A 51,054-nucleotide genomic window follows, 5' to 3' on the forward strand; every position below is an offset into this window, starting at 1 on the left:
TATGTTGAGCTTTTCAAACTTATTTGATCTTGGACTGAATTAGTTTAAATAGGAGTTGTTTGAGTACAAATTTGAAGTGTGGTTTGAACATTAAAACTCAAGCGTTCATACCTTGAATTGAATCACAATCATTTGGTTAAGACTTAAAGTTTGGTCAAACATATAAGTAAAGTTGAGTTTAAAAACCGTGGTTACACAGTGTTATATGGCAGTAGTTGTCAAGAATGTAATTTCAAGGAAATAGCAAAAATTAAAACCAAACTTGAGAGAAGAAAGAAAAGAGAGAAGTACTAAATAGCGAACAACAACTTGACTTTTCATTGGAAAAACATATAACTCATCTCTTCTTGTTTTTGTTGCCTAGGGAATATTTGTTTGTCATGGAGTATGACATTAAGAATGGGAAGAAGAAAGGACGACAGAAAAAGAAGACACAAGCTTGAAAATAGATAAACTTGTGTTTACTAATATGTTAGCTTCTTTGTCAATTATTTTGGATAGTCCATGTCACTATGTTAGTTTGGTTATTTGTATGCACAATATGTCCTTAACTCAATTTTTAGTTTCCATATAGTCCACTTCTTTCCCATACTACGAGGGAAAGGGGAAATGAAAAAACTACCATTAAACCAGCCCAAGCAATACTTACTATATCCATGTAAATTTAAACTCGTATCTCTATGAATATGAAGGAACTATTTCATTATTTTTTTTTCAAATTTCTTATTCTATTATCTTTTTTGTATTATTTGCTAAAAATACTATAATAGTGGAATTATTGTTATAGAGTCAAAAAAAAATAATTATGGGATAACATCATTGTCGAAAAACGAAGAATTTATTCTATTTATTGGATCACCTTAAAAGTTTTTTTTGACTATTTTTATATAAAATCGGAAAACACTAAACATAAAAAAAAATTCCTTTGTATAATAATTTTGAAACTGTTTGATTTGTTTTTCAAGTGGGTATTTGACCTTGCAGGAAGATTTCCAAGTCCTTGATAATAAGAGATTGACTTTTTCCAGGCTCCAAATCTCATTTTTTTAGCTAGAATTTTGCTTTAGATTACCTAGATTTGTGTTTTTTTACTTATGTTTGTGTATGTGTTTAAGACATTCTAGAATTCGTGGACGAATTTTCTCCAAGAAGGGGAGGATGATGAGAGTCTAATCAAGTCCTTGTTAGGAATCCAAGTGTGAGTCTAAGTCCCACGTTGGCTAGAAATGAGAAAGTAGAGCACTATATGAGAATAAAGACCCATAAACCCATCACCTTAAGGTTTTGGGTTGAGAGTGGTGTCAATTGTAACATCCCGACCGGATATTACAGATTTAAATAATAAAATAAGGAAAATACTAAATACTCATCATTTAATATAACATCATTTACCAAAACGTGGGAAATTTTGAACTTTATTAAAACTATGAATAGTCCAAAATTCTATAATTTATAAAACTCAAAATAATATAAAACATCCATAGTGTTTACAATTTATTTCAAATCATAAAATATAAAACTCCCCAGCTATTCCCGCTTCGTGGCTAAGCCAAACCAGATCCACCTACAACAACATCATCTGCTCACGTGTACCGCGCACACGATCATCGCCAAACACAAGCAGATAGGGTGAGCTTAACAGAATAAAACATATAAATACATATACATATATAAAACACTTATATATTTATATCGTACAATCACACCAAAGGAATTCCCTCCTTTGATTTTGTACCACATGGCCACAGCCATGTTATTTGTGTTCTACATCTTCTAGTGAGTACCTCAAGATGTCTTGCTGCCATACCTATCGATCACAACCGATAGAGCACGTGCGGGAAACCATGCTATGAATCACACACTGTAACGCCAGGTGGAGTTCCTAAATACGAACATAGTTCGTAACGTTCCAAGACTACCAAACTCGTCAGCTAACTACTAAGGAGGGTAATCTACCTGGACCCATTCGTACTGGCCACAACTAACACACTCACACCGGCAACACTCGTCAACCCGAGCTCAACTCAAGGGTTCCTCGTGTTCATCCGCCATTCCGAGCTCAACTCAAGGGATGTTATTCCAAGTTCAACTCGAGGAATGTCATGTGCTTAACCCTTATCCCGAGCTCAACTTAAGGGATACGTTCCGAGCTCAACTCAAGGAACACCTACAAACCCACCTTTGAAGCATCACTAAAGTCTTGTAGATCACGCAACCAAACATCAAAACACCTTATTTTGCTGCCACCAGATAGCCTGACGCTCCTCACGAGGAGCTAGGCGCTGCCACTTCCAGATCGCTTGGCGGGAGACACGTACCGCCAAGTGTGTAGCGCCTCGTAGCCCATTATTCTGCAGCTATCACCTAACAGAAAGCTCCCTGCCGCCAGGCGCGACGAGTGAAGGTTGCCCTCTGTAACACCGCTATCGCCTGACGGCTCCCATATTGCCACCAGGCGTCACACTAGTACTTGCGCAGTACTAGTTCAGGTTTGGATTCAGGCACCATATATTAGCATCCTCACTCACATAGCCACTTATAGACCCAACTACCATATCTTTGTCTCATAAAAGTGCCTGAACACATGGCTACCATCATAATTAAAATCTCAAGAATTTGCTCAATCAAAATCATGTCATTAAGATTCTTAGTCTCAGATATCCTTAAATCAATGTTGTACTTTACACCACTAACATATAACCCTACACCACTAACATATAACCCAACACCACAGTTATTTCAGAGCACTATTGTTACCACTCAGGTCATAATATAATCTAATTTATATCGGACTTGGCATATTCCATAACTTACAATTTAAAGCTTATCCAACTAATCTATAAGATATATTGTATTTATGACCCCTTACTTCTCACATCACCAGTACTTTACAATGAATTACCTATAAATCATCTAACTAATCCCATATAGTTACCATTCCTCATTACTCAAAGTTCTCAAATTACCAATTTATCACAATTAACATTAGTAATGTCTACCCCAAGTGTTCCCACTTAGGCCAATCCCTATAACAACCCCTAATTCCAAAACTTATACTTCACAAGATCCTGATCAGTTTCCCAACCACCATTATCCGCCAAAGTGCACAAAAACCACTCCATTATGGTATAACGCTTGGCGGTAACCATAGTACCACCAGGCGACGCACATGAATTCTGGGAAGTCTCTAGAGTTTCCAGCACCTTGCAGTCCGAAGCTCGTCTTCCTCCTCCTTTGGCCATTTCCTCAATATTGTGCGTTTAACAGGACTTAAACGATAACATCTCATACAATAATTCACTTTTCAAATAAACTCCCTCTGAAATTGATTTCCTAACAAAAGTCCCCAATTCACGAACCCTAAACCATGTTCATGCATTCTTCACCCAATTTGAACATTCAATTACCTATAATTCAGAGAATTCTGACATCCAATCACTTCCAAACAATTAGTATTATCTTTTCTCCCGATCAGAAACAACCTAGAACCCTAAAATCATCAAAATCGAGTCGAATTGACTCTTGTTGCCTGGTGGTTATTCATCACCGCCAAGCAGTGCATCAAGAAAAACCCAGAAATGTGTTTCAGCATTGCGTCGCCTGGTGGCCGGGACTCTGCCGCCAGACGGTTCTTCTCCAAGAACCCAAAATTAGCTTGGCAAGGATGAGTCGCCTGGCGGACATTCATCTCCCGCCAGGCAATTTTTGGAAAAATTCCAAAAACCCAGAAAATTAACGCAAACAACAATGTACTCATGTATAAATAGGATTATTTATCTTGCAATTAATCTAATCACGCAACTTAACGAGTAAAACTCCCCTAACATGGTTTCCTTTGCTAAACCTTAAAGTTCTCGTCTCCTTCTTTGATAAAAGAATGGCTTCTCTTCTCTCACCCAATTCAGCTCCTGGATGGCACTCAACCTCCCGTTTCTCTCTGATTTTCTCTCCCTAATGTGTAGTACAAGCATAGGCCAAGCAATCCCATAGGTAAAGCAAACCCTTTTTCTCACCTCCAATTTGCCTTTTAATTAGGTCTTAATGGGGTTAATTAGCCAAAAAACGAAAATTGGGTTTGATGCTTATGATAATTGTCATTCAAGGCCATTATGCAGTTGTTTTTCAGCCCCTTTGGCTGCTAGGGTTTCTACCCCTTCTCCTCTTTGCCAAAAACAAGTTTAGCAAAAAGAAAGCTTAATTTGGGTTCACCAAGGTTCGAACCCATACCCATGCCAAATATTCAATTCAATGCATAACCATTCAACCAATTAATGTTTCATGACAATTTATCCAATCCTATGATTATATGACCACTCCACATGGCCAAGCATAAATATAAAAATAACTATAAATTAAATAACACACAATGGCATACATAGGACTTCAACCCAAGTCCTCTCACACAATTAAGTACTCTCAACCATTTGAGCTAGCACTTTTCCATGTCATACAATTTAGAATTTAATGTCATAAAGGCTCCCACTACCTGCATTTATTATTTATTTATTTATTTAATTAATTAAATTCCACCGGTCTTACATCAATGCCTTATGTGGTTGGGCTCAAGTCTCATTGGTGTTTGTTCTCCCAAGTGAAACCTCCTTTGTTAACCTAACAAGTGGTATCAGAGCCGATGGTTAAAACCGACTCAAACGAGTGCAGTATGGTCCTTGTATCGAAAGTCTTCCTAATAAGGGTTCCAAATAAGTGTGTCCCATTAAGAAGAACGACGGTACATAAAAGGTAGAAAAAAAGTACTTGTGGTTGGGAATACTTCCACTGGAGGGGGAGTGTACCAATGTGGTTGAAGGGACTCACACTTGATGATGAATGATCGTCTCGGATTTGAGGGTGAAGGAACTCAATTGCGAATGAGTTCCGCATATCATCCTCAGACGGACGGCCAGTTTGAGAGGAAAATCCAATCATTGGAGGATGTACTCTAAGCATGTGTATTGGATCATATGGGTAGTTGGAGTGAAATGCTTCCATTGGTGGAATTTACGTACAACAACTATCACTCCAGTATTGGTATGGCGCCCTATGAGGCCTTGTATGGGCGACGATGCAGGACAACACTATGTTAGAATCAGGATGGTGAGTCCTTGGTGTTGGCTTCAAAATTTTTACAGTAAACCTCTGATAAGGTCAAAGCAATCCAGGAGCGAATGAGAGCAACTTAGAGTAGACAAAAGTCCTATGCAGATAAGAGGAGGCGACCTCTAGAATTTGAAGTAAGGGATCATGTGTTCCTTAGAGTCACACCGACTGATGGCATTGGAAAGGCTATCAAATCAAGGAAGTTAACTCCAAGGTTTTTTGAGCCATATCAAATCTTGAGGAGGATCAGCACCGTAACTTATGAGATTGCCTTGCCACCGCATCTGGTGAACTTGCACAACGTATTTAATGTTTCATAGTTAAGGAAATACATAGCAGATCCCTCACATGTGTTGGAATGAGATGACATCCTGATCAGGGAGGATCTAATAGTGAACACAAGACCGGTGAGAATATTGGACTCTCAAGTGGAGAAGCTGTGGGGAAAGGAGATACGGACGGTGAAAGTCCTCTGGAATGAAGCTACTCAGGAGATGACTTGGGAGATGGAGGATCTCATGAGGTAATCCTATTCGCACTTTTTTCCTAGTAAGTCTAATTTTCGATGACGAAAATCTTTTAAGGTGGGGGTGTAAGACCCGAGAAATTTAAATAATTAAATAAATAATTATTTAATAAATGTGGGTAGTAGAAGCCTTTATGGCATTTAATGCAGATTGCTATGACATGGAAAAATACTAACTTAAATGGTTGAGAGTACTTAATTGTGTGAAAGGACTTGGGTTCGAGTCCTATGTATATCAATTGTATGATATTTATTATGTGCATTATTTTAATGTTATGTTTGGATGTGAGTAGTGATAATGTAATCATAAAATTATATGAATTTTCACAAAACATGTATTGGTTGAATTGGTTGTACACTTGACTTGGTAATTGATTAGTTGTGGGTTCAAACCTTGATGAGAACAAAACTAAACTATCTTTTTGCCCAATTTTAATTTTAACTTGAATATGAAAGGGTAGAGACAAAACCTAGCTCCCAAGAGAGGCAGTCTAATGGGTTGGGAGACATTAAATAATGGTTCATGATTAGCCATTCATATGCAATCACACTTAATTAGGGTGGTAGTTGAGAGAAAGGAATTGGAGGAGAAAGGGAGGCGGTATTTTCATGTGGGCATTTAGACAGTGAGTTCTAGAAAGGTTCGTGCTGATTTGTAGAGAGAAGTGAGGGTGGAAGCCATTGTTGGAGAGAAAGAAAAAGGCTATGAGCGTTTTGGCTCAAGAGCACACACCAAACTCGAATTTTAGCAAAGGAATCCAGGTAAGGGGAGCTATTTCGTGTATTTTGTAATGGGTAAGAATGAATTTGCCTTGCCATGAATTTTCGTGCTTTAGGTGATGTGATTTAGAAGTTTGTTGTTTTGATGTTGTTTGAACAATCTCTTATGCATTTGTGTGAATATGATGAAGGTTTCTGTATTGTATGGTGGTTTATGGTTCAATCTAAAGTTCTGAGGGTCCAATTGGATTTAAAACATGTCCATGATAATTGTTCGCTGTTATAGACTGCTTGGTAATGTTTGAACTGTGGTTTGGCATTGTTTATGATGTTTGCGTGCGTGAACAACAACAACATATGTTATTCTCGCTCAAGCGAGCAAGCCTCGCCAAGGCAAAAGTAGTAGAGACGTGACCTTGGTTCTGCTCGAGCATCTCATTCAAGCGGAGAGCCCAGGTTTTGGGTGACAGATCATCTCGCTGAAGCGAGAGTTCCTCGCTTGAGTGAGAAATCATGGGAAATTTGTGTGCTTTGCTCGAATCGCCGCCCAAGCGAGAATTCACATAATGCCGCTATAACGCACTCGCTCAGGCGAGAGAGCCTAGCTTAAGCAAGATAGGCCTGGTCGCTTGGACGAAGGCTTTTAGCCTAAGCGAGAATAATGCAGTTTTGTGTTTCAAGCCAGACGATATTTTTGCAAGTGTGGGTTTTTGTGTGTTGTTTGTACGCATTGATGCAGACTTAGACCAGGAGATGTTGTGCCATGAGCGACTAGGTTCATGGATGGTGGTGAACACGTGATGATATGAGCGGGGAGGTTCATATCTAGTTACTCTCGTGTGGAGATACAAGCGAGGTAGGTTCGTATGTTTTGTGCTCACACTTGAGAGATGTTGCGTAGTTGATGGATCACGTGTGTTGGACTACGGGCGGGCAGGTCCATGGAGCAGGACTAGGAGCGAGGAGGTTCGTAGAGGCAGGACCATGAGCGGGCAAGCTCGTGTGAGGATCATAAATCATGAGTCCAGGGCTAACTTTATGTGTGTTGTGAAGGTTGAAAAGCCTTGGGGATTAAGGTCTTGGCCAAGAAATAACTAGAATTAAACAATTAGGTGCATTGTTAATTTTATTAACTTGTTCTATTAATTATCTTTGAGCTCACTCTTTCTGTTTGTGTTTGGCGATGATCGTGTGATTCGTTACACGGGAGCAAATGATGTTATAGGTGATACTGGTGATGCATAGAGACGGAGAGAGGGCTAGCTTGGGGGCTCTTGAGATAAGGATTTTTATGATGTTATTTCATTATGTTGGATTTTAAAGACTTATAAAAAGATTATTATTTAGTTATGTTTAAATTATGCCGCGTTGAAAAATGATTTGGATTTTTTCGCGTTTGGGAATAATAAAATTATGTGGATTGATTTTCTATATTTTATTTATTTATTTTAATTAAGTAATTTCTAATAGGGATGTTACACCTACATCATTGCTTCTGGGTTGGAGAAAAATCGACCTCGAATTTTAGCGCTTTATTACCTACAACCAAACACACAAACATAAGTCCTGAAAGCACACAAAACCATAATAGTCTAAAGACAAAAATAAAATGCTATAAAAAAATGAGATTGGAATCATGGAATAGGCTGATCTCTTATTATCAAGGTGCTTGGAGATTGCCCTTCAGGATCAAAGATAAACCTGCAGAATATAACAAAGAGTTTCAACACAACTATACTATCCACAGTGAAACAAGAAGGAAAACAACCCATACTAATTATAATAGAAAAATAGTGTCCTTGAAATCCCTTAGGATTTTCATGATAGGACAAACACACAAGCAGATGATTAAAGTCAGGTTCATGTTTTGCCCATGTTGTTGCTGCCTTTTCTATCATCTTTTCTTCACCCCATTGCTTATGCCATTGCTCCTTAATGTATAAGTCTTCCCTAGGCATTAAGATAAAAAAAGATGAATGAGTAAGTGTTCCCAATGAAAATGAAAAATCATGATGTGAATGGGAACAACAATTCAGAATATTACAATCCCCCTTTAAGGATTTTGTCTCAACCATATATGTAAGGGGTGTTAAGAAAGACTCTTTCTCTTGCTTCTCTCTTCGTTCTTCTTCTTCCTTCTCTTGTTGCTCTTTCTTCTTTTTCTCTCTTACCTCGTTCTCTTTTATTTCTATTAGCTCTTTTTTCCTTTGTTCCCTCTCCAATTTTTCCACTTGTCTTGCTTTTTCCAACATCTCAAATCGTTGTAGTCTCATTTGTACTCTCGCCTCTCTTTCTCTAACTCTTTCTTTGAGCTCTTCCTTTTGTTGTTCTCTTTCTCTCATCTCTAGCTCTTTTCTCTCTTTTAACTCTCTCTCTTGTCTTGCCTTTTCCCACATTTCATTTAGTGTTCTTTCCGCCTTTTCACGCTCCCTTTTTGCTTGTTGCTCTCGCCTGACTTCGAGCTTTTGCCTAACACTCCTCTTCACCTCTTTCAAGTATACAATGTAATTCTGGAGTTCTTGAAGAGTCATGTACTTTGCGTTCCAATTAGAACATTGATAATTTTCGTGTCCATATCCTTCACACTTGGTGCACCTAATAACACTTGTTTTGTTGCTTGACAATGATCTTCTATCATGTTTATGCTCCCTTCTAGGTTCCCCAAGTTTGCTATTCACCCTGATAATTATGGACACAATGAAGTTGATATCCTCTATCAAGGTCGAATGTGTATGGAACATTGTGGAGTGCTCAAAATTGCTAATTCCTGCAATGAAAGAGATGAAACAAGAACTAACACAAAACACAATAAGTGGTTAACACAAGTAATGTGGATAAAATTATCAAATGGGTCTCACCACTCTTTACGTGTTTACATTCAATTTCACTTGTGTTTCACTCTTTAAGTGTATTCAACCACTCTCAAGTTCCTGTTTAGTTCTTCAAAGAACCTTCAATCAACCCATCAAGAATTCAACATCAAAGTGAAAGATGTAACAGATATAATCCCAATGCCAACAGTCGGTGTGACTCTGAGGAACACATGATCCCTTGCTTCAAATTCTATAGGTCGCCTCCTCTTATCTGCATAGGACTTCTGTCTACTCTAAGTCACTCTCATTCGCTCCTGGAATGCTTTGACCTTATTAGAGGTCTACTGTAAAAATTCTGGAGCCAACATCAAGGACTCACCATCCTGATTCCAACATAGTGGTGTCCTGCATCGTCGCTCGTACAAGGCCTCATAGGGCGCCATACCAATATTGGAATGATAGCTGTTGTTGTAGGTAAATTCCACCAATGGAAACATTTCACTCCAACTACCCATATGATCCAATACACATGCTCGCTGCAGATCCTCCAATGATTGGATCGTCCTCTCAAACTGGCCATCCGTCTAAGGGTGATATGCGGAACTCATCTGCAATTGAGTTCCCAAAGTTGCCTGTAGGGATTGCCAAAAATGAGAAGTGAACCTCAGATCCTTGTCAGATACGATGCTAGTTGGCACTCCATGTAGTCTGACTACTTCTCTAACATATAGCATAGCCAGCGTGTCCATTGACATCTTCGGGTTAATTGCTAGAAATGGGCACACTTAGTCAACATGTCCACGATCACCCAGATTGAATTTTAGTAGATCTCGACAAATGAGTCACAAAGTCCATGGCGATGCTATCCCATTTCCACTGCGGGATATCTAACAACTATAACGTACCATCTGGTCTCTAGTGTTCAATCTTTGCCTTCTGACACACCAAGCATGATGCCACAAAGTCTGCGACATCAGTTTGCATTCCATTCCACCAGAAGGACTATTTCAGGTCCTTATACATCTTAGTCATACCCGGATGTATGCTAAGACAACTTTTGTGACCCTCTTCTAGAATCTGCTTCCTCAACCTCCAATTCCCAGGTACACATACTTTGTCGCGAAACCGCAAGAATCCATCTGACCTCATCCGGTAAGCCTTCCATTTCTCAATACTTAACCAGCTCACAAACTACTACAGCTCAGCGTCGTTCTTCTGTTCATCTCGGATCATCCCCAAGATGTCGCTGGTCAATGTTAGTGCATTGCACATGATAAAATCTTCTCCCAACTGTATACCAGATTCATATCCCTGAGCCTCTCAATCAACTCTAGCTCTTTCACGATCATTACCGACATGTTCATCTTCTTTCGACTCAAGACGTCCGCCACTACATTTGCTTTACCTGGATGGTAAAGTACTCGAAATCATAATCCTTGAGATACTCCATCCATCGTCTCTGCCTCATATTCAGCTCCTTCTAGTCATACAAGTATTTCAGGCTTTTGTGATCACTGAAAACCTGGAACTGAGAGCCAACTTATGTCTTAAGAGCAAACACTATGACAACCAACTCTAAATCATGGGTGGGGTAGTTCTTTTCATGAACTTTCAACTGCCTAAACCATAAGCCACATGCCTTTTCTCCTGCATCAGTACACATCTCAAACGTTGATAGGATGCATCACAATATACCTCAAACTTCTTGCTTGTGTATGGTATAACTAGTATTGGAGTTGTAGTCAATCTCTTCTTCATCTCCTCAAAACACTCTTCACATTCTTTGTCTAGGAGAATGGTTGGTCTTTTCTAGTGAGTTGGGTCAGAGGACTCACCATTTTAGAGAACCTTTCCACAAATCTCTTGTAGTACCTGGCCAATCCTAAGAAGCTTCGTACCTCGATCACTGTCCATGGTCTTTCCCATTTCCAGATTGTTTCAATTTTACTCGGATCCACTACAATTCCCTATGAAGAGATGCCCTAGAAATTTTACCTCTTCTAACCAGAACTCATACTTGGACAGCTTGCCATAGAGCTGATGTTATGTGGGTACTGCCAATACAACTCTTAGATGCTCAACGTGCTCCTCCCTATTTCTGGAATAGATGATAATGTCATCTATAAACACCACCACAAATTTGTCCAAATAGGGCCGGAAAATCCGATTCATGTAATCCATAAAGACTATTGGAGCATTAGTCAGTCCAAATGGCATTACTACATACTCGTCATGTTCATATCTCGATCTAAACATTGTCTTCTGGACGTCTTCTGGTTTGATCAATATCTGATAGTATCCAGACCTCAAGTCAATCTTGGAGAATATACATGCCCCTCTCAACTACTTTAGCAGATAATCAATTCTCGTCTACTTTAACATTCATAGGATCAAGATCAAAGCAAACTCAAAAGATTTTTGGTTCTATTTGATCTTGAATTTGTGATTGATTTGTTTACATATTTAACAACTTTCATATTTGTTGTTCTTTCTTTCTTTCTTTTTTGTTGTAGTTTAGTATTCTTGCTCTTTAGCTTATGTGAATAAAGATGATGAAGAGCTTGTTTAGGAAAAAGAATATGAACAACAAGGAATTCAAACACAAAGCATGGCTAGGAAGAATAAAGAAGAAGAAATTAAAGAGAAGTATCAAGGGAGGTTCGCAAGAGAGAAACTCAAAGCATTAGAAGAAGAGATTAAGGAAATTGTAAATAAATAGGAACTTTAGAGAGGATTAGATCTTGAGGGAAAAAACTTGAGAAAGGAAGGATGAATCTAGAAACTAGGAGGATTTCAAGTTTCTAGATGCATTCACCTACCTTAGGCTCCCTTTCAATGTATCTAGTCACTTTGTCCTTCTTTTAGGATCCCTTTCTTTGTACCTAAACTCTTGTCCACCTACCTTAGGACCCCATCCATTGAATCCAACCACCCCATCATTCCTTCTCCTTGAATTAAAGAACTAGTACATGTATCTCCTTGATTTCAAGGAATTCGTTTGGATAAACATGATTAAAGAAGTTAACTTTTGATTAGCAAAGTTAACTCTCTATTTCCTCCTTAGGATGAGCTCATCACTTATAAATATAAGTCTCTCCATTTTGTAAAATCATATCTTGAGTTGAATGAATAAAAGTCTCTGTGTGAGCATTTGAGAGTTGGTATTTTCTCTTCTCTTACTTTGGATTCTTATCTTGAAATGTTTTTCAAGTGGTGAATCATCTTGCACTTATCCTTTGGTTATTGAATTAAAGGAGGTGAGTTCTTACATTTCTCTTCCTTTAGTCCATTTTTGATGTTTCATTTCTTTTCTTGTTCGTGTTTTCTACTTCATATTTTAGTTTAACCCATGGTGCTTATTGTTTCTTTTATTGCTTCTGCCATTAATAGATCTTCAAGCATGGGTTTTGTGTTTCCAACACCTTCAAGGGTTGATCTAGATCCTATCAACCTTTAAAGGTTCATATAATTAGTTTTTTAGCAATTTGTTTTTTCAGCAACATTTATTTATTTTTTGCTCTTTAATATTCTTGCTTTTTAATGTTATTGCTTTTTAACCTAAGTAAGTGTCCTTTATATATGAGTTTGAAACTCACTTCTATTTAGATGTGATTAATGTCTTCCTTTGTTGTTCTTAATTTAGTCGAATAATGAACATGTTGTTATTCATATATGTTGTGTTTTGTTTCATTAATTTACTCCATTAATCCAACCATTGTATCCAATTCTTGTAGAATAGCCAAAATATTTTTAGGAAAATGGGTATGATGCTCATGCTTGGTTAATTTTGCATGCTTTGAGCTTTTTTTTTTCCTTTTCGAGTCTATGTTTTATTCTATTGTTTGCTAGAGTTTTTAAAGTGTTAAATCTCTTTTGAAAGTTTTTCTAAACCTATACATGTTTTTAAGATGATTTGAGACTCATGAACATATAGATGCATGTGTTGAATCCCTTTTCCCTTGTGGTAGTTTTGTAGTAATTGTTTTTAAGCCACAAAAATCTTCATGGGACATGCTAATCTGGATTATCAAAGCAAATTTCACCTTTAAAGATTAAAAAAAGTTGAAAAAACAAAAAAAAAAGAATAAAAAAGAACAAAAATTAATTAAAAAGTAGGCATTTCATGACTAGTTTGTCCTAGTTTCTTGAAACAATTTGCTATTTGACTTCCATGGGGGAATTCACAAATTGTATCATTCATTTTGCATGAGTTTTATCTCTTTGAATGTGTATATGTTTGCTACTTTTCATTAGAACATTTAACATGATTCTTATGGGTGAAATTTTTTGCTTGAATTTTTACCTTTCCTAGTGTCTTTTTTTTCTTCAAGTTTTTCTTTGCTTTTTTTTAGGTCACATGTCATATGAGTTTATATAATCTTTTGTTTACTTTTCTTAATTAGCATTTCCAATTTGTCTTCTTTGATTCGTATGGTTTTGCCTACCTCTTTTCAAAGAATTTAAGGTTTTAAGTGTATTTTGATTTGCTTCATCTTTCACTTGAGAGATAGTATTTCTTGATTTGGAATTTGAAGTAACTTTTGAGAACTCTTTTACTCTCTCTTAGCGAATTGAGTGTTGATCCTTATACAACATATCTTTGTTGTTTTCTTAGTCAGGACGAAAATTTTGAGTGTAAACACTAAAGAGTAATAAGACATTTTCTACTAACATCTACACTACTTTTGGTACAATTTTTTGGCTTATTTTTTGTGCTTTTTTATGCATGGCTTCCAAGAGCTCCGAAGGGGAAGTAAGTATGAATATGGACATACCTAAAATCTCCCTTGAAAGCATATACAAACTCTTGGAAGAGCAAAACAAAAGGATTCAAAGTGGAAGAGAAAAAGCTTCATAGTTCTTCAAGAGCTTCTACCTCCTTTGGAAGTGATATGTAGGCCTTCTATAAACGTCCAAGAAGAAGCCAAAGACAAAGCCATGAGAGGAGACAACCTTCAAGATTTGGACTTGACAAATTACTTGTTAAAAGTAATATCAATTTTCTAGATTTGTAGGCACATCCAATCCTAATGTGTGTGGGGAATGGGAGAGGAAAGGAGAACAAATTTCTTTTTCTTTTGAACTTAAGGACTTGCACATTATTAAACTTGTTGTGCTTAAATTCGAGGGTTATGCTTTATTTTGGTGGAACAAGTTCAAAATGAAGTAACCCACTCAAGAAGGTTGCCCATTGAAACTTGGGATGACTTGAAAAGATTTTTGAGAAAAAGATTCATGCCTAAGCATCATGAGAAGTATTTGCTCCTTCTTCATTTGTGTTATGCTTCTTTTCCATATGTGTTTCTTCCTTGTACTTATTCCCTTTTGAACAAGAAGTCCTTCATCTATTATCTATAATCGCACGCTCCATTTTGTTAATCTAGTTATCCCTCTTCAATTTAATGTTTTTCTCTATTTCCTTTTTGCGTCCAATAACCCAAATGACCATTATGTGAAATCTAAATTGTCCTTCATCTATTTTTTATAATCGAATGCTCCATTTTGTTAATCTAGTTATTCCTCTTCAATTTAATGTTTTTCTCCATTTCCTTTTTGTGTCCAATAACCCAAATGACCATTACGTGAAATCTAAACTTGTGAGTTTTTTTTTTCACTACAACAAAAATGACTTTAGACAACATTAAACGAGATCACGGGTGTAAAATGTGGTCTAAACATAATAAAGGCAACATTTTTGGAGATGTGGCTTAAAAACTATCTTAAGCAATATTTATATAAATCTTGCTTGTAAAAAGTGTGGGCTAATCCATAAAAATGTGGTCTAAAATACACTAAAAATTAAAACTTTTAGCTTAGAAATATTCCTTCCCTCCTTTTTCGACTGAAAATGCAAAATTTAGTTCTAAAAACATAAAAATTTGAATTTCTTCCGTCTATTTGATTTTAGACTGTAAACGCCAAGAGCTCACAATGTTGAAAATGTCAAGTTTTGGAAAACATGTACATCAAAACCATTGCCTTTAATGAGGATTTTAAGCAACGATTTTAAAATTGTTGTCGTACTGAAAACCGTGGCCTATAACCTACAGCTACGCTCACCTAGACTAGGCCTAAAAAATTGTTGTCTAAACTTTAGCCCATGGTTTTTGTGGTTTAACTCACAATTTTGTGTTGTTGCCTAAAGCGATTTTTGTTGTAGTGTGTTTTTTGTATTTGGTCTTCTGGACATGTTTTAAATTGTCTCGCATGGTGTTTTAGTTGTTCAAGTTTCGACCTTTGGTGATTTGTGTTGTGCTATGTTGCTTGCTTTAAAATTTTGCTTTTTTGTACTTCCAATATATGATATATGTACTTCAGAAAAAACTGGAGCGTCTTCCACGAATGAGTGAAGAAATTGATTTTAGGGTTAAAAAATTAAATTCTAAATATTTCAATTTCATAGATTTTATAGGAGAAAATAGAAATGAAGAGAAACATATATGAAGGAAAAGGAAAATGGCTTAATATAAATCAGATCATCATCTTTTAATAATGTTAATATTGATTTAACAAAAGAAACCACATTGACTTTTTTTAACAAATATTTGAATCACATTGAATATAAAAAAAATTAAAAAAAAAATAAAAAAAAAACATTTAACAAGTACTATAAATATTGAGATGAAAAAGATTATTAAGCTTAAATAAGTTACTCTGAAAAAAAAAAGTATCTTTCTTTCATGAGAAATGGCCATGGAAAAAAATTATGGATGAAGGATTAAGCTAAATTGGAAAAAAAATCCAAAAATTAGCTAGCTCGTGTGCACAATTACTCCATTCAAAACTACTTCAAATCTATTATTTTGGCATGAAGTTTTAGTATCAAACTCTGTTTGTCAAATTAAATTAGATTTGAATTCAATTGAAATGCTTTAAACTAGATTTGATAAGAATTTGCACACTCTAATATGTGGCTCGTTATAGTTTCCAATTCCTTACCACTTTGTAATGTTTTTTATTGAATATGATGCATGGTTTAAATGATTTAATAATATTGCATACATTTCATTATATAATAAAAATGCATTATATATCTACATTTAAACTCACAATATTAAATTATTGTTGGAAAAAGCGAGAGAACACAAGAATATAACGTGGAAACTTCAAATATAGAGAAAAACCAATACCGCAAAGAATATTCACTGTGTGGAAATTTGTACGACACACAGAAAACACTCTCAACCCTTTGATCCTAAGTACATCCACACTCTGTAGAACAAGAATTTAGCTACACCTCACAATCCTCTACTACAAGAGAATAAGAAAAGTCAAACACTAGTTCAAAGTGTTTTTAACTTAAGGCAAGGAACATCATGGACTTAAAGCCCATTATATAGTCATTAGCACCCATCTTCATTGCCTACACCAACAATCATACTCCATCATAAAGAGTATCACTTGGAATCAAATCATCCAAAGAATTTCCACATAGAATTAAACCATCCGAAGAATTTTCCCTTGGAACCAAACCATCCCAAGAATTTTCACATGGAACCAAACCATCCCAAGAATTTTCACTAGGAATCAAACCATCCCAAGAATTCTCAATTCGAACTAAGTCATCCCAAGAATTTCCATGCACCCTACATCAATGCTAACCAATGCCCATGTATAAGCACCACACACTTTGCATCAATATTAGCCAACGTCCGTGCTTAAACACCATACACCCTACATCGGAACCATGCCGCAACCACGACACAAAACCACTAAACCTTCTGAAAAGCTACAGATCAAACGTCCGCACTTCACAACCACCATGCAATTTGACTCCCGCACTAGAGACACAACACCCGTCAACGTAACACCTATTGACATAGCACCACCGTCGCACCATGACATCCTACCATTGTAAGACCCGTGAAAATTAAATAAAGAATAAATATTTAATTAACCATAACTGTTGATTAGAAGTACAACTAAAAGAATTGGGTTGTTAAGTTAGGACAAGGAACATTAATAGCTTAAGTGGTTGAGAGGTACTTGGTTGTGTTGAGAGGTCTTAAGTTTGGTCCTACGTATGTCATTAGTGTAATGTCTTAATTATTTATTTTATTTTGCATGTATATGTGGTTGTGTGAGGTGATTTTATAATTATTTATGTGCATAAAATGTCATGAAACATGTAATGGCATCTTAGTTGTGCATATGGTTGGTAATTAGGTGGATGAGAGTTTGAACCTCGGCTAGCTCTAAATGGTTCCCTCATTGAGTGGCAGTTATGCTGCAAGAAGCTCTAAGTAATGGTACTTTAATGGTCATTGACTTTTTCTTTTGTTAATTTCATTTTTAATTATTTAATTAGTTTTAAGGGCTGAAAAATGAAAGAATAGAGTTTGGTGGGTGGAAAATAGTGGGGTATACTTGTGGCAGCTGAGAGATTTGTGAGAGCATTGAAGCTGAGGAGTGGAAAAAGGGCTAGAGAGAATTCTTTTGTTAGAGGCCAAAGGTTGATCAAGGTTTGTGCAAGAAAGATTCTAGGAGTGCTTTTGGAGCAGGAAATCCAGATAAGGGGAATTGTACCTAATTGTTTAATTCATGAATAATGCATTTCATGAAATGTTTAAGCCTGGGTGTCCCTTTCTTCCTCCAATTCTTGTGTTTTTTCGCATTTATGGGTTTCTACCCAGAAATTGCCTGGCGGTGACACATCCAACGTGAGTCATTTTTCCTAGGTTCTACCCGGAACCGTTTGGCAACAAGCAAGGCCCGCCAGGCGATGCGAACAACATTGTTTGTTTTCTGGGTTTTGTGGATCCTGTGGTGATGTTGGTCTTTCTGGATAATTGTTTTCTTCATTCTTGTTGAGTATTATTTGATTTAAGATGTTAGAATGCCATTGTTTGATGATAATTTGGTACTTGATGATTACATGAACATGAAGTTTCAATAAGGGTTTGGGGATGAATGTGAATCGAGTTCTACATCTTTTGATGAGTACCTCAAGGTGTCTTACAGCCACACCTACCAGCCACAACTGGTAGAGCACGTGCGGGAAACCATGCTACGGACCACACTCCGTAACACCAGGTGGAGTTCCCAATACGAATAACATTCGTACATCCCAAGACTATCAAACTCGTTAGCTTAATATTGAGCAGAACAATCTAACTGGACCCATCCGTACACGCCACAACGCGCACACTCACACCAGTAACACTCGCTAACCTGAGCTACAACTCAAGGAATGTCACATGCTTAACCCCTATCCCGAGCCACAACTCAAGGGATATGTTTCGAGCCACAACTCAAGGAACACCAGCAAGCCGACCTTTGACATATTCCCAAAACCTTGTGGACCACACACATCCAAAGCAAGCAAATCGCTTTAGCCTCATAAATATCGCCTAGCACTACCTACAAGTCGTTAGGCGCAATGCGCTTCTAGACCGCCTGGCAGGGGACACGTATCGCCAGGCACCAAGCGTGCCCAAAGCTACTGTAAATGTAGTTATCGCCTGGCGGTCCAGACTCCACCGCCAGGCACTAGACCAATACAACGAATTGTACTGATTTGCCTATCATATGTGATTCCAGACCATTCCGCAACCCCTCCATGATGCATTGCATAATTACCAATCACATAACTTCCATTCTTTGGTCATGAGTTCTCATTTCTTATGTCTTCATATCATAAATATACTCATGGGTAAATTTATTCCTTTGACCATACCAATTACTTAGAACCCATTAAGTGCAACCCATTTTATTCAACTCCAGGCCACAGTCACAACCTAACTAACCTATCATAGTGTCCACTAACAACACTTCTCACTCTCTTAAAGGCAACCTACCAATTATACCTTACCTTAGTATTATAACAATTCTTTCACTTATGCAATCCCACCTTGCAATCTAACTCGTGCATCTTCATTGACACTCAAGTTCGTAATTATATTATGCCTCAAAGTTCAGCAGAACCTTAATTTAATGACGTCTTACTGCAAGGTTGATATGTCCATGTTTCTTTCATTCCCCAATTAACCCCCAAATTGATTCATACTACTAAATCATTAAGGACCTATCTCAGGCCTCTGTCCAATAACCCCAAGTTGGTGTTCGAATTACAGCTTACTACCACCAAAACTCCAAATTCACTAATGCACTCAAGAGCCACGCAAAATTCTATATCTTTGCGCTGGCGCCTGGCGACACCTAGCCTGCCACCAGGCAGTGCATCAGTTTTGGGAAACCCATAATTCTGCCCTGCACCTGTGAGAATTTCAACTTCCCCATTTCGCACAATCTCTCAAGTTTTACATCCAGTACCCTTTTGTCACACGTTTATGGGTCCTATTATTACATTATGCTTCCAATATCCTAAATTTGTATTACCTTTGCTCATGAAATTTCATCCAAAACCCAAAATCCCCAAATATGCCATGACCATCCAATCTTCCCTTTATCACCTCATGATTTCATAATTAATCACTTCCATTTAGTCAATTATTGATCTAACACCCTTTCCACCAATTAAAAATCACCCGGAACACAAAAAACCCAAAAATTGAACCAAAACAGCCCGCATTGTCTGGCGGTAGTTCATCATCGTCAGGCAGTTCAAACAAAACCTAAAAACTGGATTGTAGTCACGCGTCACTTGGCGGTCGGGATCTTACCGCCAGGCGGTTCCTCTTCAAGAACCCATAATTAAGAATGAATTGATGCGTCGCCTGGCGACACTTCTTCATCCGCCAGGCGGTTTCTGGAAACATTCCAGAAACTTGCGAAATTCAAGAAAAACATAAACACAAAATCAATTATTGAAGCATCATACAATTCATGCAATAATTTAATAACAAAATGCGATAACAACACTCCTAACTTGGTTTCCTTGCTCAAAACATAATGATAGAGCTTCCCTTTTTGATCACCAATGGTCTCCTTAACACCACCTCAATTCAGATCTTCTATTTCACTCTCTAACCACTACTTTTCCTTGAATTCGTGTACCTTACAATGCTCTCCGAAAATCCAGCCTCAAAACCCTCATATTCTCTCACAATTTGTCTTTTAATGGTGTCTTAATTAGCAATGATGAAAGGAAAACGAAAATGACTCTTGGCTGCTCCTTGGCCAGCTAGGGTTCCTCTGCTGTTTCACATTCATGCCAAAGAAAATTTGGGCAAAAAGAAAGTTTAATTTGGTTCTACCAAGGTTTAAACCCATAACCATGCCAATGTCCAATCAATGCACAACCATTTAACCAATTCATGTTTCGTGAAAATTCTTAAAATTCTATGATTATATTATCACTCAACATGACCAAGCATATTATTAAAATAATAATAAATTAAATAACACATAAATGGCATACATAAGACTTGAACCCAAGTCCTCTTAACACAATCAAGTACTCTCATTTTGACCCAGTTTCTAGGTTCTGCTATGAACCGCCTGGCGACGATGAACACTCGCCAGGCGATGCGATGACAAGTTGGGGGTTTGATTGTTTTTCAATGAAAATTGTGATGCTTTAAAATTCCATGCAAAGTTTTATGTTTGTGTGATTATGTAATGATATATATTTGTTGCTAAATGCCACTGGTGGTGTTTTCGTGATGATTAAATAGTGTGCAAACTTGAGAAGAGTTTCCGTTAGATTGGACATGAAATTGGAATTTGGGGGAAATAGGGCTCAATCCTGGTGTTTGGTTCATTATATGATTCTGTAGAGTGTGTCTGTGTGTGAATGAGGGAATTGTGAATTGGTATGATGTAATTGCAAATTGGATAATTGGCTGGAATCTTGCAAAGAGGCAATTCGCAGATGCAGAAAAACTAATTTTTTACCCAGGTTCTGATGCATCGCTTGGCGGCCAACATGGTGGAAATAAGATGGAGTTAATATATAAGTGGAAATTGGTTAAGTAAGTAGTAGTAAGTGTCTTAGTGGTCTAATTAGTTGGAGATGAGGAGAAAAGGATGTGGAGTAACAGAATAGGGAATGGTTGGGAAGGTGGGGTACCTTAGTGCATGGAGTTGGTAACCTTGGCCTCTTAGTGAAAAATTGATAGAGGTACTATAAAGTGAGTAAGTGCTAGACATAGTGAAATAATTGAATGAGCATGTAGGAACGTGAGGAGTGAACTATTTTTGCTAGATGTAGTAGGTGGTAATGACTTGATGATGTCTCATTGCAAGTGTGGGTCATGAATTAAATGGATAAGCTTATGCTTATATATATATGTATATATATATATATATATATGTATGTATATATATATACATACATACATATATATATATATATATATATATATATAAGATTGAAGTATATGAGATGAGAATTTGAGACCAAAGTTAGGTAATGATTTGGAGATATGTATTATTGTATTGAAATGAATTGGATTAAATTATGGTCTGGTTTGGGTGCTAAAACAGCAACTGGTGCGCTACTGATATAACGCTTGGCGGCACAGAAGTGGCTGCCAAGCGTTAGACCATCAGGGATATCCCTTGGAACAGGTGATGCCTAGTTGTGGGGTATGACCCACTAGGCGATAAACTTTGAGACAGAGGGTCTGAATGTAGCCTGGCGCCTAGCGACGGAGGTGTCCCACCAGGCGGTTTGCGCAGGAATGTTGCTTGGCGGCGCTTAGGCAGCGCTAGGCGATAGCGTTGTAGGCAGTGACTTTCTTGCTTGCATTTTGTGTGTTGTGATTTGCGACTTGGACCATGAGATGTTGATTGTGTCATGAGCGGGTAGGTTCATGGCTGGTGATGAACACGTGATGATATGAGCGGGGAGGTTCATATCCTGATGCTCACATGTGGGGATATGAGCGGGGAGGTTCGTATGTTTTGTGCTCACACTTGAGAGCTGTTGTGCGCGAGGAGGTTCGTAGTTGGTGAATCACATGTGTTGGACTACGGGCGGGGATGTCTACAGAGTTGGACTACAAGGGGAGAAGTTCGTAGAGGCAGGACCACAAGCAAACAGGTTCGTGGAAGCATCGCATATCCTGAGTCCATGGTCAACTAATTGTGTGACTTGCAGGTTGAAAAACCTTGGGGTAATAAGGTCTTGGCCAAGAATTAACTAGAATAAAACACTTAGGTGTATCTTGATTTATTAACTTATATGTGAATTGTTTACGAGCTCACTCTTTTTGTTTATGTTTGGCAATGATTTTGTCACACGGGAGCAGATGATATTCCAGGTGATGTTGGTGATGCCTAGAGATAGAGAGAGGGCTCTCATAGGATTTGAATTGCATTTATACACGAGTTTAGTTTTCATTTAGTTCATTTTGAGAACTTGTAAACGATTATGGTTTTTATGGATTTTGCTAATTTGAATTTTAAGCGCACTGTATAAATTTTAAATTTTTCTCGCGTTTGGAAATAATAAATGAGGACGTTTGAATTTCAGTTACTATTTAATTATTTTATTTAAGTAATTTCTAATAAGAATGTTACAAACACGACGGTGACAATAATCATTCCTTCAAATTTCTCATTGCAACTTCAAAAACCAAGGATGATTCTCTAACAACAAGGAATTAATCTTTTCTTATGTGGAAGATTAGACTAAGTTGCAACCATAGAGCATACTAAGAAAAAATCCTACGAAACCATAGCTCTTGATACCACTTGTTGGAAAAAATGCAAAAAACATTATTATATTTACCCTTAAGAATCACCCTATTAACATAGAAATAAGATTATATATAGAAAACACGATAGTATAACGTGAAAACTCTAAATACGGAGATAATTCAGGACGATATCAACCCAACAATTATAAATTTTAAACTCAACTTCATTCGAAATTACGATTAATCATTATAATGTCGAAATATTAAAAATTAGTCTTATTCATTACATAATTTATTATTTTATTTTCTAAAGACAAACAATAAATGAAATAATTTCTTTAGCAAACAGCAGATTGTTAAAAAAGGATAACGACATAGAACGTAAATAAGTTCTCATATTGTAGCAAGACCACAAAATGAGAAGCACTGGAAAAAACTAGTACAAAAGCAAAGTTTCATTGAGAATTATTGAACAAATCCATCATGTTAAATCATTGTGTATTAGTAACTACACATGATCACTCAATCTCCTAAAGTTAACAACTAAAATATCTTTAAAACATTGTAATTATTGTAAATAAAAAGAACAACTTCATTAATTCAAATAAAAGTAATACCCTCAATTTTGGTGTTAATTTTATCCTAATTAAATCGATTAACTGAATATAAATTTAAACTAATTCAAATCAAAATTTAAACTAGATTCAAAACAATTCAAATTAATTTGATGCAAGGTATCTGAATTTCAAGTTCAATCAATTTTATTACCTTTGGATTCAATTTTTAAATCCATAGCCACCCCTAATCAAGGGTTAGGTTTAGGGTTGGGAATGGTAGAATGTTGCAGGAGGTGAGGGTCGATCAGTTGGAGGTACCGTAAGAGTAATGGTACTTAAGTTAATGCACAAGTTCCGTCATTATTTTCTCATTTTGCTATTACTGGCTAACACAATGTCTGATCTTTCAGGAACAATCACTAAAACAGACATCAAATAAAGATGTTCGTAGAGCACACCAAGAGAGGAAGAAAAACACCATGGAACTTGCAATATTATTTTAGAAGTAGCACAGTAAATTTTGATGGAATAGACAGAAAAAGTTTCATATTTCACACAAACATTGCATATAGGTTGCAAAACTGCTACCAACACATGGAACGCAACTTAAAGTTGAAAGAGAAAGAAGAAGGCACATGTCCTGTTCGACGTATATACTCTACCCTTTCGGTAGTCCTCAAAGCCTTGTCATTCAGCTTCACCTGTGCATTTGCACGTTTCTCTTCAGCTACCCTCTTAGTCGAAGCCAGTTTATTTGCAAACCTTTCTTGTGCCAAAGCTTTCATTCTATCAGCTTTCACCTGGTAATTCAAACAGATCCTAATCACTTACTTAAGTACTGTAATTATCTATTAACTATATGCACACTTCAATAATTTTGTTTTGCTAACACATTGCAGCGAAGCTCATTCCCTTTGTTGTGTCAGATAATAATAGTGAGTAATCCCATATAGGTTAGGTACATACACATGGAAGAAAATGTGTAGCTGTACAAATTGTAAATTGTACGGTTGTATGCAGTAAAAAGCAACTTTACTCAAACTTGAGCCCACTCATGAAAGCAATGCATGTCTGGTACCTAGAGGGAGGTTCTATCAGAATCACATTAGATATATCACTATGGATCAGTGTACTGTTTCCAACTTATCAATTACAGAGTACTTGCTTAACCCTTGTGCTATTTCAGTGGATCAATGACAACTCGAGGGAGTTTCATAATATTTACATTTTCTATTCCCTGCATGGGGAATGAATCCAGGAAGAAAATACGAAAGATCAAAGGTCCCTGCCATGCCATGTTTCTTTTGAGGAATAATTCTATTTGTCAGTCTATTTCACAGACCTTTCAACTTTACTGAGATGTGCTTTGGAGTTGTTAACAGGGCATCAAAAGATGAGCTATCATCTTCAGCGTTGGAAAGGTTAAAATCACCGTTTAAGAGCTAAGGGAAGATCTACTTTTGGAAGTGCCAATTTCAGAATATCTTACTAATAATATGCTAGATAATAAGAAGACCAATAAACCCAGTAAGTATTGTACCTCCATTTTTTTCATCTCCATTTCAGCTTTTCTAATCTGGTGATTTTCCCAAGCTTGAATCTTCACCTCTTCACGCTTGAACCTAAATAAAGTTTTAACAAACAAACTTTATTAACAATCAACAACTACATTAAATCCTTGACTCCTGCGGCAAAATTTATACCAAGTGTTTAATTGTGAAAATTTTCCTTCATTACATTCACTAGTTCATTAAATTTTAGTATTTGATCATAGAACAAGCTCAATAGTTAAGTAATTACCTGGCCATGTATTTGGCACGTTCTGCCTCATCCCAAGCCATTGCTCGGCTTTCTAGAGGACTCAACTTTCTAGCTTGATCTTCAATCCTCTTGCAGGGGCTTGTTGATCCTTCTGCACTGTACCTAACAGTGTCACGGTCACCCTCAACAACTTGCAACCCATTTTGACCCCTTATTGGAGTTGAGGTCCCTGAATGAATAGGGCTTCTAGTTGCAGGAGTTGTGGCTCTAATTGGGGTGCCAGTTCTTGAAGGCTCTTGACTAGCAATTGGTGTCATCTCAGTCCCCATGTCTCTGAAACATATTGATTGGACCTGGATTGTGTTTTCTGAAGGCTTAATACTGTTTCTCCAATTTGACTCGTCACATTCTACCCTTTTGGCATCAGCTTCATATTGAGCAACAATGGCATTGGAACTAGAAGTGGTGACCAACTCATGAGATGCATCAATGTCTTCCTCTTCCTTCTCACTACTTGAGTAATCATGCTCCTTCTGTGGCACAGGAGCTATCAGTCTCAAATCATCTGCGTTTGAGTTTCTTGGCCTGTTTTTGGAGTGACTTTTCTCTCCTCCTTTTGACAATCCCACAAGCCACTTTTGTGCATCATCCCACTTAGAAGGGGTTGGTTTTCCCATAGTTGTTCGATGGTGGTGGGGGATACGAGTAGCATCCTTTCCTTTGTTAAACTCTGAATACACAGCACTGTTATTTGGGATCTCTTGTGTTGGTCCATGATTGTTATAGCACCCTTTGTCTTCTACGTATCTCATTTTCAAAGATGTCTTTCACAAATTCAATCTTTTGAGTAGAACAATGGTGGTCCAAACTCTACACAATGAAAATTTTTAGGATCTATAATTTCTGCTTTAGATCCTATATAGAGAAAATCAGTACAATCCATGACATGTATGAGATCTTGTTAATATTCTGAACAAAAATATATACAATACTGGCCTAATCTAGATTGAAGTTTAGTACTATAGAGCCTTGCATGTCTATTTAGTTGTATCTACAAACATGAAGCACAGAAATGTCAAAATAGCCATGTAAAGTAACTCTTGTCACTGAAACAAGGACACCCTAATGAACCTAGACAAATACTTCAGTCTCAAGCATTCAATCCTGAAAACCCTTTACCTAAAATGAACAAAGAACTAAATAAAACCTTATGTACAATGCTTGCAAACAAAATACAGTCACTCATCGAGTTACACCTTTGAATCCATGTTGTCAAAGTCTTAGAGATGTAGTATCAGACCTTAAAACAGAGTAAATGAAACTAAAATGGAGTTCACATAGTATAGCTTAGTATTTAAGAGAAAAATACCTTATTTCAGACCATGAAATTCTGAGAGTTGCAGAGGCAAAGATGAATTTTCAGATCCATTGAACATTATAATACTACAGAAATACTATGCATGGTTCAGAAAAGGGGTATCCTTACGACAACAATAAATTAAAAATGGTCAGAGGAAGAAATATAGATGCATAGAATAGCTATTTATCTTGGGAATTGGTGGACTTTTTTTACTGAGCAATACAGGTGCCATGTGGGGGTGGAATCCACATTTCATCTTCAATGTAATGTGGCAGAGGAACCGTGGATGTAGTATTTTGGCAGAGAATGACGAAGTAATTTACTATTTTCCATTTCTAACCATTGAGCATCCCTGAGAAAGTTATACTAAATAAATACCAAACGAAATTTATAATTATATTTTTAACTTCTTTAATGCCAATGATTTATAAAATAATATAATAACTTATAAAGTAATAGTTTCGTTGGAAACGAACATGAACTACATTTCTCAATTAATGAAGGGCATGACAAATAATACTACTTTGTCACTGTTGTTTTTCGGTTGAAGTGTCATGAGATGTCCACTATGTAGGCAAATAATATTGTACTGTTTCCGAGAGAAAGCTGGTTAAAACTTTGGTTGTCCTTTTAACGGCTACTAGATTGAGAAAAATAGTATAAAAACATGACACGTGGACGGTGGGATGTCTGTGATAACATCGACAATCTGCGATGCTCCTGAGCTGAAGTAACAGAGTTTCTGACTTTTTTCACGTGATACTCCTACGCTTCCAATGAGATGATACTACGGACAGTTTCATAAATTTGATTGTATTCGAAGGGGTCCATCTTGACCACAAACTAAATTATGTCATTGCAGTCACAATAATGATTATTAATGGAAAATAACTTAGCATAGGGTTAGGAGTGTTTGCTATATGATAATGATGAAGAGTGATATAACATGGAAATAATGGATTCAATCTGTGAAAATAAAAAAAAATATTGACAAGAAATCATGAGATTAAAAAAACAAAATATATACATAATAGCACATATTTGCACACAATATTGTTGTCCTTGTTTTTCTTCTTATTTGAATGAGTTTTATAAAACAGTTAATACTAGTATATGTTTGGGTAGATTAATCTACAAGATAAAAAATGAATCACAGTTGATTTGGGATATGAGAAAAATAAATTGTGGAAATAGATGTTTTCCACTCTTACAGCCACCATCATTTACAAGTTAACATGATTATAGTTTACTGATTGATAGACTTCTACACTACTTATAATTTCTTTAGAAAAATAATATATTCTTTATATTTCAATGTAAATAATAATTAAGAAAAAAAAATTAAAAAATATAATAAATATATAAAATATTTGTGCCTATTAATCATATTTTTATCCATTTTAATTGTTTGAATTAATAGTTGAGTTGAGTTTCACTATTTAATAAGACATGCTTAAAATGATAATATTGGTTGTTTTTTTTCCCCATTATTAGACACAGTTTAATAATCCTTTAACCTTATATAATTACAAATGACAATTTTTTCTATTTTTTTCTTAAAAAAATTTATAAAAATTCTTTAAAACATTATTTAATCCTTCTTTGTTTTTCTATCTACGGGATTAAACACTTAAATGTGAGTGATTAGAGAAAAAGACTTTGAACATTGGAACAAGATTTCCTTTACTAAACCAATAAAATGAAGATGTATACAAATTTCATCCAATATTAATTGTGGAGTGTACTGTACCTAGCCAAACTCAATCAAGTAAATAGTACACACGTCAAAACCACATACCATCTAGTACCCGGACACCACCAGCACTAGCCATCTAGGCAGGTAGCCGGCCAAAACCGACTACTTGCCTAGAAGGCTAGCCCACTTCAATACACCTCTGGAACCTGTTTTAAGACCAGGCCCACTCATGGCCCAAGCTGGGCCCAAGCTAGAGCCCAAGTCAAGGCCCAGCCCATGAAATGGTCAAACGTCATTAATGTCTATAAATACACGTGGACCCCATCACTTAAAGGGACGCATTCATTAATTGCTGATTTGACTCTTTGAGAGCTTTGACTTACTTGAGCTTTGGAGATTCTTCTGCAGGTAACCCCTCCTGGGTTCAAGCCGACATCTATCGAATGGGAAGAGGCCAACTGAGGAGATAGCGGACTACATGGTAAGGTGACTCTTGTGTCTGACTTCTTGTTTGTTCTCTGCAGGAACAATTGGCGCCCACCGTGGGGCACGAGACGAACACCCTTAGTACCCGCTTTTCTCTGAAGATGGTTTCTACCTGCAGCAAAGCTGGAGCTAGCAAGCAAGTTGACGCTTGTCCCTCTGGACCTCCTGGCGTCACCCCTGACTTGGCCGCCATCCTAGACGGCCAGATAAAGCTGCAACAGGAAATCGCAGACCTGAAGAAGCGCAACGCTGAAGAGATGGAAGCGCTCAAACAAGAGAACTCCCGCCTCAGGAGGAGAATCGAGGCAGATGCCGACCTGAAGGGAAAAGCCAAAGAGACCTCTGAAGCCGTGAAGTCTCCGGCTTTCCAACCTACAGAGGAAGAGAGTGAATACAACCCCACCCCCCACACCTTCACCTCCACCCAACAAACCCCTCTCACTACCACACACCCCCAACACTTCCCACCCAGTCACCCAGGGCTTACAGCACCCTCAACAACCCACATTCCCCGCAACCTACCCACTACTCTCCACACCGCATACGTCCCACCCTACAACCCCCCATATCTCCCCACAACCCATATCCCTCCTCACAACATCACCTCCACTTTCCCTACCATGATCAACCACCCACCCCCACCCCACATTCCCACCCCCCACCAGCCCAGACGCCGCCACCCGTTCACAGACTTTATCGCTAACACCCCTCTCCCAACCCAGTGGGAACCATTCAACCTCGATTGCTACACTGGCGAAACTGACCCCGATGAACACCTGAAAGTTTACATCACACACGTCGCCTTGTACACGTCCCAGGACGCAGTCTTCTGCAAAGCTTTCCCCACAACACTCAAAGGCCCCGCCCTAGAGTGGTTCACCACCCTCCCACCCTACTCCATTGATAACTTCGACACCCTTTCCCACATGTTCTCCACACATTTCGTCGGCAGCCGCCCTCACCAAACCACCACCATGTCCCTACTGGGCATCAGACAAGAGCCCAACGAACCACTCAGAACATTCATCGACCGCTTCAGCAAAGCAGCCCTCCGCACACCACACCTTAACCAGGAAATGATACTCCAATGCATGACCCTCACTCTGCAACCCGGACCCTTCGCTAACAACGTCTACCTTCACCCACCCACCTCCATGCACGAACTCAAGCTGCGCGCCGCCGACTACGTGCGCATGGAAGAAATGCAAACCCTTCACACCAAATTTTGCAACGACTATGCCGCCAACACCTCCAACCCCAATCCCAACCCCGTACCCAATCCCACCCCACAGCCTCACCCGCGCCCCGATACCCGTCCACGTGAACCCCGCCAACCACGTTTCATCAGATACGCCCCACTCACAGTCGCCCGCTCCCGCATCCTTGACGAAGCCCTCCAAGCTGACCTCCTCCCCCCACCACGCAAAACAACCACCCCTCCTAATGCTGACATGACCAAGTATTGTCGATACCACCGCAATCACGGTCATACTACAGAAGAGTGCAAAGCGCTACAGGATAAGATTGAAGAACTGGTACGCGCCGGCCACTTTCGCCGCTTCATCCGCAGAGATGACCACACCTCCTCCCGAACCCACCACCCCCCACGCCACGACCACAGACGACAACCAAGCACCACCAACCACAATAGCCAACCCGCCCAACCCAATGATCAACACTCACAACCCGCCCACACCAACATCACCCCTCCCGACCCCCCCTTGCGAGGTACTATTAACACCATCTCTGGTGGCTTCGCAAGCGGAGGCTCCACCTCATCCGCCAGAAAGAGACACCTCCGCCACATACAATCTATCAACCACATCACCCAATCCCATCACAGATGACGTATGCCCCCTATCGTGTTCACAGATGATGACTTTCACGGCCTCGACCACCAACAAGACGACCCCATGGTCATCACAGTTGAAATCGAAAACTATGCTGTTAAAAAGGTACTGGTTGATCAAGGCAACTCTGTTGACATCCTCTACTGGGCCACCTACCAAAAATTACAACTCCCTGACACTGCTATGATCCCCTATGACGAGCCCATATACGACTTTTCCGGCGAGCAAGTATCTACCCGCGGCTACATAGACCTCCATACCGTCTTTCGGGAGGGAGCCCAAACAAAAACAATCCCAATCCGCTTCCTAATAGTCGACGCACCCACATCCTACAACATACTCTTGGGCCGTCCTTCCCTCAACACCCTCGGAGCAGTCGTCTCCACCCCGCATTTGGCCATGAAGTTCCCGGCACCATCCGGTGACATCTTAACCATCCATTGTGACCAACGCTTGGCACGCGAATGCTACATGGCGAGCTTAAGGCCCCAACTCCCAATCCAACAGACAAACCACATCGCGCGACCGCCTAATTCCCGCATAGCCTTATCCGGCGAAGACCTTGACCCCAGAATAGGCCGAGATGCCCGCCTCGAACCAGTCGAGGACACAACCCCCATGGAACTCCCCAATGGCCATTCCATCAACTTGGGCACTGGTTTAAGTCTTGACGAGCGTGCCACAATTACACCCATCCTCACAAACAACACGGATCTCTTCGCTTGGTCAGCCGCCGACCTCCCAGGGGTAGATCCTAACGTCGCATCCCACAAGCTTTCGGTATACAAAGAAGCCCGTTACGTATCTCAGAAAAAACGTAAACTCGGCGAAGAACGCAGACAAGCAGCCAAAATAGAGGCCGACAAGTTGCTGAGCGCAGGATTCATAGACGAAGCGCATTACACAACCTGGCTTTCTAACGTTGTCTTGGTGAAGAAAGCCAATGGTAAATGGCGGATGTGCGTCGATTACACAGATCTAAACAAGGCATGCCCTCGCGACGCCTACCCCCTACCCAACATCGACCGCCTTGTAGACGGCGCGGTAGGAAATAAGGTACTCAGCTTTTTGGACGCATACTCAAGGTATAACCAAATACCCATGGCCACAGCAGACATGCACAAAACCGCCTTTATCACAGACGATGCCAACTACTTCTATAGAGTCATGCCCTTCGGCCTCAAGAACGCTGGGGCAACCTACCAGCGTCTAATGGACAAAGTATTCAGCCACCTCACAGGACACTGTGTCGAAGTCTACGTCGATGACATGGTCGTCAAATCCCCAAGCCATCATCAACACGCTATAGATTTAGAGGCAGTTTTCTCCGCATTACGCCAGTACAACCTCCGCTTGAACCCAGAAAAGTGCGTATTCGGCGTGGACCGGGGTAAATTCCTCGGTTTCATGTTGACACAGCGCGGCATAGAGGTTAACCCCGAAAAATGCAAGGCCATCATCGAGATGCATAGCCCCACCACCATCAAGGAAGTACAGCGACTAATTGGCCGCCTCACGGCCATATCTCGCTTCCTACCTAAACTAGCAGAACAAACTCAACCCATAATTCAACTCCTAAAGAAATCCGCCCGGTTCACGTGGACTGATGACTGCGAACAAATATTTCTCAAGCTCAAAACATCCCTAACCTCACCCCCATCCTTCGCAAACCTGACACCAGCCAACCCCTGCTGGTATACATCACGGCCACCAATCACACCGTCAGCGCTGCCCTTGTCCAAGAGGCAGAAGGCACCCAACACCCTGTTTACTTTGTAAGCAGGACACTCCAAGACCCTGAAACCAGATACCAAATGGTAGAGAAACTAGCCTTGTCCTTGGTCCACGCTGCACGCCGCTTACGTCCATATTTCCAAAACCATACCATAACCGTCAAGACCGATTATCCAATCCAGAAAATATTGCAAAAACCAGACTTAGCCGGGCACATGTCGTCATGGGCCGTGGAGCTCTCCGAATTTAACATTCGCTATGAACCACACGGCCCCATCAAAGCCCAATGTCTCTTGGACTTCGTCAACGACCTACAACAAACACCTATCGAGGACCAATGGACGCTTCATGTAGACGGCTCCTCGAACCCAAGGGGTGCAGGTGCCGGCATTGTACTGGAAGGCCCCAACGACATTCTCATTGAAAAATCTCTTCATTTTGCTTTCAAAACATCGAACAATCAAGCTGAGTACGAAGCTATCCTGGCCGGTCTCTCTCTAGCCCGTGAAGTAGGCGTCAAAAAGCTAACATGTAAAACCGACTCCAAACTCACAGTAGGTCATCTGAATGACGAGTTCCAAATCAAAGACCCCATCCTCCAACAATATTATCACTTGGTCCGCGCAATCATCCAATCCGCCTTCGAACTAGTCCGCGTCGAACACATACCCAGAGCCGACAATGTCAGAGCCGACATCCTTTCCAAATTAGCCAGCACCAAACTCACAAACCGCAACCGGTCCTTGCTACAACAAACATTATCCGCACCCTCCGTCGCACACACTTGCCAAACGTTAACTCACACCCCATCAGACAACATCACCCCTACCCAAAACCCAAAATGGACCACCCCCTACATTCAGTACCTCAAAACTGGCAACCCCCCGGCCGACGCGGACAAATCTTGGCTGGCCAAAGCCGCCAGGTACACTATGGTAGGCGACGATCTCTACAAACGCGGATACGGCCAGCCCTTGCTTAAATGTGTCACGCCAGAACAAGCCCATTACATCATTAAGGAACTACACGAAGGAATCTGCGGGTATCATTCAGGCGCGCGCACCATGGCCACAAGAATTCTCAGAACCGGATACTTCTGGCCTACAATAGAGACCGACTGCCACGACTACGTCAAAAAGTGCAAGCCATGCCAGAAGCATGGCAACCTTATACATCAAAAGCAAGAACAGCTACATCACATATTATCCCCCTGGCCATTCGCTAAGTGGGGAATGGACATCCTAGGCCCATTCACACCCGGCAAAGGACATGTTAAATTCCTAATCGTAGCCGTCGACTACTTCACCAAGTGGATTGAAGCCAAACCATTGACCACTATCACGGCCCAACAAGTCCAGCAGTTCGTGTGGAAGGACATCATATGCAGATATGGTATACCGCATACCATCATAACAGATAACGGCCGACAATTCATTGACAAAGAGCTAGCAAAATTCTACACCGGTTTGGGCATCAAACATATCACCAGTTCAGTAGAACACCCACAAACCAATGGGCAGGCAGAAGCGGCAAACAAAGTCATCCTTGTGGAACTACGTAAAAGATTGGATATCGCGAAAGGTCGATGGCCAGAAGAGTTAATTGAAGTACTATGGGCCTACAGATGCACCCCGCAATCGTCAACTAACGAATCCCCCTTCAGCCTGGTCTACGGTGCAGACGCCATGATACCGGTAGAAATTGGCGAACCATCCCTGCGCCGAGAACTATACGACCCAGCTCAAAACCACCAAAACATGGCTTTGCATCTCAACCTCCTTCCCGAACTTAGAGAAAAAGCCCAAATACGCAACCTCGCCGCCAAACAACGAGCCGCCAGGAAATACAACGCAAATTTGCACCCGCGTTCGTTTGTCATAGGAGACTTAGTATGGAGAATGGCCAGCAGTGCTAGAAAGAAGGATGGCAAGTTCTCCGCCAATTGGGACGGTCCATACCGCATACGAGAAGACACAGGTGGTGGGGCTTATCGCCTAGAGCAACTATCTGGGGAAGAAATTCCCAACACATGGAATGTCTCCCACCTCAAGTTTTATTTCAGTTGAACATGTATCATAAGCGAATCCATACTTGTAACCACGAGTGTACTCTTTTTCCTCACTTGGTCTTTTTTCCCTAAGGAGGGTTTTGGCCAAGGAGGTTTTAACGAGGCACCCCCATTTGAATAAATAAAATGAGTGGTTCCCTACTTTATGACTCTATACTACTCTACTTGTGTTTAATTCGTTTAAGTTCCCCACCCTTACCACAAGTAAGCGGCCTGGGTCGAACACCCTCTACTTGTGTTTAATTCGTTTAAGTTCCCCACCCTTACCACAAGTAAGCGGCCTGGGTCGAACACCCTCTACTTGTGTTTAATTCGTTTAAGTTCCCCACCCTTACCACAAGTAAGCGGCCTGGGTCGAACACCCTCTACTTGTGTTTAATTCACAAAACACCAACAACGTTCCCCTATTTAAATACACATACAGCACAACATATATCATATTCCTATCACATGCTATCATCAACAACCACAAAACATGTATATATCCACAAGATGCATCATATTAAAAACAAATCAAAATATTGTACGAGTTATTACAGACTTAGGATTCATTGCGAAATAAAACAATATAAAAACTACATCCTAAGCTGCTTGGTTGCCATCACCCTCCACGGTCACATCCGCTTCCTTCTCTGCCTCGGGCGCCTCACTCCCAACCCCTTCCTCACCCTCTTCATCCTCCCCTACCAGCTTTCCACCAACCACATCTTTATCTACATCAAACCTTGAATCCAGTGCATCCACATCCTTATAGAAGAAGGCCGCCTGCCGCAACCCCTTCTCAAAGCCGTTTATATGCTCCTGAATAACACTGTTCTTCAGGTCATCCAACTCACCGACAGCCCCATCATACTTATCCTTTAGATCCTCATAGTCCTCCTCCATCTCCCCTATCCGCTTATTCAACTTCTCCTCAGAGTCTAGACAACGAACCTTCCACGACACCAACCTTTTTCTCTCAGCTTCCCATCCTTCCTTCTCCTTCTCCAACGCCGCCTTCTCCTCCGCCAACTTGTCCAACTTACCCTGCAGCTCCCCCACCTCCTTCACTTCCCTTCTGTAAAGGGACCCCACACGTCTACCCAACACCAATGCCTTACTCCCAAATTCAACCATGGTCCTCACAATATGATCAGCCTCCATATTGTCGATGGAGTTCACAACAGTATCAGGCAAGTTTATCGAGATATCCTTCCTCACGGATATCTCCGGCAACTCAATTAGCCCGGCCTCCGGCGCCTTCTCCCCGCTGGCCGATCCCGCCCCATCACCTGACCCAAGGATAGCGGCTCTTATCTTCTTTACATCCTTACCCTTCCCAGGTCGAGGCGGAAGCTCAGCCCTCCTCTTCGTGCCGCGATGTACATGCACTTCCACCACGGACTCCTGCAGATTGGGAACACCAGCTTTCCCAGCCTCCTTGGCCTTGGCGGCCATCTCCTTCCTCAGTGCTTGAAAGAGCGCCAAGTTCTTCTTGCCGGATTGCGCCATATGTCCTGCAATAACATATCACAACTCGGATCAAAACAACTTAGCATCATTAACACAGCTTAAGTAATAAACAGATACCTTCAATATCTATAATCGGATGAACCGAATTATAAACCCTAACTAAGCCCTTAGTGGGCAACTTATCCACAAATCTTAACAACATCCCAACAACCTCCTTGTCTCCAGACGACAACTCCTCCATACCCATATCCTTGTAACGCGAAGGGTTATTGGTCCAACTAAAAGGGAATTTTGTACTCCCATCCGCATTCAAAAAATACGGCTCGCCTCCCTCCTTTACTACAACCTTGAAGTATCCGTCCTTGAAGTGCTTGAAAGATTGGGAGAACGCATCCAACCTGCTAATGCTAGGACGACTGATCAATGACAGCCAGGTAGTCGGCCTCCGGGGTCTGGTATCATAAAAATATAGGAACGCATAAGGTGAAGGCTCCAAGTACAGCGACTCACACAGGATGTGGAAAGCCTGTAAGTAAGCCCAACTATTAGGATGTAGTTGAGTAGGCGCCACATTCAAAGCCCGCAACACGCCCATGGTAATGTCGTCGAAAGGAAGACGTATATGCAGTTGAGAAAAATGGCACATGTACATGTAAAAGAACTTCTCGGTAGCCCCTTCTTGCCCATGGCATACCCGGTCTATGGCGCTCACTCTTTCCAATGAAACAATATCTCCACTGACCCCTCTAGATATGATGGGCGTACAGTTTAGCCAGGAATTCAGCAGACGAGACCACCTGAACAGGGATGACTGGTCACGAACATCGGATGCAACCCACGCGTAACCACCCTTAGCCGGCCAGTTGCTTTCCTCCAGTTCTTCAGGGGGATCTTCTCGGATCTCCCTCATTACCTCCATTGGCACCCCGCTTGTGCCAACTCCAGCACTCACACCCTTTCCACGAAGCCGATCATCTCTACTCCTATCCGACTCAGTACTCTGACTACTACTAGACGTAGATAACGATGAGCTATCGTTACTGGACATACCTGTTTGATTTTTTACGGAAAGATGTCGGCGGAATTTGGGAACTAGTCGGACAAGATGATGCGCACAAGATCTCTGATTTCGAAACTCGCAAATGAACCAAGTAAACCATCAGCTGCATTCAAACCTGTATTTATAGTCCACGATCCCAAACGACTTAAACTCTCCCCGCCAAAATGAAACCCCAGACCAAGCGACACCATCATTATGAAATGTATGACACATAAAAAACGACGGCGCCAAAAGTTTAACGATGTGACCACCTGACGCCCTTTCACCTACCTTCTAACACTTCAAAGCCTTAACACTGTTCATCACACTTAAAGGCTGGGGGATTGGTGTATCACACCTAGTCGGTTTTGCTAGTTTACCAACACATGTTATCCTTGACCGACAACCCATATCGGACAAGGCTGGGGGACTGGTGTACTGTACCTAGCCAAACTCAATCAAGTAAATAGTACACACGTCAAAACCACATACCATCTAGTACCCGGACACCACCAGCACTAGCCATCTAGGCAGGTAGCCGGCCAAAACCGACTACTTGCCTAGAAGGCTAGCCCACTTCAATACACCTCTGGAACCTGTTTTAAGACCAGGCCCACTCATGGCCCAAGCTGGGGCCCAAGCTAGAGCCCAAGTCAAGGCCCAGCCCATGAAATGGTCAAACGTCATTAATGTCTATAAATACACGTGGACCCCATCACTTAAAGGGACGCATTCATTAATTGCTGATTTGACTCTTTGAGAGCTTTGACTTACTTGAGCTTCGGAGATTCTTCTGCAGGTAACCCCTCCTGGGTTCAAGCCGACATCTATCGAATGGGAAGAGGCCAACTGAGGAGATAGCGGACTACATGGTAAGGTGACTCTTGTGTCTGACTTCTTGTTTGTTCTCTGCAGGAACATGGAGTATTATAACTAGGGTGACTATGGCTTTTTTTAGGTCAGAAGAATATTGGAACCAAACTGACTTCAGTAACATACAACTAAACAATAATGTATATTCCTATACGTTTATTTATTAAAATATAAAAATGTGTGCAGATTAAATAAGAAATAAAATTTGAGATTTTCAAGACATTAACTATGATGTAAATGAAGAAGTATAATTGGTCGTTATATCGATTAAGTTCGACACCATTTTATAAAATATCTAAAATAGTCTCTATTATAAATAAGAGAATTATAATTGGTTTGTCAATTAAAATATAAGTTTGTATCTAATATTAACTACCAAGATTTTAACTCTTTATTATTGTTGGTTCTAAATTAGTACTTTCTAGGCACTCTGCTTACCAATGAAGATTATAACAACAAAAAACTCTAATTACAAATTGTGTAGTTTTATACAACATGCAAATTCACTTTGTATTTGCTAGGCCCTCTAAGGAGATCCTATGGTAACTCAGGAATACCAATGAAGATTATATTTGATTCATCATAGAGTTTATAAGAAGAATATGAAATGACTTGCACGGATCTTCTTCAAAATTGAAGTATGATACAACAATAATATAGGAATCTATTATAGGAAAAGTCTAATACCATGTGTTTTTTTATTAAGCGCTAAAAAATAGCCAAATATTAAAATATAATCATACTTCATCTAGAATACGATGTTTTAGATAAACAATAGATCATATAAGACATAAGTATATTTAGTTTAATAAATTACACAAGACTATGCAGTACTAAGTTTACGTCTCAAACAATAAAATACATATAAGTTAACCTCACGCGTACAAAATGTAAAAATGTTTATTCTATCACTAGTGCAAATTTTTGATTTTAACTCGCCTTATATGTTTCAGTTATCCAAAAATCGAAGCATATAATAACGCAGGAGCATTTTTGCAATTCTAGCTAACTTTTATAGGTTCACAATACACCGGAAGCAAAAAAGGGTTTTATGTTTCGGTTATCTAAAAATCGGTGCCAAAAGCACTCATATACCATGGTTATAAAGACCCGAAGCCAAAAACTTCGCTAATATTTCAAAAATGCCACTAGCCGTTTCATGTTTGGCCTTGGTGGTAGAAGACCAGTGTCAAAAAGGGTTTTATGTCTCGGTTATAAATTGAATCGAGACCATAGAGTTTAATTAGGGTTCAAATCACAAACCATTTCCCTCTTCTTCTTCCCCGCTCCATTTCTCTTCTCTCTCGCTGCAACCTGCACCTCCATTTCTCTCTTCTCTCTCGCTGCAACCATGTTGCCACTGCTCCGGCCACCGTCGCCTCCGCTTTCCTGCACCTCTGTTTCTCTACAACGCCTCCTTCCCCGCTTTTCGGCCACCATCATTTCTCTAAGGTAAGTTGAAAACATGTTTTTTTTTTTGTTTTCCGTTTTGTATGTATTTTTTTTTTCAATTTGGGTTATTGTTGAGTCACGAGAATTTAAGAGCATTGGGTCTAGAATGGTGTGGGGTGTTTTGAGTAGTTTTGTAAGAGCATTAAGTATGAATTTAAGAGCATTGGGTCTAAATTTTAGGGCATTGAGTCTGAATTTAAGAGCTTTGTAACAACACTACAATTCAATAGGTAATATATTTTGTTGAGGTTTTTGGTTGTTTTTTATTTTTTTGCTGTTATTTTTTACCTTCTCTTCTATTTTTTATTGTCTCTTGTAGCTCTCGAAAACATGGGTAGCGTTTCATTGCATCATCTTCCATTGTCATTTGTTGATCACGCTCCCAGGTTCCTAATTTAATATTTTTCTATGATTTTGTAGTTTGTTATGTATTAGTTTTATATTTTATATATGTGGTTATTTATTTGTTTAAATATGTTGTTTGATTTTCTTATAGTGTGAGTTAGCCCTAGTTTCCTGTTTGAGATTCAATATGAAAATTATGTATTGTCCTCGAGTTTTCATTTTGGAGAAGCTACATTATTTTTTAAATTAATATAAGGGGATACAATACTAATAATTTAAATGCATTGAATCTTGAATTGTTCGATTGGACAGTTTAAGAAGATTAATAACTTTCTAGTAGTTTATTAATGCATAACAATGAATTTATTTTCTTCTCATATGTCATTAGCAGTTACTTGTGGTTTCTCAAAGGGAGAACCTTGTGGTGTGGTTTTTCTCTTTGCACCGCCCTCCCCCCAACCATCTTAGACAAGTGATAGATTGGTAAGAACCTCAATGTCAATCATATGAATATTCTTTGTTATATAAAAGTATCCCAAATTATTCTCTTTATCATAGTTCAATTGTTGGATATAACATGTTGTCAGGGAGATCAACGACTAAGGCAAAATGTCTTGCATGGTGTTCCCTCCAGGTTTGATATTTCTATCCATATATTTATAATTGTTTGATTTGATTTTATTCCTTAATTAATTGTAATGTTGTTGATATAATGTAGTGTAATAGACAAACCGGCTCATATGAGTGTGATTACTATATAATGCAATGGATGACAACCATTGTGCGTGTTCGTATTACAACTAATTGGGACGTGATAATATATATTTGAATTAAAACGAATACTTTGCAATATTGTCTTTCTATATACTAAATTAAGTTAATGTCTTATTTTGCAGACATTCAAGAGTCCAACGCCAATTCCCACGAAGTCCATAAAGTTTGGTAGGATAACATGTGTTAAATTTATAATTTAGATGTACAATAATATTGATTAGGATATGTGATGAGTCATTATTTTTCCTTATTCTATTACCTTTTTGTGCCCATCTTGAGGGTTGTTTAGTGCTTAATTGTCTTTTGTTAGTGCATTTTCCTCGATTGGGTTTCATTGGGTCATTATTCCGAATCTTAAGTAATTTGGCATTTATTGGTCTAATTTTTGTTTCTTATTATTTTTAGGTATTTTTTGAAGCAAAATTTTGGAGCTTGGACATTAATCTTAAGATGAAGAGAGAGTTTCCACACTATTGTCATGTTTGCGCCATATCAGTCAGCCTATCCACATCATTGAGCCAACATTTTCAGCCCATAGTGGCATTTTTGTAATTCTATTTACCAAAATGACAATTTTGTAATTTTACAGCCTTGAGTGGCATTTTTGTAAATAGGAGTGGCAGAATTGAGGGGAGCACATGTTTTAGGTCATCTTCATTGGCAGCCACCATTGTCTCCCTCTTCTCCATTTTCACGTTTCTAAGCTTTGGTGGGGGACCATGGAGGTGTCTTATTTCGTTTTTCACGTTTTAACACTTCTTTTTTAGTGTTTTTATGCACATTTGACAGCACCCAATGTGGGTTTTACGTTTTGAACTCATTTGCTAGCTTGGGCCTCTCATTTTGTGAATTGTATTGACTTGGAACAAGACCCATGTATGGGGTTTTCGGTTTTTATATCACAACAGTCATTTTCATTCCATTAAAGCTTTAGAATTCTCTTTTGCTCTTGAATTTACGTTTGAATAATACCCAAGTTAAGGTTTGATGTTTTGTTTTAGTGAATTCTGTTTTGAAGTGTTTAATTACTCTACTTCCATGTCTTGTTAAATTTGTGTATTGACTCCTTGATGAAAAATGCAATGAAGCTTTGAAGTTGTGTTTGTTTTGTGAAATCTGCCATGTCTTTGTCTTGAATTCGGGGAATGCATGTGGTTCATCTGTTTGTGCTTAATTTACAGATTAATAGCATATGTTTGGGTTAGGTTATGTTCATGCTTAATGTGTGTAGCTTGACTAACACAAATTCATGGATGTGTTCATTGCTTGATTGCATAATGAAGCTGGATTGTAACTTTCACTTAATGGGTTATTATCTAGTGGATTGAGAGAAGGCATAAGTGTTACTTTGGTGGCCTATGATAAGTGAAATTGTGTTTGACTTAAGGACGTTAATACGTTTTTAATCATTGTTGCAGTTAATTTAATCTGTTGATTAGCATTGTAAATCTGTCACACCCTCCCTTTTTGTGTTGAACTACATGTGAAAAGCTCTTTGAGCGAAATGTTTGGTCACTAAGAGACGACTTTGGTTGAACTACTGAGTATGCTGCATTTTCATGTTTTATTTGGTCGGGTACGACCTCGATCAATATGTATTTGGATTGTCGATGATTTTCCAATTGTCTTTTAAATGTATTTGGATTGTGGATGTTTCATAAAATATTATGTTCTGGTCTGTGCTAGTTTCTGAAAAAAATATGCAAGTTTAAATTTGGGAATAACCATAAAACATAAAATGTATTTAAAAAAATAGTATATTTGGCCTTGGTTCTTACCATACCAAAGGCAAAAAAGTGATCTATGGCCTCGGTTCAGACCACAACCAAGGCCAAAAAGTCTTCGAATTTTAAAATTAATTAAAAAAATTGGTTATATGGCTTCGGTTCACACTAGAACCGAGGCAAAAAAAGTGTGTTTTGGCTTAGGTTCATACCCGAGGCCAAAAGTCATCTCCTTTTGGTCTCGCCCTAATATGTCTCAGTTCTGAAACCGGGGCAGAATATCAAAAATAATCGGGGCCAAAAGCCCTTACTACATTGGTGTATGTAGGAATGGCAAAAATACCCGTGCCCGTGGATATCTGTGGATAAAATCCGCGGCGGATAGTTAGTACCCGCGGGTATTTATTACCCGCGGTATTGGGTAGCGGGTATTTTAATACATGCTTATAATCGGGTCGGGTGCGGGTATCATACTATCCGTACTCGTGGGTACCCGTTACCCGCAAGAAAATTAAAATTAAAATTTAATTTATATTTTATTAAGTTAAATTTAATTAAAATTAAAATTTGCAGTATATTTTATTATGTCAAATTTAATTATAATTAAAATTTAATTATAATTAAAATTTAATTTAATTTAAATTTTATTTTTATAATTTTATATTAAACAATTTATAAAATATATATTTTTTAAATATTTGCGGCTATCGGGTATCTACAGGTACCCGTGGGTTTTAAAAATATCCGCGGGTATTTTTTAAGTGGATACTTGATGAATAAATAGGCGGGTAGCGGGCCGATTTTTTTTTGCGGATCGGGTTGCGGGTAGGCACTATCCGTACCCAACCCGACCCGTTGCCAACCCTAGGTGTATGTTGTAGAGAATGTCTACCCCTTTTGCCTATTGTTCAAAGGACAAGCCACATCATAATATTTTTTGAGTAAAGAGCTTTGTTTCACCAAATCCATAAGCAAAGTTGTAAGACCCAAGAAAATTTAACAAGTAATATGAATTAGACGAATAAATCAAGAAGTAGATGAGTCTAATAAGAAAAATATATATATTAAATGCTATGTATGCCATAAGACGATGAGGTAGATAAATATAGTTAACAAGTGTTGTAGATGCTTCATATCATATGATAAGTGAATTCACTCTCCAAACAAAAGACTTACATGAAAGATAGATAAGAGTCTGATGGTAGAACACTAGAAGAAAGGTGTAAATTGCTTGGATCAGACGCTAAGTGTTTTATACAGGACAAATGATGTGTGTAAAATACATATAGTAGATGATATGTGCATTTACACTGATTAGATGAGTAGAAGTTGTGAGTGTCAAAAGATGAGTATATGGAAGTAGTAGACACTGCATGAAAATGAACTGAGTAGATACATACATAAAAGAAGGATGAATCAATCTAGAAACTTTAAAATGGAAACATGGCAAGATGTATATAATGTTTAAACGGTGGTGGACCAGATTGTCAGAAATTGGAAAACAAGTACCAATAAGAAAGAGTAAACAAGCATAAAATGTAAAACTTGATTAGAAAATTAATTAAAGGATGTTTTACTTAAGCAATAATAGAGTCGGATTTTTAGTAAGCGAGGAACAGGTGTGTTGTTACAATGTGGCTCTTGAAGGTGCAATGGGGGGTGTTGTAGAATAGTATGTAGACATTTTGTAATTGTTTTGCATAAACATACAATTGCAAATAAAATAATATAAAAGAGTACGACAAAGAAGAAGACACACAAAGATTTATACCGGTTCACCTCTACCTAATGTAACACCCCAACTTTTTGCTTCCTAAAATCTATAATTAACACAAATTAAATAATTAGAATAAAACTTTATTCTTGTCTTATTTGAAGTCTCAATAAAAAAATATATTAGTTTACAAACTTAGACTCTGTTGAATAGGAAAACATTAGAATAAAATATTTTCTCAAATGTCTCCCGATATTGACCACCCTCCCTTGTGTTGTGCATCTTCCTCAATACTTGAATGATCATCTGTTCTTGTGATAAATCATGATCATCGCATGTGAAATCACTGTTAGGTCTATAGATGCAGAGGTTCACTAGGGAGATACAATACCAATGAGACCTGAGCCCAACCACATAAGGCATTGACACAACTCTCAACCCAAAACCTTAAGACGATGAGTTTATGGGTCTTCATCCTTATATAACGCTCATCTTCATCCTTATATAGCACTCTACTTTCTCATTTCTAGCCAATGTGGGACTTAGACTCATACTTGGATTCTTAACAACCACAACCACAAAATAGAACAAACAAAAACCTCAATTCTGAAAATAAACTCATTCAATGTTTAAAACGTATGACATTAGAAAAATATATAACTTTAGATACCAAATCACAACAATATCTTAGCACATAAAGTTCTCAATACAGAGACATCTGTTGATACGATCCTATCCAGGAAAAAGTATTATCGCTTCTGAATTTTAATCCTTAAGAGGTACAACAAAAATAAATCCAGGAATAATGGGAATAAGACAAAGATGAGGGATGTCATAATCTAGCAGATTGATAAGTCAAGTGAAGATTTACCACAAAGATATTAATTTTTAATAAAAATCAGAGTTCTAATCCAAGAATTAGGAGAATCCTCTATCAAAGAATGCAAATGCATATAATATGACTCCAAAGTGCTTACAGTAGCTTTTGGTATCTCTATTTATAAGCACATTAAGAAAACCTAGAAACCCTAAAAGAAAACCCAAGCCCAAAAACATAAAAATATAAAGTAATTTCTAAAAGAAACCTCAAAACCCAAAAACATAGAAACATAAATTAATTTTCTAAAAACTATTCTTTAAATGTGCTCATGATTTCCATGTTCTTTAAGTTTCCTCCTTCATGGAACATTATAAGCTTAAAGGATATGTGTTTTTATCTTTGACCTTGTCATAGATCCTTTTAATTTCAAATATTCTTCCTCAAGTTTTTGTTGTATATGTTTAAGAGATAGTCCTCCATGATACCCTTCTTATTGAAAATAATTTGTCCTCAAATTCGTACCACTTGAAATTTAGGGATAGTTCTCTATCATACCCTCAAATTTGTAAGTACTGAAATGTTTAGTTTAGCCAAGAAGGGGGGTTGAATTGGCTCTAACAAAATTTGTTTGCTTTTTGAAAACTCAAAACCTCTTTTTATTGAATCAAATTAACCACGAAATCAGAAAGGAGATATTGCAGGACTGTAAAATTTCAACTGATTAAAATAAAAAACAAAAAATTAATATGTTCATTCAATATGATTCAACAAATTAAAATATGAAATCAATTGGCTAATATTCTGGGAAATTATGCAGAAACGCAAAATGCACGCAACTCACTTAACCAACATGCTTTCATAATCAAGATACGTTCTAATCAATATATCCAACTTAGTTACACTACCAGATAACGTAAAAACTCATGCACACTTAACAAAGATTGATTTAAATTATTTTCTTGAGAATTAGATGATGAACAAGATAAAGGAAAGAAGATCACACAAATAATTTTATATTGGTTCACTCAATAACTAAGCTACATCCAGTTTATCAGGACAACCTGATGCTGATCATGCACTAAATCAATAGTTTTACACAATCCTTCCAAGATTACACTTTTGATTAATCAAAAACACCTTGGATCCCATAAGAGTCTTATCCCTAACACTGTAAGAATCCCACTTAGAGACCTGGAATCACACTAGGAACAACATAGAAGCACATGAACAACCAAACCTAATGAAGGCCCTCCCTAGCCAACCGAACATGTGTTCTTCAAGCTTCAACCAAGCAAAAAAGCTTCCAAGATAAACCAAAATCTTTAATCAACAGCTACAAGTGTGTGATTCAAAGAGAGAAAGAGTATTGCAATTTCGTATTACTATTTTTCGTGCTTAGAGATCTCAAATCATTACTCAATCCTTTGAAAACCAGCTTATATAGCTTGGTCATTCCGCTTGGCTTAAGTGGAATTAGTCGATTGAATAACAATTCAACTGATTGAATACATTCATACCAAAACTATATGCAACAACCTTTTAACCTATTAAAAACCTTTTTTAACTGATTAAAAAGGACACACCTAAAACAAAACGACATCTAACCTATGTCATATGGTCTACGAATACAATACAACATTCAAACTTCTTAATCTTCACGTCATTTCCAGATTCAACAAACCAGAAGCTTGATCATCAACAATTCTTCATCAATTCTTCATTAACCTCATATGATCCCATGCACTTGCTTCATCAAATCTATGTACCAAGGTCACTTGTGCTAACAAAATTCATATCACTTGAAAATTCCTTATCATTCTCCCCTATTTGGAGAGAATTCGACCCAAATTCTAGAAGATCCTACAGACAAACCCAAATTTAAATCAAAGACAAAAATCTAAAATAATAAAAAAAAGATAAATTCTACTAAAATGAGATTTTGATCTTGGAAGAGGCCAATCTCTTATTATCAAAGATTTTGGAGGTCTACCTACAGGGTTAAATACCCACCAACACAAATCATTAAACAAGTTTAAATTAAAGATGCAATGCTCAAAGAAAAATAAAAGAATATTGTGCAAACAAACAACCAAACTATATGCATGACTTTGATCACCCATAGGTTTGTTAGGATGGTTAAACAAGCTAATTCATGGGCATATATTTCCAAGCTTATGCCCTCCTTTTTTACCATCCTTTCTTCTTCCCATTGTTGATCCCATTGTTGCTTGATCAACAAGTCTTCCCATGGTATCCTTTCTTCTTCCCATTGTTGATGTCATTGCTCTTTGATGAATAATTCTTTCGTAGGTAATAAAATAATAAAAGGAAAGTTAGTACTTTTTTTCAACAACAATTCAAAATGCTCTTTTATTTCTTTCTCTTTTTCTTTATTTTCTTCCTCCTTGTTTTCTAGTTTTCAATGACAATTTAGAATGCCCTCTTATTTCTTTCTCTTTTCTTCCTCCTCTCTTTTTCTAGTCTCTTCTTCTTTTTCTCTCTTTTCTTTCTCCTTTCTTTCTTTTGCTTCTTTTTCTTTTCTTTTTTCTTTCACCTCTCATTCTCAAGTTTCTTTTTCTCTCTTTTCTTTCTCCTCTCTTTCTCAAGTTTCTTTTTCTTTTTTTTTTCTCTTAGTGATTGCTTCTCCTTTTGCTCTTGCCTTGATACTTTTAGCTTCTGTAATCTTTTCAATGTTCATTCTTCCTTCTTGGAAACTTGCATTCCAATTAAGACATTGATGAGTTTCATGCCCATAGCCTTCACATTTGGAACATCTTAGTGCACTTGTCCTTGGCAATGACATCCTCCTCAAAGGCCAAACTAGTATGAGGCATCTTTTGTAGTCTAGGTTCTATTATCTTTGGTTTCTGCTATCTTTGTTGAGACTCCCCATAACCGCCATTGTTCCCTTATATTTTGCAAAATTATAGTATTGTGTGTCATTCTTCTAGCACTTTCATAGTTTTTAACCAATGGATCTCTGTGAGGAGTAGGATAAGTAACTCATATGAAAAACCACTTCTAGAAGAATGCCTTTGCTGGCTCATGAGGATTGCTCATTATTGCTAGATCTTGTAAGAAAGGCTAGTAAAATAACAATAATATATTTAGAACCTCACCACTCTTCTAAGTGTTTTCACTCAAAAATTTCACTCGTGCTTCACACTTTATAGGCTTTTTCTTGAATGTACTCTCTTTCATTTTACCACTCAATTCCCTTTAGTGCTTGGCATATAACTCTGGTAGCTTAAGCAAAGAGTGAACAAATGATGTGAAAAATGTTGTGAGATCTAAATCTCGACTAAAAGGTCAAACAAAAATAAAACTCTAGACAAAACTTCAAGGAATTTTAAAAGACATAAAACAATAAAATTAAAAAATAATAGAACGACCAAAGAGAGTTAAAGGAGATAATGAGAAGACTCTAACGAAAAGACTGATTGCAATACAATATGTCAATAAACCTTAAATAAAATTGCAGCAAAAATTTGTGTTGAAATCTTTTTTTTTTCTATTAAATCCTTACTTTCCTTTTTTTTTTCTTTTTTTTCTTTCAATATATATTTGTTTCCTTTTAGCTTTGATCCACTATTTTTCTCTCTTTAATAGAATAAAGCCTATAAACATTTTGTAATCATTTTGCACAAACATACAATTGTGCACAGATAATACGAAGGAGTAAGGCAAAAGAAAAGGCACCTAAATATTTGTACTAGTTGATCTCCACTTAAGGCAACATATAGTCTCTTAAGAAACCCGCTTAATAAGTTCACAATCAACACCTTTAACTAGCCTAAGTATCAACCTCTTTAGTTTACAACAAGTATTTCCATATCCAAGTATCACGAATTTAACCCTTTCCAAGAAACATGAGTACAAACCTCTCCAGATTACAATGAGTTTAACCTCTCCAAGTATCATCTTTCAATCCCCCTTAAGAAAGAGAATGTTAAATCTAAAATACTTCAAGGCCAAGAAGGTATGAGGGTTGAATTGGACTTTTTTTAAAAAGTAGTCCATTAAAAATTATGAAAACTTTTGTTTCATCTTGATTGACCAAAGAATTAAAGAACATATTATTACTGAACACATGCATTTTAACCGATTAAAATAGGAAAATAATTGATAGAATTTCCGACAAATTAATGGTCAATTCACAAAACAAGTTGTAACAAACACACTCAATATATTTTATCAAAGATTGATTTTAAATGACAAATTAATTGATTATACATTTAATCACATTCAAGTTTGTCACACAATTCAACTTTATCACATTTCTTGAAACAAAGATGATGAAATTGCAAATTGATAAAAAGAAAAGATAACAATGCATAAGAAATTTTTATATTGGTTCACTCATAAGAGCTACATTCAATTCAAACAAAGCAATTTAAGTTTACCTTTCCAATTTATCAAGAAATTACAAGAATTCTTTTAGCTACAAATCCTTGAAAAACAAACATTTATAATCTTCTTGAACCACCTACGAAAAGAAACACACCTACAACAAGACACATTCTTGCACACCTAGACTCACACTAGATATTCCAAACAACACACAACACACATGATTAACAAAATCTAGATGATTCGCTCTCCCTAGCCAATTAAGAAATTTTCTTCCAAGATCAAGATGAAGATAAACATAGCTCAAACCACCATGAACAAGTTGTCACCGATTTAACAACTCTAACTAACTCTTTTATAAGTGTTTGATGATTTTTAAAAAAGAATTTTCCAAAGGTAAAGTCATACTTGTCAAAGAGCAAAGGTATGAATATATGTCTATGCTGACTGTTGTATAAAGTCGGTTAAAGATAATGGTCGATTGATTGATTTCACTTAACTTAGTGTAGTCAACTGATTATTAGTTATTTTAGTCGATTTGATACAGTAATCACATATCTATATGCAGAAGACATTCAACTTGATAAACACCCTTTTAAAAGATTAAATAACTTTTATACACAAGTTGAAACAAACTAAACTAAGCAAGGATAAGATACATAAATCTTCAATCTCCAAGGATTCATCAAATCTTCAAGATTGAGCTTCAACAGAGAACTCACAATCACAATGATCAATATAATATGTCACACAAAAGAGTTCAATCACCCTTACAGGTTATTACTTCACTTGGTGACGAATTTACAATAGGTTACACATAAATCAATACCACTCTATACATAATATTCTCACTTTTCTTTTCTTTTCAAGAATTGGTATGATAGTATTTCAACATTTTTTGTATTTCTCTGTTACTCTTCTTCTTATCTTCATCATCTAGGTCTTGGTACTTATAGTTGTGTTGTGTCAATTGATTGTTGATGCATATTCAATTGAGCATATCTTCAATATCTTTTTCTTTTTTCATCTGCAAGTTCTTGATATTACATTTAGAGTATATTGCTTCCTGTAAATTATGACTTTTTCCTTTTAAGATATTCAACAATTTGAATTTCAAATACAATGTGTTGTGGCTCCAATCTTCTTGAGATTCTCTTACAATCTTTAATTTGCATAGGCTTTCTCTTTCTTGTGGTTGGTTTGGAAATATATGGCAACATTCACAATCTTCAATCGAGAATGTTTCCTTTTTTATGATCAATAATCTTTGATATTTCTACATATTAAATCTTCAATAAAATCTTCAATAATAATATCTTCTAATATTGTTAAGCCTTGTTGTGGAATCTTCATAGCTTGGCAATATGTTAATTTATTGATTGATTTGATTATCAATTTCAACTTTCAAATTTCCTTGATCAATTCAGACTTGATCATCATATCACTTTGTGATTTGATATTTCCTTTTTGCATCATTTGAACTTTACTTGTCTAATGCTTGTCATCATTTAACTTGTTTAGTCATTCTTCCACTTAAGTCGTTTATAGAAAGTACTTGTTTAATAGGGATAGTCAACATTTAGCTTCATAAGTTAACTTTGACTTATCTAACATTAATACCCATATTGTACCTTTGTATGCTAGCGTGGAATCGTCTAATGCATTAAGTTCACTAGCCTACTCCTTGTAGAAGTCTAATGCCATGCCTTATCACGTTGACTTGTCTAGTCAATGATATTATCAATCGAGTTTAACTAAGTCTTGCACTATTGAATGCACCTAATGACTTGTGTTTTCTAACAACTTGTGACTCATCTTTTCAACACTTTTGATTGAGCTTCTTGAAGCTTCACATTCTTTGGGTTTGCTTTAGACTTCAACCTTCATCTGTCTAAGTGTTTATTTGTGCTTTTGCTATCCTATTACTTTAACTCATCGAATAAACATTCAACCTGATAAACACCCTTTTAAAAGATAGTTGAGGGTGAGAATGGGTGGGGGCTTGTAGGAGAAGGCCTCGTATAAAAATGGATAATGTTGAGGGACCGAAGAAGTTAACCCTATTAATTGAGGGCATCTAGTTTAGGCATGGTATGAAAAAGGATCATGTCTAGCAGACGATGCTTTGTAGAGCAAATAGTATCGTGGGAGAACTTCAGTGTTGAGGTGGGCTAAATACATGTAGTCTTCTGGAAGATGAGTCATTGTATTTGTGGGTGTTTGGTTTGATTGGTATGAATGATTAGGTTAATGAATGAAAGATGCTTTAGATTAATTATGTTTATTTTACCTAAAT

At 37.9% G+C, this 51,054-nt stretch overlaps 1 protein-coding gene and 1 long non-coding RNA gene across 3 annotated transcripts; one reads left to right on the forward strand and one right to left on the reverse strand.

Annotated features, from left to right (window-relative positions):
- Positions 1–23,348: 23,348 nt before the first annotated feature.
- Positions 23,349–24,149, forward strand: LOC146887567 (uncharacterized). Its single transcript, XR_014993443.1, has 2 exons — positions 23,349–23,591; positions 23,671–24,149. It is a non-coding gene; the product is annotated as an uncharacterized LOC146887567 (long non-coding RNA).
- Positions 23,726–26,676, reverse strand: LOC114176472 (Remorin family protein). Of its 2 annotated transcripts, none has more exons than XM_028061521.2 (4): positions 26,391–26,676; positions 25,061–25,936; positions 24,801–24,882; positions 23,726–24,060 (listed from the first exon to the last, which is right to left on the reverse strand). In XM_028061521.2, the coding sequence occupies exons 2-4, from the start codon at positions 25,831–25,833 to the stop codon at positions 23,845–23,847; spliced, it is 1,071 nt and encodes a 356-aa protein (XP_027917322.1). In that variant the 5' UTR covers positions 25,834–25,936; positions 26,391–26,676; the 3' UTR covers positions 23,726–23,844. The 2 variants fall into 2 exon arrangements, with proteins under 2 accessions (XP_027917322.1, XP_027917321.1); XM_028061520.2 differs by having other exon boundaries at positions 25,061–25,891; positions 26,391–26,675.
- Positions 26,677–51,054: the final 24,378 nt, after the last annotated feature.

Source organism: Vigna unguiculata, chromosome 3 (assembly GCF_037176805.1).
Source record: "Vigna unguiculata cultivar grain cowpea cultivar isolate G323 ecotype 2 chromosome 3, ASM3717680v1, whole genome shotgun sequence".
NCBI classification, from domain to species: Eukaryota; Viridiplantae; Streptophyta; class Magnoliopsida; order Fabales; family Fabaceae; genus Vigna; species Vigna unguiculata.

What these genes read in the sequence shown, in the direction of transcription:
- LOC114176472 (XM_028061521.2), bottom strand. Translation starts at nt 25,833, where the DNA reads ATGAGATACGTAGAAGACAAAGGGTGCTATAACAATCATGGACCAACA. An exon ending in CGTGCCAAATACATGGCCAG is followed by an intron (nt 24,883 to 25,060) that starts GTAATTACTTAA and finishes AACTTTATTTAG; the next exon opens with GTTCAAGCGTGAAGAGGTGA. An exon ending in TGGAGATGAAAAAAATGGAG is followed by an intron (nt 24,061 to 24,800) that starts GTACAATACTTA and finishes TTGAATTACCAG; the next exon opens with GTGAAAGCTGATAGAATGAA.